A 72,089-nucleotide genomic window follows, 5' to 3' on the forward strand; every position below is an offset into this window, starting at 1 on the left:
GATCCTGTAGCGCGTTCCGCGGGAACGCTGTAAATGCAACTGTGGAGGCTTACGCGGCACTCAACAGTATGCTGATCCTGCAGTGTAACAATCGCCAAGGGGGCAGTTCAATGCTCCTAGAGCGACGCGCAGACGTTCTCTTCGGTACCCGTGCTGTGAAATGCCCTTTGAGGACTCCGTACGTATTTCGTCTACGGCTACTCGATGCATTCGCCAAGCTACTTCTGCCTCCTCGTTCGTCGCGGCGATCCTATATACCCTTCCTTTGCCCGTAATTGGTTTTCTTTGCTGAAGCTCTGCCTGATCTTGACTCCCTGCGTAGCCATATTTTTCTTTTCGCTCCGTCTGCAGGGTCGCTTATTTCCGAACGAAGCGTGCAGCGTTTCGGTGGCAAGCGACTTCTTGCTAAGCACTTTTCTTGGCCGAGGTCCACCTGCGGGCATGAGGTCCAATTTAACGTCCAGCAAGTTAAGCATAGTTGCGTGGACCGCCGGCGTGTTCTTCCTGCTGAACTTCATTCAGATGAAAATCACCGCATCCCGAAGTGTTCCGTCTTACTCGTCAGAAATTCGGCACATGCATGAGCTGGCAGCGAAGTTAGATTTTGGCGCCATCTTGCCGTGCGTGTCTGAAGTGACGGCCCGTGATCTGCGGCTATCCGTGGGCAATGTGACTTACCTGAAATCGGTGCGCAGAGCTCTTGAGGCATGCGGGCGTCGGTGTACGTCTTACGGGAGTGAAAACGGGTGCCACGAAAAACTTCGGTTTGGAGACTACGCTGGAATTACGTCGTTTAAGGCATCTACGCTGCAATTCGCACAGGCAAATAGACTTGTCTTGGGTGAGGACGTTTTCCTGACAGTGCTGAGAACATCCCCGACGCGTGGAAGATTTCCTCTGAGGTAAGATTGTTGCGACAATATAACGTCAAAAGCTTTCAATATGTAGAACATCGGTAAAGATTGTAAAGGTGCAGTCCTCGCCATGGTGTCCTTGGACCGGTTCTGACACTGCAGCGCTTTTGGCACTGAAGGAATGTGTTCTGGCCGCTCACCGGCTTGGAAACGTAACGTTTGACGTTGGACTTTTGTCCTATGGTCTTGGAAAAGCATCTGTGTGCACAGTCAGGATACAATGCAATGAAAAGCCGATATTTCATTATTGAAAAATAAGCAATCCTTCTAAAATTGTGACCGTTGTAAAGTATAATTCTGCCTGAACTTTGAAAATGAGAGAAGTAAAGGCAGCGACTTTATTGGGGTGGTAGAATAGAAAAAAAAAAACGCAAGAAAGAACACGGACAAGACTGAATAACACAAGCGTTCAGTCTTGTCCGCGTCCTTTCTTTCACTCCTTTGATTTTGATATATTCCATGAGCCAACTAATCCAGCAGCAAGCCTTGTTAAGACGTTTTTAAATATGGAATTTCGGGCACCTAGACTTCTTAAGTGCGGAAAACGCTAGATTTCGTTTTCCTTCTGCACAGAAGGTGGCCTACAATGTCTGCTTGCCTGTACTTCACTGCAAAGGGTGTCTAGTTAAGTAGGAAGATCCACAGAGACTCGTGACAATTGGAGACACTCAGAGAGAAGCTGGCAAGAGGACAACATACTTAGTCAACGGCAGTAGAGCAATTATTAGCACTCACCGCAGTGGCAGACTGGTTGTGCTGCTGAGTGGTAGGAGTCAGGCTCGATTCCTGGCAGGCGCGCGCTCTGTACATATGAGGCGGAATGAAAAAAAATGATCGTGCACTTATATGTAGGTGAATGTCAAAGGAACCCAGGTGGTCAAATTTAATCGGAAGTCACCCATTGTGGCCTCCTGCAATACACAGTCTGCAGGTGCGGAACATTAAACTCGGTAACTTAGCAATCGATAGAGCTAATTCATGGTGATCGTTAATTGGTGGCATCTGCGCATCCTTGCATTGTTTTAAGGTTGCTGTTCCTCTAGGCGTCTTTAACAGCGCATATGTCAATAGGTGGCCTGTTCTATGTCTTGTTATGCGCTTTTGCGTCGCATTTCCGCACCGGTGCCTTCATTTATACTCTGCTCTTTCCGAAAGTGTCACGAGTGTTACATTAATAACAGTACCAGATAAAAAAATGAAATAAGTGCTAGGATAGAAATAATGTCGCTCGGCGATTAGGATGACCACACCTGGGCACCCTCAGTGGTATACACTCGCATTCATGCTCACGCACGCCGACTCGCACTCACCTGGAATCACTCACGCCGAAACACGCCTCCACTCACGCTTCCTGGATTCAAACTCACGCCGAATTACACACGCTTAGAGTCACTCCAGACTTAGAGTCACTCCATTCTCTTCCATACTCACGTCCATTCGCACCTCACCAGTACTCACTTAATGTTCAAACAGACTCCCTCTCTTCGTCACTCCTTGATACTCCCAAATGTGAATTGCGATTCGGTATGAGTCGCAGTACTCACGAGTGAATATGCCGATGTGTGACCATGACACAGAGCTTTGTGTCTATGCTCAACATGCGCAGGCATCAACATCCGCGGCTCCTGCTGGCCCTGCAAGAGTCGGGCCTTCTTCAGGCAGTCGAGTCGCGCGCCTTTACACCTCGCCGGAACCGGAAGCTGATCTCGTTCAACGTCCCGTTCTACGATTACATGTTCGCCTACGTCGTCGGCGTCGGCGCATCCCTCGTGGCTCTCTTATCGGAAAGAATGCGTCGTAGATATTGCGAGAGGAAGTCGCGTAAGCAGCCCCGAAAGTGTGCATGGTTACTCGCAGCACGCTGAGGATGTAGAAAAGAACGCTTTATATCGTAGACGGCTTACGCCCAAAATAATAGAAAAAAATAATAACAAAAGAAACAGGCTGCGTGATCGCAGCCTTTTCGCATATTTTGACCTGTAGGAAGAACACAACGTTTATAGCATGGCAGAAAAATCAACCTTTTTTTTTTTTTAACGTGCTCGGCCATACCGGCTTACCGGGTAATGAAATTGCAGGCATTATGGAAAAGGCGTCAATTATAGCAGGTGTTTTTATCGTAATACGTCTATTCAAAACTATCATACCTGTGAAGTTTCGGAGGCGTGCCGTCCTTGAAGCACCGCTGGAACCCGCACTTAGTTGCTGTGATTTTCTTTTTTTTTAATGAAGGGGGAATCAGACATCCACCCGTTCGTAGCAATTGCTGCAAAGGAGACCCATATGGGCTTCTCGAAAAAAAAAAAAAAAGCCCCACAGTTGAAAAAAAATTCGTCCTGGTCCGGGACACGAACCCGGGACCACCGCCTTTCCATCTGAGCTAGCCAGGCCGGTGGCTATCAGATGGCAGGGTGAAGTCGAAATTGTCGACAACACGAAGCAAAGGCAAGAGTTTGACGTAATAGTTGTATGGAAACCCGCAAAGCGGAGGGAAGTAATTAATAAAGGGGAAATCAGACATCCACCCGTTCGTAGCAATTGCTACAAAGGAAACCCATAGAAAGGGAACCAATTTTTTTTTTTCAGAAGCCAATTCCGCGGATCAAGACGAACATTGAAGAGGTGGTTGCTGCCGGAAATCCCCGCTTTAACATTCGCCATTCGCCAGCTTGTCTCGTTCTTGTCTTACTTTGTTTTACACCTTTTTTATTCAAGTTTACAGCTTTCGCTTAGCCGAACTGGTCGGTTGATCGAGTCGGCTGTCGTTTCCCTCGGGGCGTTGTCAATAATTTCCTTCACCTGAAAAAATCTTAGAGTGAGGTTCGCGCTGCTATCGGCGAGTTTTGGTTCGATCCAGCGACCTTGCTAAAGCTTTTGCTTTGTTCCTGTTTACTTTCCACATTAGCTTACTGATACTGTTTGTTTTTTGGCAGGTCAGAATTGATAGTTTCCATTGGATGTTTCTCTTCGTGTTTCATGCTTTAAAGCGGAGCTTTCCCTGCCCCTCCAGGGTGCGGGATTGGTTCGTGAATCGGTTTGTTGCCTGGTAGAGTCGGCTTATGTCGAAGACAATGTAGCCCTAAAATGGGTACATTACGGAGACTCTGCAATAAAAACTGAACGGATTCGGGGGACTGCATAATCAGAGGTGACGATTTGACGGGCAAAGTCTTACGATGTGCGTTCTTGCAAGCGCTTTCAGTTGGTTTGCAACGGGGGCTGATTTCGCCGGCGATGCATAATTCATATAATACCAGACGCTATCATAGTACAGCCGCTTAGGGGCAGCATGCGTAACTATAGTGTCACTGCTTTTATTCACTTGGTTTGGCGCGGATGTCTCGCGCAATAGACGTAGCAGGTACTTTTCCTACATAGACTGCGTAGAGGGAAAGGAGGAACCTTTAGAGAACAAGAGGAAGCTACAGAGCACTTTTCGCCGGATAGGCTCAGCCGGGAATTCCGGGGGTTTGCGCGGTTAGTAATTATTTATAACGCGTTCGCCGCAGCTGTTGAAGCGTGAAACACGCATCGCTTTTGTATCAAACTTCTCTTTACATGCACCTGTGCACACGCCCATTATCTCAGCATTCGCAAAATGTGGCACTAGACTGCGAGTGATCGCTGCAAACCTGTCGCGTACCACGAAGCCTTGTGAATGTGTGCTCGCACTCAAGCGAAAGATGTAAGTATTCGCGGAAGGGTCAAATAAAACGGACTTTCGCGCATTGTCTATCTCTTTGCGGATGATTCAATTGACACAATTCAAACAATCTGTAGTTGTAGTTGTAGTTTCCCGCAAGTGCGTTACATCGCCCGCATCTTTTTTTTTTTTTTTTTTTTTTATGGTAGCGCTTCTCTTTGTGCGAACTTTCCCATACGCGACACGGTTCTCGGCCACAATCACTGAGGCGCATATATTACTTTACCTGGCGATATCTATCTCTGGTACCGCACTCAAAGATAAATACGAAAACGAAGCTCACGTGTGAGAGTTGCTACTGGATATCGTTCCGAACTCGAAGGTCGTGTTTTAGGTATTAAAGGAAAACAAATTACCTATTGTTAATTCTGTGTGACCATATAGGAAAATATTTACGGTAGTATTGTTGATTGTGTCTCACCCTAACCTAAATATATAGAGAGATATACAGTGTGGATGCGAAATCGATCGCTTAGTGAACACAGCGACAGCGATTACCTTCCCCGCACCGTAAAGTCAGTTTCATTCGTACGCGGTCAGTGATGCTTAGCGTAGATGAATAGTGGAGATAGAATTTCTGTCTCCTAACGGTACCGCGATTGCAAATGTTTTCCAATAAACGACCTTTTTCGTAACATTGTATATATATATATATATATATATATATATATATATATATATATATATAGATATAGTACGTCCTTGTGATGATTACGTGACACATTTAGTCGCTCCGCGGATTCCCATAGCAGTGGGACCGATACTTTTAGTTTTACGCGGTTCGTCCAAATCTACGTAGCGGGCGCGAATTACACCATTCAAGTGAGCTATCCGACTAGCTGCCCTCGTTGCGTCATCGCTAATTTTTTCAACTTTAAGGCGAACAAATGTAGTTCTTGATTGTTGGAATGATTTTCTTTCTCTATAGAAGAGAAAGAGAATACACAACAGCAATTCATCAGTAGACTCAAGCGCTTATAGCACGCTGCAAGCGTCGTCTGCATGTGTTACGACATGCTTTGTGTTGGCCCGAGGTGTCAATGTTTTTTTTCGCGAGGACCATGAATCGACCTCGTTGCGTCGCGGGATGAAAATCTAGCGATTGGCGGCGTGAAAAGTTGTGAAGTGATGTTTATCTTCATGGCAACAGGCGAGCGGAGTGGCTGCAGCGCATTGCGCTGTCGGTATTCGATCGGCGCAATGATCCACGCATTTTCGGCTGTGATTTCGCGCCGTAGGATTACTGCCCCAATTGAGAGTTATGGGCGTGCCCGGTATTCCGTTATATGAAGGTGGAGTCAACGTTTTGCAGGATGGCTGGAAGCGCAAACGTGAGTGGCCTGTAGGTTGCAGCCACATGATGGCGCAGAGCTCAACCGTAGAAACAAGGAGCAAATCTAACAATAACACATGGTATTATTATTTTGCTGCCAGCGTAAATTTTCGGCAGCAGCGTAGTCGAGAACTCGTTGTCTTTTTAATTGGTTAAAAGGCTTTACACTTGGTTACAGCAATATTAGCTCTTTGTTGTGCTGGTTGAGCTCGGCGCCGCCAGGTGGCTGCACCGTGCAGGACGCACACGTTAACGCCTGCGCCCATCCGCGAAAAAGCCAAGCTTCTCTGCGCTTACCAGAAACTGGGCACATTCGGTGGTGTGACAGAACGCTCGCAGCGTACGCAGCTTGGATAGCTCTCGCTTGGGATCCACGGCTAGGCGGCTAGCGGAAAGGCTACAGAGGCTTCGCGCGTTAGCTCCAAGACACCGGAACCAGCAGTGACGACGTCACACCATGAAATAGAACCAGCGAAGGCGGAGCTTTGTCCCGACCGCTCGGCGAACGAATTGAGGAGGAAAAACATGGCTAGGGAGGAGGGCATCTTGTAATCGTCCATAGCTCTCTCAATATGAGACGCTTCACTTATGGCGCGAATGTGAATGCTTTATTAAAGATTTCTGCTGTGGTCGTTGGTACATAGCTCAAGGTTAAACATGACACGACAGAAAATACACGAATATGAAGTAACGAAACGAGTGCATCCGTGTCACTCGTCCCGTCACTTCTTGTCCGCGTATTTTGTGTCGTGTCATTCTCAACAGTGAATGGTTTACTGTAGCTGTACCGTACACGCCTACAATTTTTTGTACTAAACGTTTCAGGGACTTTTCAAATACAGCAACATTTAGTTGTGTAGAATTTATGCATGATAGGAAGAGCCTGCTTAAAGGGAAAATAAAGCGAAACAATAAATCAGTTTAGACTAATGAAGCATTGGTTGAGAACCCTGCAGGCAGTCATTTCAAAAAGATAGTTTGATCATTAGATGAGAAAATGAAGTTCCAAGTATCAGTATTTGAATTTCGCGCCGATACCCCAGCGCCGGTACGTCAGCGTAACATCAGAGATTCCAAAGTATGTTTTCGCATTTGGGCCGCGTTGGCTGAGTAAAGGTTCCCTAAACTTGCCATGTTTAATCTTTGGTTCCTTTAGAACACAATGTAGTCAACCTGTGCCGCTATATATAATTAGTAGGCGCTAGAAGACGCCATCAAAATCCAAGACGTCACAGCCACAAGGTGCGGGAACTCAAGTAGGCGTCGCCACCCGTATTTCATTCTTGCGCTTTTTCTGGCTTACCAAACGTCTTATCGTTGTAAGAATGGTGTTTTCGGTGTTGTAGAAATGTAATTTACTGATGCAGAAGAAATTATTTTTCACCTTAGTGTCCCTTTAACATAATTCCCGAAGATGGAGGACAAAAACAAGCGATTGCACCTTTCGGGAGTCCACGGTGATTTGGAACGCGCGCCATATTTTTCACACATTGTGTAGCATCGAGAACGTGCAATAACATGTGACCAATAGGCACGTTGGCAGAATCGTGGCTGTCGATATACCGGCAACTTTGAAGCAAAAAAGACAGTGTTGCAAATCATATCAATGCGTATCCATGTCGCGTTAGTCATCAAAGTGACGTAATAAGCTGGGTACATGCATGACATAGAAAAATGTGTAAGATTACTTGACACTTTGCTTTACTCGACAAAGAGAATAATTACGGAAGAATGATTTTTGGAGACGGCGGATTTTAGTTAGAAGGCATAGCCTGCTTGTATCATAGTGCGCGATTTTGGCGTGAACCACCGAAAACGCGAGGAGTTAAAGTGGAGCTAACTTCTTGGGTAACGAGCGGGCACCTGTAGGCTAGCAGTTGCAAAATAGACGTACCATGCCGTCCAAAATCAGCGTCAAGTTTTTCTGTGAGAACCGCGCTTACGTAAACATGGCGAAGCGAGTTTTCATAAGCAGGTTCGATCACTATGGCGCGTTTATATTTTCATTACCATTTTGAACAGCTTAGGTAATGACTGAGGCTTTGGCTTATTTATTCGCTATGCTTCATGTGGGAGAAGCTTAGAAGAAGAACCACGCGGGATTTCTGCCTGCCATGCGGGCCATTCTTCTGACTCTGACATGTTTTGGAGATACCTGTATCGTGATTGCAAAAACTGAATATATTTTGCAATCATGCCAATTATTCGTTAGTTGAACCGACGGGGCTAACTCATGTATCTACTGTTAAAAAAGCAGACATTCTAGGAATTACACCCAACAACTCAATGCCAAGATAACATGCAACAAAACGCGTTATGATCTTGTGCGACATATTAGTACGTAACACTATCTCTAACGTTTTGAATACTTCGAAAATGTGTTTTCAGCAACTAGGCAAATACGGGTGCTCGAGTAGTACGTAATAGCAGAGGGAGCGTTATCATTTGCTTGAACTGGAAGAGTGGCATGAACCAGCTCAGCCACTTCAGTAGACGCAATGGCCCAAGTCTCGCCATCTCGAGGAGTTAGAAGGAGTGGAATTGCGGGAATCTCGACTCTCCGCAATGGAAGGGGAATAGAATGGAGGTGCCCACTCCCCAACTCTGGTAGGGACGCCTCAATACGTAAACAACATGCCAACAGAAGTCGGACGCACACTGCTTCAACCGCAGGCGTGCAGTGACTGCAGTTGAAAGGTTGTTTCTTCATCTGCCGGCGTGAGCGGAAGTGGCGTTGAGTGACAAGCGCACTGACATTGCCTAAAGTCTCTGTCAAATTGCGCAGTTTGGTAGAGACTCCAGTGGTTGAGAACGGCGGGAATTGGAGACAGCGTGTTTCTGTATTTGAAAGAGCCGTGACCGCAGATTCACTGGCGCAAAGGCAAACAAATGAGGCACACGTGATTCAAAAGAGTGAGGCATTAGGCATTTATTACCTAATCTGAATTTTATCTCTGCAGAATTCCTCGTCGTACTTTTGAAACTTGTTAGGCCCGCATAAGAGATCGTAGATGAAAAGGCAGGCGCTGCGGACGTTCTGCACCCCCTGCCGGGTGACCCAGAGCTCGCAGCCTGCATTGGTGACAAGTATAGCGTATAATAATGCCGCATTGCAGGACCCGCTGAACAAAATCAGCATTAACACATCACAACTGCATCGCCATATTGCGTGATCATTGGATACTGCATACCTGTGGGGAAAAGAAAATTCGCGATCAAGAAGTACGAAGAGCAACGAAGTTGCGAATACGCTTTAAAGGAGAATGCTTGGTGCTTTAAAGGAGAATAGAATCGAAGGCAACTGAACGCACACACATTTCTTTAGCTTACCTTAGGTACTGGCTGTGCGGTAGTTATGAATTTAGGTTAATCGTGTAGAAAAGAGAAATTGAAAATTAGGTGTACAGGTTGTGGTGCACTTCTTCTGCAAAAAAAAAAAAAAATTTCCCGCACTCAAGTTCTCAGATTGATAATACTTCTGGAATGCAGCGAATTCTTTAAAATTCCCGCTCTTTACCAAAGGCTGCAGAGCGAGGCGTGGAGCCTCTATTGGCGTGACATAACTTGTTCTGAATTGCTCTTAAATTTGCAGTACGTGGACTCGAGTGCAACTTCTGAGTGTCATCAAACGCCAACTGCAACAAAATTTTGCCCCGCCTAAATAGCTCCAGTTCTGACAGTGTACATATAAAGCAGCCTGCGTGCGAAAGTTTAGCTTTTAAATACGATTGAACGCATCGAGTTATAGTTGGAAAGGTAGACATTCTTGACGCCGAAACTGAAGGAAGAAAAGAAAACGTTGCCATTGCCGCTCGCCTGACGTGACGCATGACCCAGAAGAGCATGAGTCATGACTTTGCAGCGTCCGCGGCTATCCGCAGCGTGCTGAAAAGTATCGGGTGCCTCGTGCTGGTAGTTACGTCATGTCAGCTAACCACCAGATGCACGCATCGTTTGCTTCGGGTTTGTTGAAAGGCTGCTGCTAAGAACATTACGCAAATACCAGCCTTCCAGCTTTGCCATCAAAGTTTCAGTGGTGTGTATCACACGTTTATTACCTAGTTAACCAAAGTGAAATTTGGTTCCAGATGGCCTTGAAATGATTTTCAACGACTAGAGGTTATAAAACGAAACGCATCATTGCACTTTGACTCAGTCCCGAAGCAAGGACCCAACTTATCGGAAGCAAAGTGAGTAAATTGTTGTTTTAAACCTGCCGTACCTATTGAAGGGAAGTACTCGCACTCCATTTACAACCTGCCTCCAGAAAAATTTGCCGATTACTTTGTACATTCTAAATAGTGCAGTTTATTTATATTTTTTAGGATCCCTCTATTTACCCGGACGAGAAAGAGGCACTTCAATGTCTTGGCCTGCGAGCATGTTTAGCACGATGATAGAGTATATGTGCAGTCGAGTTTGCCAGTGAAGTTTGCCAGTGACAGCTCTGCCATCTGTCGCAGAGCTGTCAGTACATGGAAAACGTGGGCGTCTCTCAATGCATCAAGCATACAGAAGCCATTTGATGTTCCAGATGGCCGCAGCCCCGCAGACCTTCAATTATCTCTTATGAAAACAGTCATCGACTGGAAAAGACTGCCCTAAAATCTTCATCCTTCGTGAGTTGCCGTGTTAGGTTCAACGCCACCGTTCATGAACAATTTAAACATTGAGGCTACCTGAGGTAGTGTAATATGATAACCAAAGAATAAGTAAATAAGTACAAGCCGTGAAACATACATTTTACCACGGCTTCTTAAGAACAGTACACATCTTGAAACCTTCCCTGGAAACTACCGTGTCTTGTGCAGTCCGCAGACGAGAACTACGCTGAGTAGTTTTCAATTGCCATGTCAGGGGCGAAGACTTACGGAGTCGCCATCTGTCGCAAGCTCCTCGCTTGCGTAGTATGAGGCATAACGCGGCGCGTTCATCATAGGTTTCCCTGACGGCACTCGATAAGAACACCACGCGGGAGCCCCCCTGGGCATTTCTGGAGGTACTGTCGCAAGGAAAGAAGTTCTTTACTGTCAAAATAGTATTCTTGAACAAACAGAAAGCACAGAATATTTGCAGAGACTATCTTTTTACCGAATACTTACAGTGAACGCCCACTGCATGCGGTCGCAGCGATGGAGTCACCCCAACCGGCTTTTTGCGAGAAAGGTCGCCAGTCACTGAGAGCTATGTGAAATATGTTCTTCTAGTAGGCTGCCTGTATAACCAAATGGAGCATCAGAGAATGAAGCTTGAATGCAGCTATCACGCGGGCTCGCTGCCACTTTTCGCTGTGCGCGCGTTTTCGCACCGTGCCGTGAATTTCAGGACGCAGCGTATGAGCATATGAAAGTGCACAAGCAACCATTGTTGCGCGGGCACTAGGTGTTCAAAAATAATTTCGTTATAACTAGCGACTTCGACGCCTACGACGGCGACTTGAGACGTTCCGTTGTGACGATTAAATCTTGTTTTCTAAAGTCGTAGACGTTTCATTATCAATATTTCTCAAGTTGCAGCGCACTGTATGTTTATCATCATTCTCCAGTACATTTCATACCTGATCCAGTACATTTCATTGTTTGGTGCTACACAAGTAGGAGCACATGCCAGGCCTTCTTTAATGTGCTTTTTACCGTTCCCTTTCCATTCCAGTGAACTTACCAGTATCCAGCATCAACAAGCTCATAGACCAAATCTTCCTTACATTAGCCTGGTAGCGCGCGTGGGCGAGCGTCTCAGTACGCGCTTTCTGCTACTCAACGAACATCTGAGCCACCACGCCGTATCAGAAATCTTGCTCGCGGAAGTGCTTGCTGCACACCCGAGTTGTAGCCGATGGCTGCTTGCCGATTCCAAGTTTCGCGATCCAAGCTTCATGCAGCTTCTTGTCCTGTAGGTACTTGTGAAAGCTGACCCCGGGCTCCATTGTGTACGTCCAGCACTGCGGCACCTAGCAGTAGCCTATCATGCTGGACGCCTTCAGAGGCAGCCACTGCATATTATAGGGCTTTTAAGCGTTGTCAAGCCCAAAAGCGAAGCCGGAATCAGAACCGATTCAGAACTTAATCAGAACCGCAGTGCAAGTGGGGCCTTAAACTTTCGTTTTCAGCTAGCTTCAGCGATTCCGAAGCAACCTACGGGGCCGCTGTGTCCACGTGATCCCTCATACCACGTCACGCCGACGGTGGCGCCAGCTTTTCCAGTAGTGGAGCTCGCCCCAATAGCGCTTTAGTGAAAACGCAAGCCTGGGTAGCGGCAGGTTTATTTATCTGGCTGCGAGCATTATTTTCCACTTGCTTCTTTATTGCACTGGGTGATTACGCCACGACAGGCTAAACCAGGGCTGGATAAACACATCATGGTACTGCGTGATCTTTGTGTCTCAATCAAATAATGGAAGGCTTGTGTAGTAGCTCAAGTCAGAGACAACGTGTTGTACTTGTTGCAGTCGGGTGAAACCTAATAATTAAAAGGGTATGTGTACGCTTTCCAACTGAAAAATAGATCACAAGTAAATGCATTCACCCGTAGGCATGCCTACAACTGTTGTATGAACACAAATTACAGCATAACGTATCGCACATGCAATACATCTTACTTGATATAAACAAAACAGATGAGGAAACGAAAGAGTAAGTGGTGTCTTATTGACACTGGCTTTGCCAATTCCACTTAAAAAAATATTACATTGTACAGTCAAAGATGCGCCAGCGAATTAGGTTCGCCTACTTACCTGACGTCAAGTGGTCTCGGATGTTTCAAACAACTGCCTCCGGAAACAACGGTCGTTGTGTCACTGTTTCGGGATGAAACCTAAACCTCTAGCCAAAGTTTGCGAGAGATTCTCGTATGAGTGCTCAGCAAAAGATAACATTTTAGCTGGAAACAACTAGCTTTATTTACCAAAGAGCCTAATATTTACATTATTTTATTTATTTATTTTTTATTTATTTCAATATCCTAAAGGCCCAATGTGGGCATTACATAGGGGGGGATTCATATACAACAGAGAATATAAACGCCTGAAGACAGAAAAACAAGTTAAGAAGCCAGGTACAAGTTAATAGGGGAAAAAATGGCTAAGAACAGGTACTGAAGAAATACACATGTAGTAAATCCCACAAAACAAAACAAAAATCCCACCTGCAGAAGTTACAAAACATGGCATCTAACATTTCACGGCACGGCCGACACGCACACTTACGGCTGCAATCAGCAAAGTCATTAGGTTGTGAGTGGATTCCAGCTGGCTAGCCTGTCTCTCAGAGGTGAACCGCAGCTGCACAGTATTTTTGTGGGTTAAACGTGTGTCTAATATGGAAGTTGTCACCAACTATGGTGTGCAAATTGTGCGTTTAAATCTTTGGAGCATGATCTGCATGAGGCGAAAAATGAATGCAGTATAAATATAAAAAGCCTAATTTTTTACACTGTTGGCCTCAAGTTTTCTACCGACGTAACAAGTCCAGCTGCCGAAATCTCTCACCATTGTCGTGCCTTGGAGAACGGAGTATATCACAGTTGTCATATTCTGAGACCACGAATGGATAGTAGATGGACACAAGCTTGCCTGTGAGGGGAAAACAAACAAGATAAATATTGATGGTTGATGGTGTAAGCGTCACCCCTCTGTGAAAATAATATTCACATTTCCTTGATTCCTTCTTCAAATCGCTCATATAAGTAGCTGTACTCAAGTATATATTATATACCAGTATCACTACAAACACTAGGCTCTTGCTAGTTACAAGTTCACAATAAAGACATCTTTGTAGATTATCTTCAAAGCTTATGCTGCACAATGAGAAAATTTGAATAATGCGATGTGTTATTCTATTGTGATGTGCAAGAGTTGTCTTGTAGCTCTTGCGCTGACTGGACATGCATTGCGTATTGGACCAGGAAGTAGCTAATTAGGCTATTGGTCTAACTATGTTTGTATTACCTTTGCTATAGGTGCCAATAAAGCTCTCTTGGGAAGAATTGCATCGAAAATAGATGACACGTACGTAGCACTGACAAAAATATCAGTTTAAAGGAACGTTGTTTGTAAGTTAATTGCTTCTTACTCTGTATGGACGTGCCGTTAAGGAAAAAGCAAATTTCGAAATTTCCCGGGCAGGTTTCATTCAATTCACCTGTCGGGACAAATGAAATGCTTTTTTAGGAATGACACACACACACACACACACACACACACACACACACACACACACACACACACACACACACACACACACACACACACACACACACACACACACACACACACACACACACACACACACACACACACACACACACACACACACACACACACACACACACACACACACACACACACACACACACACACACACACACACACACACGCGCGCGCGCACACACACACACACACGCGCACGCGCACACACGCGCACACACACGCACATAGATTAATATAGTTGCAGAGCAATGTAATGAAGTTGTATATTCGTTATATCTTGACGTAACGATTTATGGATAACATTTTCAGCACTGCTGTGCGCATTCTTAGTTTTTTTTTTTTACACCGAAATTGGTAGTACGAGTCGATGAGGTGGACATTGTCCTTTTCTATTGACCGCGACAATTTGCTGAAGGTAAAGCTCAAGCCCACCTAATGTGATTACAATGTATGTTAAGCATCACAAAGGACAGGAATGGGCCATTTTAGAAGTTTTCGTAGTTAGCAGGCTCACGAAGTTACTGCGTTTCGTTTCAACAGTTCGTTACTTCAGAACCCCCAGGGAACTCTGGAAAGAATAAGATTGTAGATCAAACCTCATTTCAAGAGAAACATACTGGAGAACTTGCGTGGAGGCGGATAAATAATTACGTAGGTGAGAATTGGGCTTGTCGAAATCTTGCTGGGAGAAAAAGGATCTTGCGTTTTGTTTTTCCGAAGTGTTAAGAGAAGGAGAAATTTTATTTAGAAGTAAAGTCTACTTTGGTAGAAACATACTGGAGGGATTTAAAGATTTGTGCCCAATGGGGGTGCTGTATGAAAGACCAGTGTATTTCGTCGCATGCTTCGGGAGTTTGACATAGAATATGACACTTCTTACGATTCCTTAATCTGGAAATAGCTTCACCACTTTCGGTATTGAATTTTAAAATTGGAGCATGGACCATAAAAATGTACCGAAAGATATTTTTTCAGATGTTTAACAAAATGAACAGCGTTTCTGGAGATAACCGCGCAATTTCAAGCATCCACCATCGCTCTCAAGTTTGGCCAGAAGAAATTTTGTTAGCTCAAATTCCATGGTTCGAACAATGGGGGACAGTCGCCACTGAAGCGGCCTGTATATAACCTCTAGGGAGAGATGGTATACTCAATACCTTAGGAGAGAATTTCTTCGGTTTTCGTGCAGCATATCACGAAATATTCTTTATCATTGTGTCATTACCTTTGTAGGGAGACACCGCCATTGCATTCGGCACCTCATATCCTGGGGTTGCTTCAGGGTATAAGTATACAGGCTTCTTTATGCTGAAAAGATAAGTGCGTGTGACCGTGTGTTTCAAAGAAATAAATGTTTCGCAGGAAAACAATTCTTTATAGCACTCCCCACATCAGTAACCGATTATACGAGACGGTCGGCTACTACTGACACAGTGCAGTTTGGGATAAGGCGCGCTACTTTACGAAACTGGAGGGGGACTTCTGCTTAAAAGGAGGTACTTCTCCACGTGCTTGTGAATCACAAGTGCTCTTTAAAAGGTCCCCTCATTACCCCTGAAAAGCGAAGACCGATACCCAGTGACATAGAAAGAATTCGAAACACCTAGAACATGCTAAGCGGCGTGCCAGCAATCGGTAGAAACATGCAACTTTGTCGAATGATTGTAATGCAAACTTTCGTTGCATGTAAACTTCGATGTTCGCATGAAGTAGTAGATGTAGTAGGAGGGCCTGTAAGTTGGACCCACTTTGTGTTTGCGCATTTGATTTACAAACCGAAAGGCAAGTTCAAGCGGAACGCAACAAGTGGTGGAGCTGAAGAAGTGCGTGGAGCAGTCCACGGGTGCAAACGCCGTAGGCGAAGAGTGGGCTGAAACACTATCTATTCTCGGATTTTTTGGAGCTTGCTCTCAGCTGATGTTTTTTATGTTCGTGTCCTACACCTTTGTTTGTATCTGCTGAGCATTTTACCTTGTTAAGTTGCAGTTACGATGCTCAGAAGCATCCCAATTGCAAGACTTTCGGGGTCACGTTATACCATACGAGTGGCATATCTTTGTGGTTTTAATATCACCGATGGAAGGCGAAATTTCGGTGAATATGTTTTGCGTTTCTGAACAAGGCAGCCACCAATTTCCTATGTCGGGCCACAATAAATGCGTTCGCAGCTTCTTTACGAGCACGGCAGTCCTTGTGCGCAAGCGGGTAGCTGTGGTGACGACTACTGAAATTTCACTGTCTTCATTTTTAATGTCATAGCAGAACCACGGAAGAGCCAACGGGTAGCAAACAATGCACGCTGGTGCCATCAAATGTACCATAGTGACCAGTGTTGTCTGATAATTGGTGGCATGATCGCAATTATTTTTTAAATGCGGATTTAAAACTCGTAGATGGGATCGCCGGCTTCACTGTCTTGGAAAGAGCGGAGCCATACGGTAAAACATACCTGTGCTCACCTCGGCCATGGTATTTCTCAGCCGCCAAAATTCTCGTCAGGAAATCATACACCAATTAGTTTGTCCAGTGACATGCTCACCTGCGTTCCAGCGCAGAAGCTCTTCAAGCTTCTCACTGTCGTTGTAGACGCAATTTTCTGGTTGCTTCAGTTTTCCGCGCGTGCCTTCTCCGCGCAAGCTCCCGCCTGCATTCTAACTGCGTCTCCGTGAGGCCAAATTGAAACGCGCCAAGGGCCTGAACGCACTCGCTTGCCCGCGAGAAGTTCGTAAGGGCGTTACATGCCGGTTATTCCTGCACGCGTCCGTAGCGTAAGGGTTTTAATATCTGCATTCTGCACTAGACGTCGTGCGTTCGAATCCTGCCCGCGGACATTTTGAATGGTGCTTATTTAAGGCCTTATAAAAGAGCCCTTCGTTTAAAACTGAGAGTGTACAAAGTCACGAAGCCGGTTAAAGCCATGTGGAGGTTGCTTTGAAAAACTGCTCAAGACAGATAGCACCTCTCTTAGTAATAGTATTTCAACGAGTCACTAGAAATTCAAAAGCTGCCCAAAAGGGCCCAGCGTCCCTACGATACTTAAAGAGGGGGATGGCGCACAGGTAGGTAGTTACAGCGAGTATCTTTAACTTAGTGCTTGCTCTCTCTCTTTCTTTCCCTTTCTATTCCCCTTTCCCCCACCCCAGCGTGGAGTAGCAAACGGTATGCTGTTCTGGTTTACCTCCCTGCCTTTAGTAGCCTTGTTTTCTCTCTCTCGAAAATGTCCTGTATTCTAATTCGATGAAGCATTTTTAAGCAAACAGCTTTTTTCCTCAGCTCAGCCTGGTTTCCACTCTGGTTTTTCGTGCGCAACACAACTAACCGAATTTACGCTTGACAATGCAGTCAGCTTGGACCATTGTGAACAAATAGATACGCTCTTTCTAGATTTGCGGAAAGCATTTGATGTCCCGCATAAGCTGCTTTACTTAAGATTACTATTACTGGGCATTCCTGAGCATATTCTTGTCTGGATAAAGGATTATTTACATCTGCGGAAACAGTAGATTGTTCTCAATGGGGTGACATCGGCTCCAATGCAAGTGGCATCGGGAGTGCGTCAAGGCTCTGTACATGGGCCACTTTTATTTCTCGTTTATATAAATAATTTAGGAGTAGGCATTAACTCAAGCATTAGACTGTATGCCGGCGACTGTATCATGTATCGTCCAGTGAAATGCCATGCCGAAATGTCTGTCTTGCAGGACGACCTTGAAAAAGTGTCTGTCTTGCGCAATCGGTAGCAGATGACTCTGAATACCGCTAAATGTTACCATGTGCAGTTTACAAGGAAAAAGGGAAAAGAATTCCCCAGTACCTATAACGTAAATAATATTGCAGTCAGTACGAGTGAGCATGTTAAATACCTCGGAATTAAGTTTTATGAAAAGCTTGACTGAATGGGCTAATCATGCTAAACCGCAAAAGCTTGCCGTCTTCTTCACTTTTTCCAACGAAATTTCAAGCATTCTCCGTCATCACTGAAAGCAACCTTGTATTTGACTAGCGTTAGGCGTATTGTGGAATATGTATGCGTAACCTGGGATCGGGACACTAAAAACCTCATAGACCAAATGGAATAAGTACAGAAGCAAGCAGCACGCTTCGTAACAGGAAATTATAATTTTGCTGTCAAAGGATCTGGAATACGGAAAGGGTTGGGGTGAAAAACTCTCTCTTCAGGCAGAAAAATCCCAATATTGAAATTTCGTTACAATACGTAGAAAAGTAAAACGGGTATTGACAATACACTGTTCATTAAGGAGCCGCATTACGTTTCATCTAGGAGAGACCACGCTAACAATATTAGAGCTTATCAGTGCCATACCAGCGTGTTTAGATATTAACTTTTCCTAAAACAATTAACAATTTGAATGAGCACCTTAATGAAATGATGGCAGCGTCTAGTATTGAAAATTCTATTGAGAGCCATAATCTTTGAATATTATTTTATTAATTTCTGAACATACACGACTGTGTGCACTGTTTTTCCCTTTTTGTTACTCTAGAAATTATTGTACTCTTTGTTAGTTTGTCTTCCACTATTGCGAATTTCAATGCTTAACCATTGTTACATTTACTGATCTATTTTGTTGATATTGAGCATTTTTCTATTGTGACCTGCTGTATTTTAACCCCCATACAGTAATGCCGTACAGACGATGTAGGTATGACGAATAAATAAATAAATAAATAAATAAATAAATAAATAAATAAATAAATAAATAAATAAATAAACAAACAAATAAATAAATAAAGTTTAGGCGAATACATGTACTAACCAACGCTTCCAAATATCGTGTCGGTGGTTCCAGTGCCCACAAGTACGGCAGAAAGCTCCGTACTGCATTCACCAAAATTCACCTATTCAAGCCTAAATGGCGCTACGTGTTTGCTGAGACACGAAACGGAAGGACGAACTGAACGAAGTAGAAAGTGTCCCCGGAACCCTAGACGAAAAATTATATGCATGAAAAAAATATGTGAAGAGATATAATGGAGGCGCTGCCCCTGAAGTGAACATGGCACGCTCGCTAGGCTAAGGCATGACGGAAGATGGGGTGGGAATATCGCTTGCGAACGCTAGTCAAGGAGACGGGAGTGTCAAATTATTTTGGCGGCGTAGCTCACTTCCTGGTTGCATGCCGGTGGGACATTTGTATTCCTCTTATTCATCTGATAATTCACTCATTTGAAGAATTATGGGGGGTAAAAAGCTACATGCAGCGTTTTACAGCTTGGAGCGTATATACGAAATTGTAATATCGGGCCTCGTGATGGACCCTCAATGTTGCGGCAGTATGCTATGATGCGCATTGATGCTTGCTAATTGTATCGAAGCGTCAAGAATCATTCGAATGCAGACCGAGATGTAATCGTTGGTCGTTTGACGTTTGTCCAATTTCAGACGCGCAAGGATAAACTTGAGCGCGTTCTTTCATAGTTCTTAGGCGGACTAAGTGTAAAAATGCTACAAATGTTGCAGTGGTCAAGCTGGATGCAAAATCGAAGCCCACCTGCGTTTTTGTTGACTACAGAAGATAACTCTCCTAGCTACTCATTGAAAAGTCCGACTAGTGTTTACTTGGATATGAACTTAGCATTCTTTGGAAAGACGTAATGAAACTGACAAGCATTACATCCTTTTATCGAAGCGACGCATTGAAGTGATTGTAGGTTAATGTTTATCTTCGCTAAAAGGCTCTGCGTAAACACGATCTGAGGAAGCTTGTATCTTGGCCCCATGGAATGATGATGACAAAATGTAGTTATTAAGGATGGCGCGAAGGCCTATAATGGGGAATAGGAAGAGAAGGGGGGATGCGTATTCTGAGCAGTCCTAGAAACTGCGCGTCCTAGGCGAAAGCCAAGAGCGAGTCCAGAATGACCTTGTCGGAATCCATCGAGCCAGTTGCCGGTCTAATCCGCTCCTCGTAGACGACACTCGCACCGCCCTCAGAATAAAAAGGTGGTACCAGTTTTCTGACAAACACCGGGTAACTTCCCCGGGAACATCTTCCTACATTATACAAAGCACGCCTTCGCCATGTGCTTACTCGCCCACTCTTCCTTGTCGTCTCGCTTCTTTTAGTGCGCCACCAAATGATTTATCCTCGTATGTATAGCATGTTTTGCACTGGTCTTGCGGCGACAACAGCGTGTCGAGGTAAGGAAGCCAGCTCCTCCATAATCTTTAGCGTGCACGACTCAGAAGGAACAGCGTAAACGCGATGTAGGGAAGCGACGGGTTATCTTCGGTTGCCAGTAACTCCGCTCGGACGCAGCAGATTCATAAACTACTCGCTGAAAAATATTTATAAGATAGAATTTAGAACACATCTTGTAACTATGCTAGAGTGTTCCAGGACTCTGTCAGGTAAGAAACACGATAAGCTAAGGTCAAACAATAAACTTACATTTTCGCCGTCGCGTTGTCCCAGTAATACGTCTCGGCAAGGGAGTATTTTTCTTCGTGATTCCACTTGTAGATTCTCCCATGGAAGCACTGGCCGTCCCCTCCGAGAAGGAGGTCACGTTCGAACGATCTTTGGTACACCACAAAGACGGAGGTCTGAAAAAACGCCTGCAGTGAAAGTGGGAGAAGAATGGTGATTTTGATGCAGCATCATTCATGCATAACTGGGGCGCACAATATTTATGCTCACGATAGCATCAAGCCGAGGAGGTGGCCATTGCTTTGGCCATCGCCGACCCCGAGTGCACGACTGTGCTCTGTGATTCTAGGACGGCAGTGAAAAATTATGCCAGAGCAAGGGTGTGTGGTGAAGCCGCGCGTGTGTTGCGTGTGGTCGATCTCGCGAGTGAAAGTCGGTGTGTGGTGATAAAGTGGTTTCCGGCCCACATGGGCAGTGATGTGTCGGATCGCGGCAACGCTAACCACAACGAGACGGTGAACGCGGCGGCGCGAGGACTAACCAACCGTGCCGCTGCTACTACAGCCGACCCGTCGTGGTGGTGGGAAACCAAGGAAAAATGACTTCCTATAACGAAATTGTGAAATGGTACCGACTAGAGCGAAGGACTATGCCGCCACCTCATCCGGGCTTGACCCGTAAGGAGGCGGTTTTATATCGACAACTTCAAACGGGGTCATTATTCACCCCGGTGCTGATGAGGCACGTGTGTCCAAGTGTTTATGAAAGTGATCTGTGTTGTGTGTGCCGAAAGGAAAGAGCCACTGCAGCTCACATCCTTTGGGACTGTGCTAAGAATCCGCATGAAGCTGCAACAATAACAACGATCCCGCCGCGGCTCGAGGCCGCAACGAGATGCTATGACCAAGATGTCCAAACCCAGGCCGTCCAGCAGATCTCGGCGGCCCTCGAAAGGCAACGACCGAGCGAAACCGGAGGGAGGCTGCCACCCCAAAAGAGGGGCAGGCGCGGTCGACCAAAAGGAGTAGTGCGGCCGCGGCCGAAGTAGAGGCGCCACACGCCGCGAAGACGTCATGGCCGCGTCACAGTAACGCCTCCCTAACAGGGGAAGGCTAACCGTTCTGCAGGCGTTCACAGCAAAGTTTCCTCACTCACTCACTCACGATATGAGCGGTGAAGCTGTAGCATCCAAGCTAATAACCTAAATATGGGTACTTGAGAAGGCGGTGCTCATGGCGTTTATGCCGGGCATCCTCGCGAAATTTTAACAAATACTTAAAGCAATGCAGACGCGTTCAAGAAGCGTAAATTCTTGGCGTCACGCCAATAGTGCGTCCGGCGACGAACAGCCGTGCGATGAGCGCTAGTTGACATTTGTGCGCTAGACGCGGGCCCGAACTATGCTTGTCTGTCCCCGTCTAGTCCGCACTTTTGCCTCTTTCTTCCTCGCGCTGTGGCTCCGATTGTCCTCCAGCGTGCCTCATGGCAGCAATCCTCATACTGGCCGTCTTTCTGTGATGATGCTGGTGACCCACGACGAGTTCTTGAAGTAACGGTTGCTGGGTGGGCCTTTGATTGCTGGAGGACGTGGACGATGTGTTGGGGACGAGCTGCAAGTAAGCACAGGGTCTTTCGGATGCCTGGACGCCCCAAAGCCGCCCTGGAGTATCCCTGCTACCACTCTCGGCAATATGCCCATGAGAAGTGCCGGCGCTATCCTCCCGCAGCGTGACAAGGAGTCCACGCCGTTATTGTCGACAAAAATGAACTGTCCTGGCGTTTGCTAACTGTGCTGCCACCAGAGGGTTGATACCCGGCAGTTATGCGCCGGAGTCTGGCTGCGCCTACTTGGTGTCATCGAGCTGACGGCGAAAATTGGTGAATGGTCCTACGTGTGTCGCCTTTTTCTTTTTTTTTTGACCAGCCTAACGACGACTTGCCTTGTTGCGGTTGGGCACGAAGCCGTTCTTCGTGAAACGTTCCTCTACGCTGGTTCTGGCCGGCGGCCACTTCGCAGAGGTGCATGACGGCGTCGACCTGAACGTGTAGAGCAGCGACTCGCTGCCGGCGTGGCACGCTTAGCCTTGTACGTCAGCCAGGCGCGCAGCAGTCACCGATGACGGGCTCAACACGGCCGTAGGTCGCGTCTTCTCGCAGGTATAGGAACCATATCGCAATGAAGCTGGGCACCGCGTCTGGCGCCAGTGTGGGGCACTAGTAAACGTCGTTAAATAAAAGAACTTATTTTGAAATAAGCTTCTGAAGGCACACGCTGTAGTGGCCAAAGTAAAGCGACGTTTCTGGGTTTCATTGCTCAGGTCGGGTCGGCGGAGGAAGAAACCTGAGACTGCCACCGCTGTCGCAACTTTCGACACCTGAAACTTCTGCGAAACGCTCAAGTTTTTAACATTGTGCAGGTCGGCCCTGCATGGACGAAGTCTTCTGGGGTCCCTGTTTTGTTAGGGTAGTTTTTCTGGAATTCTTTATATTGCTTATAAAGTGTCCAGTAGACTAGCCGCTATCGGTAATAGCGGTGGCGAAGGCTTCGAGCGATTCTGTAACACAAGCAACCAGAATGGAAAATGAATAGTATCTGTAGAAAATACGGCATCAGAAAGCTTATCGGTGAGAGGTCAATGCATATCTCTAGAAGTTAGCATGCCTTATTCGAAAACTGGTGATGCTGTCGGGAAACCATCTATTTAGACATACTTTTATTAGTAGTGCATGGATTTGGAATCACGAAAACGTTCACAGAAGAAAGAGCTGCCTGGCAACTGCCATCACGGTCGAAACGCAGCTTCTTTAGAAATAAAAAAGGAGGATACGATATAGATGGCTGAAGAAAAAGAGAAAGACTACAAGAAGGAAATGAATGTAGTGAAATAAAAATGATAGGAAGGCAACAAGGATCCCAGTGGAGGTTACTGGCCGTGCAGAAGTGACATAGATTCAGAAATAGCGTTCAGAAACGGCCTTGTGTAGCCAAAATGTAAGTCCTTTGTACGCCTGGTCAACAGTGTCCTAACCTTGGGTCTCCGGTTTCAAAATATTCGCCTTATTAAACGCATCTGTACGTGCGGGTAAAAAGCGAAACAAAACGAACCAAACTAAAAAAAAAGAAAGTGCGTTGCTCTACGTCCAGATGAAGCTTCAAAACATTTACATAAAGTTACAACACGAAAGCAAGATATTAGTGCGGGTAGTTGGGCTGCAAATAGTCAGAGAAATGTTATAACGGCTGCATATTTCGAAAAAAATGGTTGTTCTTGTAGCCTTGCACCTAAATGACAGTTTGGATAACTGAAGCGTAGGCTGATTCCCCTGGAGCGCTTGTGGAGGCAAAGAATGGGCGACGAGGCATCTTGCGTTTGCAACGAGCTGTATATACAGAGTCATCATATTTAAGTTTTATGGAAGCTTTAGAAATCGCCTACGGCAGATAGCTTAATTCTTACCCATTGGCAGTGTCATTAGAAGAGGCCGACCTTATTAGATCGAGAAGTCAGAATACATAAACAATCTAACGAAAAAAAAAACGAAATAATGTATAAATAATCACTTTGCGGCACGTATTCCAAATTGCGAATTGTAGCTGGTGAGATTGCAAACGTATCCATTTAAAAAGAATTTGCGGTATGACACCAGTTTCGAGATATTATTTACGATAGTATGGAACTATATACATGGGTGTTCTAGTTACTCTTGTGCTTAGATGCGTAAAACAGCATTATACTAAATATGTAAGTGGAACGACAGCGTATCTTTACGGAAACTTTGACGACTTATCCCACCAAACTGGCGTCATTCTGGAAAGTCACTCCAAGTGGATACGCCGTGTGAACTGACTGGCTACGAAGGTGTCGGAACGAAATGTTTTTCATTCTAGTTTTAGTTTCCTTCTACTGAAAAAGGTTCCATTCCGGTTATGCTCCGGAACTCAAAAAAGTAAGATTCGTAACGGTTCGTAACGGGTTTTGTTTGCATGCCAAAATTTGTGATGCAGGGTAATGATGAAAGCATAGTATTTTTTGTTCTCAATAATTATTAATTTTCTGATCACGCTCAGTGCCTTGAGTCAAGGCACTGAGCATGACTTCAGAAGCAGCACGTCCTCGCGTGTACTCGCCGAAATGCGAGAACGCTGTACCGATAAAACGAACTTAAACGAACGATAAAACTTCGATAACAAGGCGTTCTAGCCGTATAAAACGAAACAATAAACTCTTCAGCGCGCAAGCCCTGAGTGTTGCTACGATGCTCATTTACTAGTGCACCGAGCAGCAAGCTTAGACTAGTGGAGCGTTCGACTGTCTATCGCTCGCAAAATCGCTGCCTAAGGTACGCGCTAGGGCGGAGCCCTGAGATCCGTGCTTGTGCTGACGTTGCCTGACGTTGATTATTTCCGATTGCCGACTTTCCCCTTAAATGGAAAAAAAGAATTATGGGGTTTTACGTGCCAAAACCACTCCCTGATTATGAGGCACGCCGTAGTGGAGGACTCCGGAAATTTCGACCACCTGGAGTTCTTTAACGTGCACCTAAATCTAAGTACACGGGTGTTTTCACATTTCGCCCCCACCGAAATCCTTAAATAGAAAACCAATGAAAATATTTCAGTTTCACTCGGAAACAAAATAATAAATAATGTTTCGGTTACATTTTGATACCGGTCAAAAATTTTGGTTTTTTTTTCGTTTTTCTTTTGGTTCCGTTCCGACACTCTGTGGGCTAGAATTCGTAAATTGCGAGATGTGCCGTGCGCCTCGGGCGGCCGCGCGCGCCTGGCTGGGCCGCTGTATACTGAAAGCCGTCTGCAACGGGTACCGAACCGGCGCTGGGCTGTGTTTTCGCGGCGTAGTTCGCGTTGATGCGAGCGGTATCACGAAGGTAAATTCGCCGCGTTAGCTCACTGCAGCGTTTTGACAGCGAGCTTCCGCGATCATCGAGTGAGATGTGTTCTTGTTGGCTTGTGCATGCGTGACACCATGCTTCTTAATTTAGTTAGTATGCTTATGTTTACAAAACTCTGCGGCCGATAAATCTACAATGTGTAGTTCGTATAGCTGTCAACTAATTTGCTGTCGCAATCGATGCTTCGCCTTTCGGGCGAAACTGCGACTTTCTTTTCTCTCAACACTGGCTGACTTGGCACTCGGGGCGGCGTTCCGTGCTTATACGTTCCTCATAGACATATGAAGAAAGAGTAAAAGAAGGCTTGGTTCTGAAAAACCACCAGACATAATCCCTGGCAGCCTTTGCACCCATCCTGTATGTATATGCCCTCCTGTCATGTGTTGCACAATACCGCCCCGTTTGCTAAGTACAAGCAAGCCAGAAACTTTTCGACACCGAAAGACCTTTCCAGATTTTTCATTACAGGTGACAAAATACATAACCATAGCACCACAAAAGCCAATTTCTTTTGTTAGTTTTTCCACCTGTTAGGTTGGCAATGATCGAATTGAGCGTAGCTAATTGACAGTGCATACAGAACATTACAAAGTGAGCACCCTCATCTAGGCTAGTAGGGTCACTGTTGACAGCTTGAAATGAAACCTTTTTCTTTTCTGCGTAGCACATATGAACCGGCAAAAGTGAGCCCCCAAGGGCATTTTGAGCGCTCTGAACAGAACTCGTGTTTGTTCACCGTTCTCCATCCTTACCGTGCCGCATTCCAGTATGGTTCCACTTCTACTTAGAACACAAGCGCCATCTGTGTTCACGTTTGTTTTCCTTTTCCCTGAGTGCTGGAAAAAAAATAACCTATGCCCAAGAAATGACTCGCACTTGGTAGCCCGTGGGTATTTGTTTTAGAACCCGTTGATATGATTATTCACCTGTATTGTGCGCGCAAAAAATTTAACTCTTCTGATGTGCACCTCTAACCTGCAGGAAATCAGCAGCGTTATTGCCGTTTATACGTTCGTCCCAAACGACACGAGTGCTACGTTGCCGTTGTGAAATTGTCTCTTAAAATCGCGGACTAACTACTTTTGGTACTGATATTTACGTTTTATCTTCAACAACGGCACGGCTGAACTTAGTGCACTTTCTAAGTAACTTTACTGTACGTTCTGAAAGATTCCCAGACACTTTTTTCACTTTTCTCATTTTTTCTTCTGTGTATGAAGAATGGCGCTTGGCTAGCAATGTAAACTACTAAATGCACCTAAATTTATTATTGTGGATGTTTACAACCTGATCAGATTTTTTTATATGTGCTTGCATTCCCCAATTTTCTAGAGAAGCAGTGCTTGTCTTGTTCTTGTATTTTATTGTAGATGCTCGTTTGTGCTGCTGATGATGGGGTGACTGCGCCGTAAATTTTCGTGGTTTGACAGCTTTTGTGGCAGTGTCCATTCTTTTGCAGTAAAAAAAAGATGCACGTCTGAAAAGTATTAGCATCTAGTAATCATTACCTTCCAAGCATCTTGAAACGGAGAGAGGTAACTCTTTCTTTCAGGCAATGTGGATGCCACGGATGAAAGAACTACGGTGACGATGACGGCGCCACAACAGGCAACAACTTGCCCATCACGCATTGCTACTTGCTGTCGAATTGTGGATTAACCAGGCCTGTAACAGAAAAAGTGACCAAAAGCTATAAACATTTCGAAGTGATAAAATACGCTTCAACTATATCGCGTTCTGCTTTTGTGGTTTCTTTCATCGAAATACACCCATGTTTGGCAACACAACAGAACACGGTATAATTCAAGCGTATCTTACAAGGAAAGCAAGTGACAAGTGCGACAGCTGTCCGTCTTTGGTTTTGCAGGAAAAACAAGTGACGTTACGTTCAAGGTATCTAGGCACACGAACTGATTGACCATGGGCACTACAACGTAAAACTATTCCAAACTTTTCTATTCCAATTGTGCTATCAGCCCTCGACGATTGGTCAAAAACTTTTTTCGACCCCCCCCCCCCCCTTCACCTGTCTGTCACGCAACGTCACGAAAACCGCGATAGCTCCCCATCTGATATGATGTGTACACACTAATCACGCATGATTTGATAGAAAAAAGAAAAAGAGTTATTTCTGATTCGACCCCTTTTCGCCATTAGCCCTTGGCTATTGGTAAAAAGTTTTCGGGCTGCACCCACTTCACCTGCCTATCACGCGACGTCACAAAACCGCACAAACTCACCGCGTCAAAGTGACGTACGTGTACGCGATAAAGATGCATTAATATGCTCAACAAAACTGAATGTTCTTCGGAATAGCCGCAGGCTGCCGCGTTCCGAAAGGAATAAAAGATGGCTGCCGCCGATCGCTGAGACGCTGGCTACTCGCACCTGCCGGAGAGCATGGGTGTATTTGCGTATAATAAAACTTTTTGCGTGGCCGTGTAACGTTTTCGAGCACTTTCGGCACGTTTACCATCTCATACTGCCAACTCTTCTTTGCTGAGGGTCAGTTTTAGCGTCATTCTTAAGCTTCCGTTGCATGCCACCGCGATTTTCGACCAGCCACCACAAGCTAAGTAAGGGAAAGCCGACCAATCGCAGAAGCCGACACCACCCTCTTCATCCGGTTATCGATTTTCAGTGCACTAGCTCTGCCCCAGCGGATCCCTCTCCACTTGAGCGTTCTCCTCGCTTCTTGTCAGCCAATTAGATACGACAAGCCGCTCAGTGTAGGCAATCTTATTCGTTTTTCAAGCAAGCAAAAGTGACCACCCATGAACGAGGAGAGTGTTTGATTGGTTTGTAGAGACAACCCTGTGGGTGACCGCCCGGTGCTTGCGTCGGTGGCTACGCAAATTTGACGCCAGGAAATTGGAATAGAAACATATTTGAATAGTTTTACGTTATAGGGCCCCATAAAAACGTGTAGGTGATGTGATTCACTTATGCCCTTTTTTGCGCGTATAATGATGAGTTCATGATGTACCTGATGCTCAGAGCATAAATAGATGATCGTTTGAAATAAACGCCAGATGGAAGTACCGCCAGTCCTGTTGCATGTGGTCCTTTCGTCTTCGTTTTTAGAGCGCTCTTATGACACCTGTCATACACTACGACGATGTAGCTTCACATACACTGCTCATTAGTACAATAAACGAAACATTAGCGCATTTTCCATGTGATCATGTTGTGTTAAGACATGCCAGGCTAAGTGAAGTTCGTGCAGGGCAAGTTACCGTACAGGCGTAACATTCTCCTTCCACCTTTGAAATACACTTCGCAGGCTGGGCACGACCAAGAAATAAAAGAAAAGAAATATCAGTGGCAATGTTGCGGTAAATGCGAGAGATGTGCTGTATCATTACTTCGCAGCCCTTTTTGTTCCCGGAGTCATGTTTTAAACCACACTGCAAAATGTTGGTTCAGGCGCTCATTCGTCACAAGTCGTTCCTCCTTGAGGGGCGATTTGCAACTGACAGCGACCCGGAGCATACCACCGCCAGTTGCTATATATATATATATATATATATATATATATATATATATATATATATATATATATTGTTACGTGTGGAAAGACACAGACGAGAGATGCTATTTACAGGCTATTTACACTGGAGCCAGGTAGCCAGGCTGACACTCGCTCGTGCCGAGGGCACCGACCAACTTCTTCGTCGTTTTCGCGGCGGCTCGTCTCTCGCGGAATCATATCGTAATATTACTCCCCGGCGGCAAAAGCACCGTCACGGTGCTGTTAAATATCCAAGGGGCATGGAGAGTTGTAGGGCTTGAGTCGGGCAACGTGGACAATGTCACTGGTTGTCACAGCGGAGGACGTCGTTGGCGTGGCTAGAACGATTTCATAGGTGACATCGGTCACTTTGCGTATCACGCGATATGGGCCTGTGTAACAGAAAAGCAGTTTTTCACAAAGGCCGACTTTACGCGATGGTTACCAAAGTAACACGAGGGCTCCGGGCACAAAATGGACATCACGGTGACGGAGGTCGTAGCGTTGTTTCTGCTTGTCTTGAGACACTTGTAGACGAGCGCGTGCAAGTTGGCGAGCATGGTCAGCATGGGCGATTGCATCACGGGCATAATCGCTAGTTGAAGCTGTGGCGGACGGAAGCACAGTGTCCAGTGGTAGCGTCGGTTCGCGGCCATACAAGAGGTAAAACGGGGAAAAGCCAGCAGTTTCGAGACGGGAAGAGTTATATGCAAAGGTAATGTAAGGTAGAGCCAGGTCCCAGTCACTGTGGTCGTCGGAAACGTATTTGGATAGCATGTCCGTAAGGGTGCGGTTCAAACGCTCAGTGAGGCCGTTCGTTTGGGGGTGGTAGGAAGTGGTAAATTTATGCTGTATTGAGCAGGCACGCATGATGTCGTCAATGACTTTGGCCAAAAAGGTGCGGCCGCGGTCTGTAAGCAATTGACGCGGAGCACGATGCATCAATATGATATCATGTAGCAGGAAGTCCGCAACATCAGTTGCACAACTGGTCGGAAGAGCACGGGTTATGGCGTAGCGGGTCGCGTAGTCCACCGCGACTGCAACCCACTTGTTTCCTGATGTAGATTCCGGAAATGGGCCTAGAAGGTCCAAGCCGACACGATGGACGGGCTCGGCAGGGATGTCGAGCGGCTGCAGGTAACCAGCGGGGAGCTGGGACGGCTTCTTGCGTCGTTGGCAAACTTCACAAGCGGCGACGTAACGTCGTACGGAACGGGCAAGGCCCGGCCAGAAAAAACGGCGACGTACACGGTCATAGGCTCGAGATACGCCGAGATGTCCTGCCGTTGGTGCGTCATTAAGCTCTTCTAGAACGGTGGAGCGGAAGTGTTTAGGTACTACAAGCAGGAACTCAGAGCCGTCTGGATGAAGGTTACGACGGTACAGAGTACCGTCGCGGAGGACGAAGAGGCGTAGAGTAGCATCGGCCGGAGAGTGTTCAAAACGGTCGATGAGTGCGCTGATATAGGCGTCACGGCGTTGCTCGTCGGCGAAATGAAGCAGCTGGGATACCGAGGATACGCAAGAAGCGCTGGCAATATGGAGGAGTCAGAGTCGTCGATAGGGTAACGCGACAAACTGTCAGCGTCTTGGTGCAGGCGGCCAGACTTGTACACCATGGAATATGAAAATTCCTGTAGCCTCAAAGCCCATCGACCAAGCCGGCCTGTAGGATCTTTTAGCGATGAGAGCCAGCAAAGAGCATGATGGTCAGTGACTACGGAAAAAGGGCGACCGTAAAGGTAAGGACGGAACTTTGCAACCGCCCAGACAACAGCAAGGCATGCGCGTTCCGTAATGGAATAGTTGCGCTTAATAATATATATATATATACATATATATATATATATATATATATATATATATATATATATATATATAAATATATATAATAATATCTATCTATCTATATATCTATCTATCTATCCATATATATATATATATATATATATATATATGTATATAGTGCAACTGGCGGTACCTATCCAGTGCCACATCTAAGGTGACCCATGACGGCGTGAAAGAGGTTCATTGAAGAGCGGCACGTCCGTACACCTTGCCACAGGCTCAGTGAACCGAGTTGGTCCGATGGAACACTGTTACGTTCAGCACAGCAGACTACGAAAGTAGCTTTCATGCCCGTCGACGCGTCGAGAGATAGCCTGAATGCTATCTCTCACCAGAAACTTAATGATTTCTTCTTTACTCTTGCCCCTGGACTAACCAAAATCTTCGCGTGAACACCCTGGGAAATATCATTGCTGTTGACACAACTGATGATAAGATGGTGCGAACTCTACTTGGCTTGTCTGAAATTTCTGGGGTCCACACACGTCTTTAAGATACCACAGGGTACAAATGTCTGATGTAGACTTGGATCTCAAAGACGACGTTTTTAAGAACATGATCGTTTGCACGCCACCACGCAAAATAATTAGCGTTCGAAGGATGGGCTCGTCAAAGTGTATGAAGATACTTTTTGCCTCTGGAAAGCTGCCTAGTCATGTAAAGGCCAGACTTGTGCGCTAGCCTGATCGACCATTCGTACCACGGCCTTTGCAATGTCATAAGTGTTTTAAGATTGGTCATATTCAGGGCTTTTGCACCAGAGATCTGGTCTGTGCCAAATGCGGTGGGAATCGCCATGTAGATTCCTGTGAAAGTCTGGTATATCGGTGCCCTAACTGTAATGGTGAACATTTGGCAACTGATAAAAGATGTCTCTCATTGAGCTAAAGGCACTAAAAGAAAAAGCCAAAAAATCGCTGTGGCTTAGCTAAGGTTAAGCCCAGGATGCGAAGCATACTAGCCTTTATTTTAGTTGTTGAACCACTGTTTAGCCTGGTGAACTCCTGTTGCTTGGCTATATTTGGTTCGGCTAGACGAAGAAACAACTCATGCGTTACTCTGCTTCGCCTTCAAGAGTGGAACGCGACAGCGTTCCCGTCGACCCGCCAAGGGGTGTAAGACAATGGGCTACGGCGCAGCGACTACGCGCCCCGCATTGGACGCGGTGAGCGTCGAGCAACGCAGCGTTCGGCGCGGCAACGAAATGTGCGCCTGAGCAAGCGACACACGCCTGAGCCTTAGAAACAGCTCGTTTCTAAGGCAACATCGCATTCACTAGAGGCGCTTTTGTACCGCTTTGAAGCATCGTACTCGTGGCTCAGTGGTAGCGTCTCCGTCTCACACTCCGGAGACCCTAATTCGATTCCCACCCAGCCCATCTTGCAAGAGTTGAGCCAAAGCCACCTAGAAACAAGCGCAGCTGCTTATATACCACCGCGACGCCGCGAGCGACGGCGCGAGTTGGAGCCCCGTTTCTTCTCTGTCGTGACGTCACGGTGTCACGTGGTATTGAAGGCGACACCGCCGCGCCTGAGGAGCTGGGTTGAGATCTCGTAATATGCTTCGCATAAAAGAAGGCGGCAGGAGATGAAAGCTCCCGTCGCCGTAGTGCTACCCCAGCGACTGGAAAAGCAGCGCGTTCAGAGTGACAAAGACACAACGCATCGGAAAGTAGGGGGTGGACCTTCTGCCTCTCAGACACATCGTGGCCAGCGCTGCCATCTGAATCGCCGGAACAAGTACCTACAAAGACTTCGACCGCACTTTAAAACACTGCAAACACAGTACCTAAACAGGTATCAGCCAACGACGATATGCAACTTGTTAATCTTCGCAAGATGCTTGTCAACGTCATGAATCTCTAATCGCGGGTAGCCAGACACAAGCAGTGTCAGCAGCAGAGCAACATTTGGAGGGCCTCGTTCCAGTTCTCGACGGCCTTCACTAGACGTTTTACCGGAAACAATTTTAGCAGTTGTCAGCAGCCTCGCCCCTTTCTGTTGCAATGGAATGGCAGGTCGACGCGACCGCGGCACGCTGATCTAGTTTTTCGACTCATCGCTATGAAGGCTCCACCAGACGTTATAGCGCTTCAGGAAACTAACGGAAGGAAAGACGAATATCGATTGGCAGCATTTGTGGGTGTCAACAGTAACACTCGATGCACGGAACCGGCTTGAGGTTCTTTCCAGTGTGTGGGCGCGGCGCATACGTGCAATGCTTGAAAAGCATGCGTGTACGTGCATGGTGACTTGGAGTTCGCGGTTCTTGACACAGACGACATCTGTGACGATGAGTTTCAGTGTGCAGCCATTACTGTGAGCCTCAGATGTGTGTCTACGATGGCGGCGAGCATAAACAAACGGCCTACCCGCTCTTCCTATAACTCACTACTTGAGTACTTAGTGTCTCGGTGTGGTACATCGTTTGTGTTGTGCGGAGATTTTAATGCCCCCCATCCACGATGGTGCAGCCTTCCCCAAGACATACGTCGGGCTGAGATTAACGAGACCATTGTCAAGAACGATCTGCAAATACTGAATGACGGTTCACCTACATTTATAGGTAGAGGAAAGGAGCATTCCACTATAGACATTGCGATATCAACGAGAGATGTGGGCTTAGCCTGGCCATGTGAACCTGACCCGTGGGGCTCAAGTCACCTACTCATGTGGTTAACACCAACACATACTGCGGGTCGCCAGGATGTCGTTTATACAGTGACTAACTGGAACAAGTTCCGTCAGCTGATCTCAGAGGCACCATCTGAAGACAGCCTGTTTAAACTTATGAGTGAGTGCTTACGAGAAGCTAGAGTACAACGACGACGGAGTATGGGCAAACCAAACGCCGATCTAAAGCTTTTGCGGTTCCGCGCATGTCGACGGCGCGCGTATAAACGGGCACAGCGCTCTAAACGACGCACCGACTGGGCTATATATAATCGCATTGATGCAGCTATACGGCGGCATACAAAACAGCTTCATCGCAAGAGCTGGAAAGCTTTGTGTAGTTCGTTGCATACTGGAAGTGGTTTTGGAACTGTATGGCGCGTACTAAAGGCTCTCCGCACTCCTGAATTATGCAAGAATCCTACGGCTGCATTGAGCATAGCGACTGACCAGTCACCAAAAGTAATAGCGGAGGCACTTGCAGACATTTTCGTCTCTCCTGAATCTAGTGACACCACAATTGGCGACCTTCCTTCTTTGACAAGTCAGAGCACCATAGCCACTTCCTACGGTCCAGTCTGCCAGATGGACGAGGCACATTCCACTCTTGAGGAGCTGCGACATGCGCTTTGCCTCTCCAAACGCCGCACTGCTCCAGGCGAAGATGGTGTGACGTATCGAGCGTTGCGGAACGTTGATAAGAGTTTGCACGACCTTATATTGGACGAGTATATAATGAGGTATGGAGAACCGATGTAATCCCTGCTGAATGGAAATTGTCCATGAACATAGAAATCTTAAAGGCTGGGTGTCCTGCAAGGCACCTGAAGTCCTATCGGCCAATATGCCAAACTTGAAATGTCAAGTTAATGGAGCGAATGGTCTTGTTTCGCTTAGATATGAGGCCAGAGGAGCTGAATGTTTTCCCCTATGTCATGAGTGGCTTTCGTCGCCGCCGTTCAGCCCTGGACAGCATATCAGATCTTGTCTCAGCGCTCAAAATTACTAAAGGAAACAAGCATTCAGCCTACGCGCTCTTCCTAGACATACAGCAAGCTTTCGATTCAGACCCGTATACGGCAATTATTTTCGCTCTTGCAACCGCGGGAATTTCGGGTTGTCTGCACCAATTTGTGCATAATTTTCTATCGGAGCGCCGGATGAAAGTGCGTGTCGGAGGTGTAACTAGTGTATACCGAAATGTGAAGTGTGGATTCCCACAGGGCAGCGTATTATCACCGCTTTTGTTTAAAACCGTACTAGCCGCGCTTCCAAGTCGTTTGCCTCGGGAGAGTGATTTCCCTGTGACATAGCTGTCTACGCAGATGACATTGCTCTGTGGATAAGCGGCCCTTCTCACCTTGCTACGTGGCTTCGTGCAAGTCTGCAAAGAGCTCTAAACGCTACTTCGGAGTACTTGGGTGAAGTTGGCCTGCTCATATCACCTACTAAGTCGGCTGCAATAGCATATCACCCTAATCAACGCGCTCGTCGAACAATGAGCCGACTGTATATAGACAAATCGCCTATAAACTGGGTGGGACAACACCGTTATATAGAGTTAATTGTGTGGGATTGCACGTCTTGGCGCCCTACCCGTAAATCTGTACGACGCTAATTGCACTCCCTCCTTAAGTATCTGGCCGTCTTGACTGCTAGACGTGTGGCCTACAACGGCTCCTTCCAGGTGTACCGGTCATCTGTACTCTGAGGCATCATGTACGCATTACCAGCCCTGAACATACCGCCTAGTTTGATGGCCCAACTGGAGTGAGATCATCGCGTTACCCTTCGACTAATGCTTGGATTAGCTTGTGAGGGAATTTCTATTGCATTGCTAACTGAAGCGCTTCAGTTACCCCGGAGGCTGCAAGCAGACCAGAGAGTTCTATATCATATTGAGCGTCTACACCGCGCATGGAATGGTCAATCGCTCCTTGATCGTCTCATTCACCGCCCATTCTCTCGCATGGGAAAATGGCGGTAATATTTATGAATATCACTGACATTTCTGAACATGTTGCTGCAGTTACGCCTCCACCTCAAGGAAATAACAAGGCTGCTGCCCCCCAACCACCCGAAAATTTGATTCCTATAAAGCCCACATTTTATTGATCTTGAGTGTTCAGTACAAAACCAGCAACTTCCAAGCCAAAATGAATCATTCCTAAGCGATCACTTAGACCAGGCTTTAACGAGCCTAATTTTTTTTTTATCGGATGAAAACTGTTGACCGCACACTATCACTGGCTGTAAAGGGATACTACGAACAACTTTATGCAAATTGTTGTTCTCAGGAAAAATATATTTGTGGAACTTTCCAAATTTGTTGACATTTGTGTGGCAGCAAAAAATGCATTAATTGCTGGAAAAGCAAACATTCATTGCTGAAAAGCAAAAAGCAAGAGCATCATCCAAATTTCATTCCATAACTGATTAGTTGTTTGAGCCCAGCAAACATTTTCAAGATTCTTTTTGTACATATCAGCAATATCATAACAGGGTCCTATGATAAACGAATATGTCTATAACGTTGATCGTCACTCTACATGTGGGAAGAGCAAAAACCAAAAGAAGAAAGGCTATCGCAGCGGAATTAACAAGCGAACTCTGTACACTTACCGCTTTGTGAACTCCCCGCAGAGGCTTGTGTTTTTGGAGTGCGAAGCATTGAAAACTAAGTGCACGAAAAACATAAGCTTGAAAGCACCTGGCATCCGTTGATATAATGAAAGATACATATACGACCAATCGTTCTTGCCCATGTTTTTTTTTTCACGTTACGTAAGAGAAGAAAGGAAAACAAGAGTGCTATCAACCTGGACTGTAGCCGAAGCTAAGGGAGAACAATAATGGTTTCCCAGGAAGAAAGCTTCGAAGCTGAATGAAAATGGATCCTCATCGCAGTATCTAGCCCGGCACCAACACCTTTCCGGAATGGGCGCTCTACCATATGAAGCTAGCAGAATGCAGGACGAGGCCGAAGTAATTGACACCTCGAAGCGGAGCGGCACTCAATCTACCAAGCGAGTTCTGCGGAAGACCGCAAAGTAGAGAAACCTTTCATGAAAAAGAAGAATTGGCTTCCGAGTCTCCATTTCAAGCAAGTTCTTCTTTCTTGCGGCCTTTCCGAGAACCCATTTACCATTTTAACCAAGTGAACCTACCGAAACGAAGAAGGTTGCGCGGAGACCGGTGCAGTGTATGCAGAAAGGCGCGTCCAAGGCTGGCGAAGGTGCAGAAGCGACGACGTAGGTACTCGTCGCGTCTTTGTTGGTCACAACTGACGCTGGCTTCGAGCCACGAAGACAGCTAAACCTATCGGGAAAAAGGCATTGCCCGCGACGTCGCGCTACTGAAGTTTTCCTGCATCCTAAGTACATTAGTCTGCGTGCTATGCGCGCAGCTCTCACCCTTTATGTTATTCTCGCACGTTTTCCCTGACTTCATCGCCCGTAGCAATGCATGTACAGTGGCACAGGGATCCGATATTGAGAGCGATCGTATCTCGCGCCTGTGAAGACCCCGAGTCGGCAACGTCAATTTTCCTGTTTTCCTTTGGTGGATTTCATTGCCAATGTCCTTCATGTCGACCTATAGCGACGAGATTGCTATCGAGTTTTCTTCTTGTATAGTGGATGAACAGACACATGTTCTGGCTATCTACCCTGTGGACGTTCGCATGTTGCCGATGAATCGCACGTTCTATGCCTGAGTGTATGTGATGCTTCTTCGATAATTTTCCTTTCAGCCTTCATTTTACCTTTTAGTTTTTCTTTGTACTTCGGAGTCGCCGAGATTTAGTTTTGATGATTTAAACAGTCGCCCTATCCGTTGCTTATCTTCCGATGAGCTCATAATTTATTAATTCGTAACTAATTCTAATAATTGACCCATCTGCGGGCAACGTGAGTGATAACAGTCTTCTTTATTCGATCTCTTTCGCCAAGTTCTTTTGCATTTGCCGCCACTAGCACTACAAGTAAAATGGCAGAAAGCGCTCCCAATTCGGAGAGTCATTGCTTCTTTCCCTTCTCTTCCGTGCTGATAATGTACCTTCTTTGTTCCTGCACTCGCGCATATCGTGTTACACTTCATAAAGGCCAAACGCAGGACCTATCTAAAGGCAAGTGTGGCCCCACGTGTAGCTATTTACGTCAGCCTATATACATGAGTGGGAATTCATAGCGTCCGTTAAGAACTCCAGGTAAAGTCCATTGTGCGGCGAAGAACACAAGTAGCTCTCTGGTCGTCGTGGCTGAGTGTCTGAACGCAGGGTGCATTGTCATCTGTGTTGAAAACATCGTCTTGCATTGTCGGCACCTGCGCCCCCACTGCAGGTGCAAATCAGCAAGAAGATTTGACGCGTATTGGCCGGTTACTGGCGCGTGCCGAGGGTTCAGACCGTTAAGAAGAAGAATGCACCTTTGCGCGTGCCGAGAGTTCAGGTCGTTGAGAGGAACAATGCAGAAGACGGTGCCATCAATGGCGTGTAACTGTGGCAGTGGCGGAGAACTGCGGGTGTCGCTGTGCCTCGTTACCCTCGCGGATTCATGCTGAGCCACCATTTCAGGTGCGGATAGGGTCGTGCAAGGCAGCGTATTGTGGCGACCAGTAACACCTTGGGCTCGAGATGGCGTGTTTAGGCCGGCCGTTGGTCGTTTGGTGCGTTATTTGCCAGGGCTTTTGCCAGAGAGGCAGGGAAAGCAGATGCTGTCGGCATTGACAGTGTCGGGTTCACGCCAAACGAGAGAGATGTGCCAAGCAGCGCCGACAGCGTAGGTCGTGAGCGAGGCGCAGGAGCGATGGGAGACCTTGTTATCCAGCCCCGCCCTACCGATTCAGCTCGCACTGATGGACAGGGGCCAGGAGCTGCTGGGAACATATGGGCCCCGTAACTAGGGAACCACCCCGTCTGGTGCTTGCGTGCACCACCGATTTATTTCGGGCCCAGTAAATGTTGCTTCATCATCATTATCAGTGATGTCGTAATGCGAAATCCTGATCTGCCGCAGGTTCTCGTAGATGCTAGGGCCTGGTAGAAGTCAGAGCTCCGAAAGAAGACCGTCTGGGAGCTCGCGACTTGCGTAGAGATAGCGCAAGTGTTGGTAAATCACGGTGTCGCTACGCTCTCGCTGTAGAAATTGTTCTCGACCTGAAGAAATCAGATGGCAGAGCTACTCCTGGGAAACTTCGGTAGGCTGTGCATCTGCGGAATCGGAAGGCTCGGCTGCCGCTGTTTCGGTTGAAACCTCGAATGCCGATAGCATCAGGGTTGCCATGGTTGCTGAAGGCATCGCCAAGGTTGTGCATATGGCGTCGCCTTGCCTGTGAGAGCTAAATTTGCGCATAGTGGAGCCGGTGGGAGAGCCTGTGAATCGGTGATGAGTGAGGTGCCCCAGAACGGAAAGCGGATAGCTTGCGGGAACGTCCAGGGAAGGAGAGCTCTGGGCCGTAGTGTAGCGGAAAGCGCGTTCGTTTGGCCCAGTGAATTACTTGGAAAGAGTCGTTGCGCAGCTGCCTTTGAGCTGGGGAGGAGGATCACGAACGGAGTAGAGGTTTGATGTTGGGGCCGCGCATGGTAACGGTCGGCACGGGTCGATGCAGGACGATCGCACGCCGAATGGCGCGACGGTTCAAATGGTATGAGCTGTTGTGACTGAGCACTCGATGTGCTGTAGTGAGTAAAGACGGCTGCCCGCAATTCCTCGTAGATGTCGGGGCCACGGGGTGGCCGCCCGAGCCTGGAGCTTTGTACATACAGAAGTGGCTGTCCAGCTGGATGAAGGTGATGTCCGGCATGTCGATGCAGAGTTCCCGGACACCGTACAACCGCGGGATGTCTGCCGGACCAGGTGAGGTCACGTCACTCTCGCCTTTACTGAGTCGGTGAGTTGACGCTGGCATGGCTGGGCGTGGTCGTCCGGGTAACGAATTTGTGGTAGGCGGCGCGAAGAGGCACTTGCCGCTAGCCGCCGTAGCCAGGGTTCATTTAGGCTTGCCAGTCTGGGAGCCGCAGCGTGCGATCTCTGGAGCGGCCGATGCCGTGGCCGCTCAGGTCGAGCGCTAGCGTGTTCTATTCTCGCGCTACACGCGCGTCAGCCGTCTTCTTAACGGTTCTGAAGCAAAACCCCTCAATGTTCCGAAGGTAGCGCCATTCATAGAGCTTTCCACCACCCCGCTCTCTCTGGCGTATCCTCCTCCACCCCTCCTGTCGCCCCAGCCCCCTCCGCTCTCCCATTGGCCATTGGGTGTCACGTGCAAGCACGCGTCGCGGTTTTGTATATTTTTTTTCTTTCCAGCGCGCTCCAACCTCCATTGCCGGCCCAGTTGCTACGAGAGTACGCGCAGACGGATTGATAGCGGAAGTGGGGAGGGGGGGGGGCATGAGAAATCGCGGCCGCGGCGGCCGCATTTTGACGGAGGCTATATGCAGAAACGCCCGAGTACCGTGCAATCGGCGCACGTTCAAGAAAGCTCATCAAAACTAATCATGAGTCCCCTATTACGACGTGCCTTATAATCAGATCGTGGTTGTGGCGCGTAAGACCCAAGAATCACTTTTTTTCTCTGTCTTGTCTCTCTGTCTGTCTCTCTGTCTTCTGTGTCTTTTTTCTTTCTTTTGTTAAAGCAACACTGCTTCCCTGCGAAAACCTACATTGCAAATGAATACAGACGAACGTAGTATACAGATAGAAAAATTAGCATAAATGTAACTGGTGCTAATGAGGGGTGGCATAATTATTTTCGCAACCTCTGTCCAGTTGTACTAAGTTCGTTCTTGCTATCGAATTCCAACCACTTTCACTGTAATAAATAAATAAAAAATTGGCTGAAGGCTTAGCTTGGTTAAGCCTAGAAGATTGCGAAAGCAATACCCTCGGCTGCTCCTTGGTTCGGCTGATGGTGTAGACATGGTTGCCCTTTGCTAAACTTGTGGCTATACATCATCCGACATAGCGCAAGGCAGCGCGCCGACCACTGCGAGGAGCCGAGATGTAGCCCCATTTATCCTCCTAGCGTGACGCCACACCAGCGAGCGCCCTCTCTCGGTAGCGCCCAGCAGCGGCACGCAAGGCTTAACCTCCACCATCGATGCCGCGAGCTGGGGCCCCGTCTCTCGGTCGGGCGTAACGTCACATGGTCACGGGACGCGCAGCTGTGTGAGGGGGCGCCACGACCACCGATGGGCCGAAAGTGCGAGCAAGATTGCTTTCGCAATAAAACGATTTCATGTTGTGGTACGTAGTTGGCACGTTGTACGATGCGCAGGAGGAGGGAAGTGGTTGGTGCTACTTTAGCAGATTGAGGGGTTTTAGTCTGGAGGTGGTAGTCGCGCCGCTACAAATGCTCCCCGTCGCCCGACAGCATACCGAATTCAGCAAACGGCGCTTGACAGACGCCGCCGGCTGCGCTTTCGCACCGGAGCAATGATATTTTCGTTTTCGCGTCCAAGGGCGCGGATATTCCAAGCGCGCGGACGCGCCGGTATCGCCATCTGATTTCAGTTGCTCAAGCCAGCTGTTTTAAGCACAGATTCCCTATTAGTCTCGAGTGCGACCGATGGCCGCGCTGCGAACGACGCTCCACTGACGTCACGAGGGATTCGACGTTGTCGTTTGCTAGGCTGCCGCTAAAATAGCTTCATCTCACCCGCGTTTGCTCGCGCTCTCACTGCGTGCTCGCCTAGCACGGCGCTCTCGCATTACTATCTGTATTTCTTGCTAGTGGTAGATTTAGAACGGCCAGCATTAGGAGTACAACAAACCTCATATGTTTAATGTATTTTCATTTAACTTTACCCGATGTGTTAGCTCAGTGGCAACGGCGGAGCGCTGCCAAGTCCGAGGTTGCTGATTCGACATCGGCCGCATATCAACGGGGGCGAAAAGCAAGAACGCTGGTGTATACTTAGATTTAGATGCGCGTTGAAAAACCGATGCCGTCAACATCCGCAGTTCTCCACTACGGCGTGCCCAATAATTATATGGTTGTTTCGCCACGTAAAGTCCAATAGTGTAAATTTTGGGGAGATAACTTTTTTTACGTAATCACAGCCCCCGCGGACAGGGACAGCCATAAAACTCGTGACTAAGTATTAAAACATCGCGCCGAGCGAGTAAATGAGAGTCGACGCACATTTGGAAATGAAGCCGGATCGCAGGGCTCATTCGCAATATTTCGCGTCGGTTAGGCAATATTGTAGCTGACTACAAATTCGAGGTTTCGTGCATAATTCTAATCACTTGCTGCGGGAAACATCAAACTTTTTTCGACGTTAAAAAATACCATGATTTTATTGACGAGCGGTTCATTTCCAACATTAGATACACCACGGTCTTTCATGTTTCGCACTCGTCAAGCATGCTTACACTACCTTCTTGCAAATAACTCGCATTACGACTTATAAAGCAAACATATTGTTTGTGTAAGTTAGCATAAGACTATTTCTGTTCAACGCACTTTAGACTGCCCGCAACGACTCCAAAAGTATCACTTTGACGGCGTTATAAAAACATTGTTATAACGAGAATTAAAACGCCAGAGAGCTTGTGAACATTTTATTGTGCCTTTGTCTATGTGTTTAGTATGTATTAATGCGGTGCGTGCATAGCGCTCCGGCTACTTGTTCAGTCAAGTACCAACAAACCTAAGCTTGTCAATTTTGTTGTTTTAGTTATAAATAAGTACGACGCGTTTACAGAACGAAGTATTTTGAAATGGTGGTCTAAGCAAAGGTTTTCGCCGTTTTTTGTTACACAACCAAGCTAATTATCATCGATGGAGGAACCTCACCAGCGCAATGTGGCCGCTACCGATGACAGGAGCTAAGAAAGAAAATGGTTACACTCAGCGGACCAACATGCAGAGTTGAACTGTGTCACAGTGAAAGTAAGCAAGTTTAAAAAAAATATAATCTTGCGAAGGTGAGCACTGCACTACAAGACTACAGAACTATTTTCTACACTAAATTTGTCCGCCCTTGTGTCAGACAATCCGGCGCACATTGAGCTGCAATGCCGATAAAGAAGTGCATTAATTAAGGCGACGCAGCGACCGCGTACCTTCATGAGCATTGCATGGAACGTCTTTTGTAATATGCGTAACACGTTGGGCAGCAAGAAACTGGGAATGTCTGCTGCCAACGGAGCAGGCAACGGAACACGCAGCACGCGATGGAGCGTCAAAGACAATACTAGATTGACGTAGTAGTTCTGCGGAAACTCGCAAGGTGGAGAGAAGGAATTACTTCTCTCCACCTTGCGGGTTTCCGCAGCACTACTACGTCAAACACTTGCCTTTGCTTCGTGTTGTCGACAAATTCGACTTCGCCCTGCCATATGCTAGCCGCCTGTTTAGCTCAGATGGTAGAGCGGCTGCCCCGGAAAGGCGGAGGTCCCGGGTTCGAGTCCCGGACCAGGACGAAATTTTCTTCAACTATAAGGCTTTTCTTTCGAGAAAACCGTATGGGTTTCCTTTGACAGCAATTGCTACGAACGAATGGATGTATGATTTTTCCTTTCTTCACAGTACTACAGTGCACACACAATAGCTAAAGGCCAAGTGCTGCAGTTAATCGTACAAAAAAAAGGACGACAAATCATTATGAGTGCGCCTCGAGAACGAAAGTGCAAATGCGAAAAACCACCGCCGTACACGCCCACGTGTACACACTGATGAGCACTGAACGACTGCTGGAGGAATCCACCCTATGGCGTGGTGACGACTGCGACGGACCGCAGGGTGTAGTGTTTTGCCAGTGTGGCTGTACAGCTCTCACAACGATCTAAGGCTGAGATTGCATGGCGACACAAGTTTTAGTACTTTCACATACAGAGTACAAAATGTTCCATTTCCACGAATCTCCAAGAGAAGAGAGAAAATAATGCAGAGAAAGGCAGGGAGGTTAACCAGAGGTAGTTCCAGTTGGCTACCCTGCGCAGGGGGAAGGGTTAAGAGGGATAAAAAGAGAAACAGAGTGGAAGGGGGACATAGAAAGAAAGGGAGACAAGCACGAACAAAGCGCGTACACTACAGAACGGTAGGGGGCGGCATTCTTAGAGTCTGTCGTGAAGCCCCGTAGATCGCAAGAACGTTAATAGCGCGAGTAAGGCCTTCAACGCGGATGTTCTTTCGGAGCATTTGCCTAAAGCTTTTAGTTCTGAAAGTGGACGATTGTCCAGCTGGTCCAGTACCCTGCACATCACTTGTCTCTCAGCACTGTATCGCGGGCAGACACAGATAATGTGTGCGAGCGTCTCGTCGATGTTACATGTGTCGCACGTGGGGCTATTGGCCATTCCTATGAGGAAAGCATAGGCGTTTGTAAAGGCAACGCCTAGCCACAGACGGTAAAGCATCGTCTGTTCACGTCGTGGTAATCCAGGCGGGAGGTGCATCCGTATGTCCGGAGACAACGAACGCAACCGACACATGGTGAAAACATTTGAGTCCCACAGGGGCAAAGTACACGTACGGGACGTCAATCGCAGCCCAGCCGCAGCGTCTGTTCGCGAAAGCGGAATGAAGACTCGTTGACCACTTTCATGTGCAGATCGGGCTGCTTCGTCGGCTTGGTCATTCCCGCTGATGTTACAATGTCCTGGAAGCCACTGAAAGATTATGTTGTGTTCCTTGTCATAGCTTTGATGATATATGTGCCGAATGTCTGAGGCCAGTTGTTCATTGGGTCCGTGGCGCATTGGGCTTCGTATGCATTGAAGGGCTGCCTTGGAGTCACTGAAGACTGTCCATTGTTGCGGTGGTTTCTGCTTAATGAAATCGAGTGCAGCACGGAGCGCCGCGAGTTCTGCACCCGTCGATGTGGTCACACATGAAGTTCTTAATTTGATTTCCTCAGATTGTGCCGGGATGATGACTGCAGCAGCAGCGCTGTTGAGTTTTACTGAGCCATCTGTGCATACATGTTTCCGGAATCTGTGCACGTTGTGAATGTGCTCCAAAGTTGCTTGCTTCAAAGCTTGCAATGGCGCTCCAGCTTTCTTTCTGACTCCTAGAATTGTCAGTTGCACTTGCGGCCGGTGCAGACACCACAATGGATCTGACAATCGTGAAGCGGGCGTAAAGTCTGATGGCAAGTACGACTGGTGTCTTACAATAGTTTTAGCAAAAGTTGAAAGTGGCCTTTTTGCTGGCAAGCAAGCAAGATGGTGTGAGGGAATCCGAGTCAGGTGTCGGATGTGCGCTCTCAGGACATCTGTATCAATGTAGACTGTCAAAGGCGCGTCTCTGGCTATGGCCACTGTCGCAATCGATGACGTTGTTTTGGGAAGACCGAGACAAGTCCTGAGTGCTTGGGCTTGCACGCTCTGGAGTTTGCGAATGTTCGTAGTACAAGTATTACCTATTACAGGTAAGCTGTACCGCAGGAAGCCCAAAAACAGTGCTTGATATAGTTGCAACATTGACGGTACTGTTGCGCCCCAGGACTTCCCGCCGACAAACGCAAGAATGTCCACAATGGCGGCCAAACGCTTTGTCATGTACGAGATGTGAGGGCTCCAAGACAAGTCTCTATCAATGATGACGCCAAGAAATCGGTGCGTTCGTCTATATCGTATGATTTGGTCATTAATCCGCAAAGCATACGGGGACATCGATTTGCGAGTAAAAGCAACGACTGCACATTTCTCAGCAGAAAGCTCCAGGCTTTGTCTTCTTAGGTATCTTTAAAAAAAAAAAATTAAATTATGGGGTTTTACGTGCCAAAACCACTTTCTGATTATGAGGCACGCCGTAGTGGAGGACTCCGGAAATTTCGACCACCTGGGGTTCTTTAACGTGCACCTAAAGCTAAGTACACGGGTGTTTTCGCATTTCGCCCCCATCGAAATGCGGCCGCCGTGGCCGGGATTCGATCCCGCGACCTCGTGCTCAGCAGCCCAACACCATAGCCACTGAGCAACCATGGCGGGTTCCTTAGGTATCTTGACACAGCCGTTGAGGCTTTCTGAAGTCGTGCGCGGACTTGTACACGTGTCACGCCTGAAGCCCATATGCAAATGTCGTCTGCATATACGGAGAGCTGTACAGTTTGCGGTAATGAATCAGCGAGACCAACGAGCACCAGGTTGAAAAGGGTAGGGCTGAGTACTCCGCCTTGCGGTAATCCACGACTGGTATAGATAGATGGCGTTGGTCCGTCTTCAGTCAAAATAAAGAAAGATCTTCCATGCAAATAGTTGCATCTCCAGCGAAAGGTGCGTCCACCAATCCCTACAGCTTCTAAGGCGCCCAGAATTGCCTGATGATCTACATTGTCGTACGCACCTTTAACATCAAGGAATAGGGCCGCAGTGATTCGTTTCAGATGTTTCTGGTGTTGTACGTATGTTACCAGGTCGATAACGCTATCTATTGACGAGCGGCCACGTCGAAAACCAGCCATTACCTCTGGATAGAGGTTGTAGAATTCCAAGTACCATTCTAGCCGTGCAAGTATCATTCTTTCCATTACCTTGCCGACACAGCTGGCCAGTGCTATTGGACGGTAAGATGACAATTCCAACGGGGATTTGCCAGCCTTGAGGAGTGGAACAAGCCGGCTGGATTTCCACCTTGTAGGGACCAAGCCGTCACGCCATGATGCGTTGTATAGGCCAAGAAGGGCATCTCTGGCCTCTTGACCAAGGTTTACAAGCGCAGAGTATGTGATGCCATCGTGTCCTGGTGACGAAGATCGCCTGCAACCAGCAAGTGCGGCCTCCAGTTCTTCGATGGAGAAAGCAGCGTCCATACGAGGATCCCGGGAGCAAGGGGCCACAATGGGAATAGGTGCGCAAGGTGAATACGTGAGCGCCGGACCCGCGATCCTTGCGCAGTAATCTTCGGCTACCTCGACTTCTCGGCGTCCTTGATGTAAGGCTAGAGACTTAAATGGACGACGCTGTTGAGGAGCTGTTCGAAGACCACGGATTGTTCTCCAGACAACCGACAGAGGTTTACGTGGGTCGAGAGACTCACAAAACGACTTCCACCGTTGATTGTGCAGTACAGCAAGGCGACGCTGAATTTTCTTTTGAATGCGTCTGGCCTCTCTAAGGTCGCAGAGTGATTTAGTCCGTCGGTACCGTCGCTCCGCTCGCCGGCGGATTGCACGGAGGCTCTGTATTTCCGAATCAAAATCTGTGTATTTCTCTAATGGCCGAAATGAGCGCATAGCATCCTGCATAGCCTTGGCGATCTCAAATTCTAGTGTGGACGAAATGCCTTCGTGGCATGCGTCTTCCATAAGGGATCTAAACACGGGCCAATCTATTGTTTGTTTAAAATTTGATGGAACGGATTTGGTGAGGCCTTTTATCTTCAGGTAGGTAGGAATGTGGTCGCTTCCGTGGGTTTCTATATCTGCGAACCAATGGACGCAGCGAGTGAGGCATCGCGAAACAAATGCTAAGTCTAAACAACTACTGTATGTCCGGCCGCGCAGAAACGTGGGACTGCCATCATTTAGACAATAAAGTTCATGGTCGCAAGCAAAGGACACGAGGTTTCTTCCTTTCGAATTTATCTTGTTGCTTCCCCAAATTGAATGATGCGCGTTGAAGTCCCCAACAACAATCCATGGACCAGGTGTCGCATCTATAATGTCACTCAGTCTCTGCCTATCAAAACGACTTGATGGAGAAAGGTAAGCGCCCACTAAAGTAAACGCAAGGTTTTGTTGTTTCACCGTCAAACACACATACTGATTAGTGTCATGTGGCCGCACTGGATGAACAACACAAGTCAATTCACACCGTATGTAGATGGTCACTTTGCTAATGTCAGTACAAGTCGATGACACATGAGGTTCATAGCCTGAGATCCGGACGGGTGTCTGTAGCTTCGGTTCACAGACGACAACAATGGGGAATCGATTGGTGAAAACGTAATGGCGAAAATCACTGCGGGATTTAAGGCCACGGGCATTCCATTGCATAATAGATGCTTCCTTGACTTGTCTGAAGAACGGCTGACGCGGTAGAGCCATTGTGCTTGCTACTCGAGGCTCGCAAGAACCGGATCCAGGCCGTCCAGCACTTGTAGTGCACCTCGAGCAGATGGCGTCTGCATGTCGTTTAACAACACGCGAGTGACATTCATTAGAGATCTTGTTATGGCGATTATTTGCTTGTCTTGACCTCGCACGGGATCTGTGCCCTCATTGGTTCGTCGGTAGTCCACCGTCGACCTTTGTTGGGCTGGAGGACTTAATCTCGGAAGTGCAGGCCAGTCGTTTGCAGTAGAGGTATTCACTGCGTCATCAGACACCGTGTTGTTAGTGTGGGTGAGCGCCTTGGGAGCACCAGCCTCAGGAAGTATCGGCTGTCTTGCGACGGTATCAGTATTTCTAGTAGACGAGGATCGTCTACGGTGACGGCGGACACTACGCCGTCGTACTTTGGCGGCGGCCGCTCTGTGAGTTGAGTTGTCTCTCACCATTTGTTTGAGGACTTTCCGCTCTGTCTTGTGTCTCGGGCAGTCTTTGGACGATGCTTCATGGGGACCGGAGCAATTGGCACATTTGAAGTGAGTCGCACGGCAAGCATCTGCACTGTGCTGCTCAGAACATCTCGCGCACACGGTCGAATTTTTGCATATGCCGCTGACATGCCCGATCTTCAAACAATTACGACACTGAAGTGGTCTTGGAACGAACGGTCGCACTGGATGACGAAAAAATCCAACTTTCACGTGGGACGGGAAGCTACCTCCCTTGAATTTGCAGGAAAGCCTTAGGCGAATCTCCAAGTGTGTTGTATGCTCAGTTACATTAAGAACTAATGCATCGGCACGGCAGTTGAATACACAAACTGTTAACGTTATTGCGATTCCCCTGAAGTGTGTGGTATGCTCAACGAAACTAATGAACAATGCGTCGGCACGATGTAATGCTTTGCCATTCTAGTCATCCGAGAAGACGCCTCACGTCCAAAGGCATCGCCCTGCGACTATCTGAATTTAATATGCTACCACACACACACACACACAAAAGAAGCAACAACCTCGCATCGGCACGGCAGTCGAATTCATAAACTGTTTCCGTTCCCGCGAATCTCCTCAAGTGTGCGGTATGCTGACCTTGCTCAACGACACTAATGAACAATGCATCGGTACGATGTAATGCTTTGCCACTAAAGCCATCCGAGAAGACAACTCACTTCCAAACGTATCCCCCTGCGACTATAAAAACGTAATATGCTACTGTCGCAACAAAATAGCAACAAACTCACCTCGGACACGGCTTCTTCACCTTGCCAGCCAGGCATTGTCTGCCAGCTCGATAGGGACAAACGGAGCTAACAACTTTCTTCCCCGTAGTACCTAGGCGAAGAGAAATCTCAAGGACCGAAAGTCCCCACATTTCTCCCTCGCAATCACTGCTCCTCGCGAATGCTCAGAAAGAGCGGAGAAATACAATTATGATGTGCTCGTCAAAACTCGCACCTTGTGTGCAGCAGTGAACGTTTGCCTTTAGAAGAGCCCGATGAGTTACTCCACTCTTCATGTCCAAGTGTGATCGTTTGGTCGAAGAGTGGCTCAGCGTGACCTCAAAGGACAAAAATGCTGCGATGGCGGGCGCGCTCCACACAAGGTGAAAAGAGAGCAAAATAAAGTGCCCTGATGTACAGCAGGGGTCTGCAGGGGCCCGTGGGCCGGATCCAGCCCGCAGAGGCCTTATGACCGGCCGTTGGTCGGTGACGGTCCATTCCTTGAGGGCCACCGTGTAGAAGGGGCCGCGTTTCCCCGCAAAGACTCCACCGCGCTTTCGCCTAAGGCTTTCCTACAAATCTTAGGCCGTTACGCTTCTTACATTTGCAACATGGAGCCTCAACGCCACCTCGTCCGATGCAGCGCCGACGAAACAGGAGCACAGGAGGCTGAAATGACGTGATGCTCCAATTGGCCTGTTCGGGCCAACGCCAGAAGACGGGCCGCAGCTTTCACGACTGTGCACATTCGCGCTGCACCCTGCATGGGCCTAGAGAGCTTTACCCGTGAAAATCCAGCATGTAAATCCCTGCCTATGGAATAAAGCTACGTTCTTCATTCGACAGTACGGTACAAGTTCCAGTCAGCAGCATGCTGTGTACGGCAACAAGAAGGGTTACCCCTAAATAATTGAAAAAAAAAAAACAACAACCAAGAATTGTGTCCACATATAGCTTAAATCTGTAAGAACTGATGGGCGAAAACATTTCCCGAGTTAATACAGGACGTAGGCGAAATAATAAAAGCAGCTGAAATTGGCGATTCTCAAAGCCAATGCTTTTGTTCTTGAAAAGTCACCAGCCGATCCTTTGTAGAAAATTCGTAGACATGTTCTTTGTTCTAAAACCTGTTTTTTCACTTCTTATTGTTGCCCGCCGTGGTGGCGTAGTGGCTATAACGTTACGCTATACGGCCGAGGGCGCGGGATCAAATTTCGGGTGCGGCGGCTTCGTATCGATAGGGCTTAAATGCAATCACGCACGTGTACCGTGCATTGAGTGCACGTTAAAAGCCCAAGGTGGTCAAAATTAATCCGGAGTCCCTCGTTACGGCGCGCCTTATTTTAATATCGTGGTTTGGCACTTAAAAATCCCAGAATTTATGAAGGCTTAAAGATTTCAGGTTGCATAAGCTTAATTTCTGCTAGTTCCGTGAAATTTTTATGCAGACAGAATAAAAGTTTGAGGACCTGATCTATTACGAGGCAGTTCTATGGCTGAAGTGTTTAAAGATTTTGTCGCCGTTTTATAACTTTAGGAATGAAATCAAGAATTCAGTGCACAGAAAGATCGGCTCGAGCAAGTACTGTCCAGCTATTAGTGATTCCGGAAAATGAATTTTGTGAAGATGTAACAGACTACATGAATAAGCTCAACGTTAAACTGCAAGGAAATGCACTCCTCATTGACGACCTGTACGTGCGAAGTTGCAGCTTTTTGAGAAGCAAGGTAAAAATTGCAAGTGTCGGCATTTACACTACAGTTTCGGGACTTGGGCGTACACTAATACGGCATTTGCTTCCATATTTCTGACAAGATTTATCGGTGATGTGCGCACACAATTTTGCGAGCGTTGCTCAGAATTTGATGCGTGGAAAGAGGAAGTACAAACACTCCTAAATTAATTTAGCGGCGATGAAGTGGTCCGCTGGCTTCTTGCCAATTACAGGAAAGCAAAAACAGTGAAAGCCACGACGCAGGACCAGGAGGCAAACACACAAACAGTCGCCGGCTAGAGTCCGAAGACTGTGTGTGTGTGTGCCTCCTTCTGCTCCTGCGTCTTGGTTTTCACTGTTTTTTTTTCCTCCAAACATGAACCAACTGGTCCAGTAATTAGCGCTGCTCGTCAATTACATCTAAGTGATCTGCAGTCAAACATAGAATAAATTTGATTTGTTTAATACAAGAATCTGAACAGTTTCCAAGCGTGAAGTAATTAGCCCGAGAGTACATGTAAATCGTTGGCACTACTCATCTTTCCAAGGGAACTGAAAAATGGGAAGTTAAAATACGGAGATAATTTACTTGACTAATGCTGAGTTCACTGCTTTTTTTTTCTTCTTTCTATATTCAAGAATGGTGCCGCCTTGCCCTTTAGCGTTAAAGCAGGAGGGGGGGGGGCGGTAACACCATAGATATAAACAGCTCTTCGTTTTGGCAACGTACATACTCTTCGGACAGCTTGTTCTATTGCGCTATGAACTTTAAAAAAACAACGAACTAGCGACCAGGCACGTCCTGGGTCTGTATTCACGTATTTTTAGGGTATAAACGTATCATTTGGAAATATAAAACGGTTTCCTTAGGCAAGCTTATTTAATAATTCCACACTTGCTGTAGAACATTTGAAAAAGGAATAGATTTACCCTAGTTTTCCAACTCAATTCTTGGTTCATCATAATAACACGCTACACTCTTCTATACCTGCCCAGGGCATGCCTGGCCGCTCTGCTTTAAACGAATACAATTCATTTGTGAAATCCAAGTGGTTTTCGATGGATCCTATGCAAGGCAGGCATACTTTAATATCCGGCATATACACGTTGTAAACGCATTCCATTTTAGCTCGGACTCGCGACATTCTAAATTTCGGTGAGCAAATTTCAACGCCCTGCAAGCTTAGGATACTATTTCAAAGTGTGCATTCCATCAACAACCAGAAGGAAACATGACACTTCACTATTTGCAAGCATCGAATGTGGGAACCGCATCCTTTTTCATATTACATGCATATATTTTGATGGTTTTTTATGGACTCATGATGCATCCTGCCCCATTTCACTAATGCAATAAAGTAAGAGTATCTGGTCCATCACTCCCGCTAGCCGTCGCCTCACGTCTTGGTAAGTAACAAAGCGCAATTGCCATGCATTCAATTATAATACATGCTGCTTAGCGCCCTGTGCGGCATTTTACTGGCATCACATGGTTTCCCATTTGTATGTATGCTAATATTGCAAGCATGCGAATGTGGCAATGTAAATATTGTATAATTTCTTCTCTCATGTATTTCTGGGGATATTTCTGCTCCACATTTATTTAGTGGCGTTATTGTTCTCATTAATCTTAATGTTGTTTTTATCCAGCTGCTTGTACTTTATTACCTTGCAGTTTTATTCGTTCGGATTGGTCAAATTTCATAGTAGAATGCCCTACATACATGTGTCCTCTAATATTCGAATGTTCGACGATGACTGTATCATTTACCGCACTATACGTGGCACCTACAATCGAACAGCCCTGCACAAAGACCTCACCAGCATACTAGCATAGAGTGACGATCGGTTAATGACACTTAATGGAAAAAAAAATCTAAAGACATGTACATGTATGTAAAAGCAATCCCCTGCTATTTCTTTACCAAATCGGAAGCCTGCCTCTCGAAGTCGAGTCATATATAAGTACCTAGGTGTCAGTGTGTGCCATGATCTGTGCAGGCATAAACATATTTTTGACTTGATATCATCTGCTAATGAGGTACTGGATTTTTTAAAGCGTAATTTCCGTCAGGCTCCACTAAACGCAAAACTACTTGCATACAAATCCCTTCTTCACGCCAAACTGGAATATGCATTTACCATCTGGAGCCCACATCAAGCACGTCTCATCAGCTGACTTGGATCTCTTCGGAACTGCACTGCTAGGTTCATTCGCTCACAAGATTCATACGATGTCAATGTTTCGTCACTTAAAGCAGAATCTGCATTAACATTACTGTCTAATCGCCGACGCATTGCTAGTTTTGGGCTCTGTCGCAACTTGTTTTTCAGCACCCTTCTTCGTGCGCCCTACATCGTTCCCTCAGCACACATCTCTCACCGCACTAGTCACCCGCAGCAAGCCGCACGCCCGCGTGCGCGAACAGCTCATTGTTGCGCCTCGTTCATTCCTCGAACAACTAAAGACTGGAACGGCCTTCCTGCTGACATTGTTGGCTTAAGCGTCTTTTTTCCAACAGCGTGTGATTGATCAGTTTGCTGATAGCTAATAATGCGTACATAATGCGGAACCTACGTAAAACCCACCGCTTACGTAGTACCCCCTCCGGGGGTCGTTAAGAGCAATAAACTGAACGGGACTGAATAACCACGTTGTATGGTTTTGACAAAGAACGCATCAATCATAAAAGCCCTCTAGAAATCTCATGAATCGCACAATAGTTACAGAGAGCGGGAGATGAATGCAAATGGCATAGAATGCCAATGACAACGAGCGACAGTACTGAAACAATGAGGATAGAAAAAAAAAATGGAACATAATTACAAAGAAGTGAAAAAGAACCACGGTAGCCACCGACTAGAACGTTAAGTAAATAATATATATAGAAAATAACAGAGGGCCAAGAACCGATCCTATAGGGACGGCTGATGATACGAACACAGGGCTAGATAGTTGATTATTTATTATGACAGATTGGGGGAGGTTGATAAAGAATTCTATAATCCAATTCGAAGCATCAGGATGTAAACGAAGCCTTGTGTGTTTCAATATTAGACGCTGATGAGGGACTTTATTGACATTATTATTATTATTAGGATAATTAATTATTAGGTTAGATAGACCATTGTGGCGAAAGGAGTGTTTACAGTCACGCAGTACGTCAGTGTAGCTATGTTAAGCTATGTAATGTTTATCGCAGGCGCGTGAGCGTCCGCTTTGCTTGGCAGCGCGAAAAAGACGCTTTTTTATTTTGTAGGTGTTTTAGGGATTTCGTGAACCATGGTTTTTTGCTGAGAGGAACGAGACGTGACGCTAGGAACAAATTTGTTTGTAAGTTCACTCAGTTTGTTTTCGAAGCGCCTCAAGTTGATGTTAATGGAATGGCCTTGGAAAGTTGTTTCAAATACAGGAAATTATGTATTCATAGCTTCAGTTATTGCTTTGCAATTTCCTTTGTTTTATAGAGATATTATTTTCTTAAAGGGATCCCGTGCTAACAAATCAATCTATGAAGTGGCATCGATGACGTTAGGATCACTGATCTCGGGTAAATATCAAATAAATTAAAGGCTGTCAAAGTGGTAGATTATATAGTACGAGATTGCGGACGTTAGCAGTTTGCTGTGAAACTCTGGTTGGTTCAGTTACTAGCTGGGAAAGGTTAACGTTAAGGCAGAAATCGACAAAAGTCTTGGTCTCTCTGTGTCCGAATACTGCTAATAATTTTGCGTTACACCGATCCATTTGCGGGAAGTTAAAATCACCGAAGAGCAGAATTTGCGCGTCTGGGCGGGCTGTTACCAGTTAGCTTATGACGTAGTTAAGTTTATCGGTGAAATGAGAAGTGGAACTGGTGGGTCTGTAACAGGCACGAAGTAACACTTTTTTTGGAAAGGTACGGATTATCAACCATAACAAATCAATATTGGACGTAACGGTAATTAGTGAGCATGGAAACTGCTTGCGAACTGCGACTAGTAGACCACTACTACGGGTTTTTGCACGGTTGTTCCTATAAGGCAGAAACAGGGAAGGTCTGTTGAAACTTCGCTATCAGTAACGTCACTGCTCAGCGGCGTTTGAGTTAGTAATATTATGTCACTACCGGTTGATAAGATCGTGTTCGACACCAATTCGCGCTTTGGGAGGAAACTCCGCACGCGTTTGTATATTGTAGAAAAAATAAGAACGTCTACATCGAAGCGCTTTTCCTGTTTGTGGCGATTTAACTGCTGTGTTACCTCTTTCACACTATTCCAGGTGGCATCAAAAAAGTAGCTCTTTGAACCACTGAACAAGGTCAAAAAGCGGAGAGAAGACTGAACGCCTTTACCTTCTGCGAACCTAACGAGATGTTCTCGGCAATTTCGAGCTGGCCATGAAAATTCTTCACTAAAGCTGTAATCAGTGACCTTAAGCTTTCGACTATTCAAAAGGATGTTTAGTTCGAATTCATGGAATGTATTGTTTGCTATGAGGGGGCAAGAGTGATTGGGGGAGTGACCACCGATGCGATGTGCATGTTTGTGCGATTTAACTGCTGTGCTACCTCTTTCACACTATTCCAGGTGGCATCAAAAAAGTAGCTCTTTGAACCACTGAACAAGGTCAAAAAGCGGAGAGAAAACTGAACGCCTTTACCTTCTGCGAACCACCGATGCGATGTGCATGTTATATTTCTTTTTGATCAAAAAACTGTAGCAACCTATCACGGCACAGATCCACGATCAATATTTCTGAGTTGGCAGTGGTTTCCGAGCTGGAAGGATCAGGAATGCCGTAATAAATTTAATTATCCCTCCGCGAGCGATTTTCGATATTTTCGATACGTAGTTGAATAAGGAGTTCCCACATAAATAGCTCGTTACGACCTGCCTGCGATTGCTTATTTAAACCAAGCTTGAAAAGCTGCGATGCAAGGTGTTGTACTTTCGTGCACAGCACATGCCGATGTCCCACTCTTGTCGTTCTACATGTTCCTGTTATTGCTGTCTTTCCCACATCCTTCTTCTTGCCCTTCCCTTTCCTGAACAAGTGCTTCATGTTACGGCTATCTGCAATAGACGTTCTGCTTTTGGTTCCCGTTTTCCGGAAGTACATGGTCGTTTCAGTGGCGACAAAGCTGGGATAAGCCAGCCCCACCGACCACCCCATAGAAGCCATGGCCAGAAACACAAGCCCGTCGCAGTTGGAGAAAGCTGCGGACCAGTGTCCGCATATCCGATTAGAAGCGTCCGCATATCCAACTAGTTCTAATAAAGAAAGAAAGAGAAAGAAAGAAAGGAAGAAAGAAACACAGAAAGAAAGAAAGCAAGGAAAAAAGAAAGAAAGAAAGACAGACAGAAAGAAAGAAAGCTATCTTGAAAGAGAGTGGCATCAAGGACAAAAAAAGAAGCGAGCATTGCTCGTAGCAGGGCTAGGCACCCACTCCGTTGCCGTTGTTGGTGGACGCTGTACGCTAACGAAAGTGAACGAACTTAGTTATAACGAAGCGCTCGACATACTGCATAGGCACTTTTCGTCCAGCCAGAACGAAATAGCCCAATCCTACAAATTTTTCTACGCAATTAGATGCCGGAAGAACCAGTCAAAAATTTACTTGTAACCATTCGGCAGATACCGCATACCAGCAACTTCAGCTCTCCGTTACATAAAAGGCTCCGTGGCCGGAGAGTCTGTGGCATGCAGGATCACGCGGTACGTCGTCAATTGCTAACAAAAGCATCCTCAACAGAAAACGAAGCGGAGGAACTTGCTCGAGTGGCGGAAATGGTGGAAAAAGATGTGAAGACGATGAGGGCGGTGCCTGAGGATCAAGGCGTACGCATGTTAAGAAACATGTGTGCTCCACGTGAAAGTCGGGAGGCCAGGTCAGCATGCTTCAGATGTCGAAACATGGGACACGACCACGGGACGTGTCGATTCAGCTCGGTGAAGGGCTACCAGTGCCAGCAGCACGGCCATATTCGCAAGATGTCTCCTATACGCTAAATGAAGAACACTCCCACCGCGGCTCGAGGCAGCCGCAAAGAGCTACGACCGAGACGATCAGCTCTGGGCCGTCCAGCAGGTCCTCGAGGCGCTCGAAAGGCACGGACCCAGCGAGCCGGCAACGGCGAGCGGAGACCCGCGCCGAGTAACGGCAACTTCGAGGATGACGTAGGCCCTCGTCGGGGCGCGCGAGCGCCCAACTGCAGGCATAAATAAAGTTTCTCCAATCCAATCCAATCCGATACAGGCAAACAACAGAACGAAGGAACCTGCAGTTCCCTGAAATAAATGCGGTGCATCAGTCATCAGGAAATGTCAACGATCCGGGATCGGAAAGTCTATTCTTCATTGGAACTGTAGGTAATTTTGTCGGAAACATTCACACTCTAAAGCCAATAATATGCTTTCTACACTGGGCTAGAGTAGTATTCCAGATGCAGCTAGACACAGCCTCCCCAGTTTCTATTATCACTTGAGCCACCTACGTACAGCACCAAGATGCGTGGACCAAACTGCAAGAATCGTCGCTCAAGTTGACATGCTTCCTTGGGCCACTGCCAGTGCAAGGCCAGTCGCCACTCAGCGTTTCCTTTGGCCCGAGGACTAAGAAAGGCTGTTATGGGTTGTAGCGGGCCTAACCTGTGTGGCCAAGACTTAATGAGAGCGCTTGACTTTCTGGGAGAGCCGGTACTCCGCTCAGCACAAGAAGGTGCGATTGAAACCAGTAGTGAAGCTGGCACTGGCGTTGAAGACAAGTTACAAGAGATTTCCGACGTGTTTCCACTATAGCTAGGGCTCTTAAAGGGGCCGCCTGCCCATCTGCCTTTGCGTGACGATGCTGTTACCCGGTTCGTCAAGGCACGGCAGATGGCGTGCGCGCTGCGGTCCAAAGTCGAGGCCAAAATTCATCGCCTAGTTGAGGGTGGAATGCTTGCCCCGGTCCCACACTGGGAGTTGGTGGATCCCATGGTGGCAGTTGTAAAGCGTAATGGAAGCATTCGCTTATGCGGTGATTTAAAAACTACAGCCAGCCAAGCATGCCACAAGAGCTAATATCATCGCCCTCGCATAGAGGATATCATGGCGACTCTTAACAGTGGCGAACATTGAGAGAGCAACTCTTGGACGCCCGTTCCTGCGTTGATTGTCGGAGTAACTCGCCATCCCTCGGCGTAACCGAGGGAATGAGCACAGCGAAGGATGAAAGAACCAACGCGGAGTGCAGCGGGGCATGGAAGACGGCGACAGCGAAAAGAGAAAGAAAACGGAGGAGGAAGGTGCAGCAGAACCAGGAGGCGCAAATCGGAGGAGGAGGATATGGCGAAGCCGCTGCGCCGAGCAGCACGTCTTCTGCGGCGACGGTCGTTGCGAGATGGCGCCATAGTAGCGCGTGTCGTCTGCTCAGCGATGACGCCATCGATAAGGCGCTGGTAACAAAGCGCTCCATGAGCGGAGGTTTGTCTGCGGTGGCTGCTGTGAATCGCGCCCTCGCGCTACCCACGCGCTGTCTCTCGCGCCACACTTCGCTCCGTTTGCAACGTCCCAAACGAGACAGATTGTCCGCACCGGCAAATATATTGCGAAGTGAAAACGCATATAGAGCTGCGCTGAAATTTCACATTAGGGAGTATTGTACTCACCGGCCAATTTTTTACAGCCATCGGTCTCCATAAAGCACACAGCCAAATTGCTTTAGACGAAGAATCGCAGCTGCTCACGAAGATGAATACCAAGGAGGGCCTCCTTTGCTTCACCCGGCTCCCGTTTGGAGCAGCTTCTGCGCTGGCCAATTTTTTATTAAAATTTGGCAAAAATTGAACATTTCCAGAAAACGAAACTATCAAGTTTACAACCCTGTGACTTAGCAATGAAAGATGATATCACTATTCTGTTAATCGCATCTAATAGTTCACATAAAGCGGACGAAATTGATTTGTTACACAATTAATCTAAAGAAATTGAGTAGTATGTAAATACAGCTTTTGCAGGATCCTTGTTTACTGCATAACAAATTCACGTAAGACATAAAATGACAAGTCAAATTTGTCCACTTTCGATGATCTAATGGATGCCGTTTACAAAACCGTGATATCTGTTCTTGGAGCAAAGCGATTAACTTGCAAACTTCTTGCATCCATTTTTTTCAAGCTTTCGCATTTATGAAAATTCCTGTAACATAATTCAGGCCATAAATCGAAATTCTGCTTCCAACAGTCACTGGAATCTAACTTTCTCTCTCAAATGCAAAGAATATCATTGAAATTGGTCCAGGGGTTATCTTAAAAAAACGTTTTTGCGTTTTACATGCATTTGAATAGGCAGCGTCGGAGTTGGGCCCTAGCTAAAGCTTCCTAAATTTTCGTTTTCTGAAAATTTTCAATTTTTCCTAATATTAAAAAAAAATTGACGACGTAACTCGAACATTCGAAACAAACAGTCACTAGATTTGAAGTTATTCTTTTAATTGCAACATAGCTTGTCAAATTTGGTGCCGTGGCTGCCGAGAAAAAGGAATTCTTCTTTTACATGTATTTAGATAGGAGCCGCCGAGCTAAAGCTTCCTCTTAACTGGATATAGCCTCGAAGGCCTCGAAAACGCAGCGTGCGGTTGAGAAAGTCAGGTGAGCTCTCCTCGCGCACACACGCACTCGTGCCACTGCTCGCGCGTTCGTCGTCTTCTTCCACAGCTGGCTCCGATGCCGCTCATCATGCAAAAAAAGGCGAAGTTAATTAAGATAGAGTTAGCTCAGGCACCCAAACGCACTTCCCTCGGTGGGAATCGAACCCTCGAGCTTATGTCGAAGTCGAACCCATGACCTTTGGTGTTAAGGCTAAGTTAATCAGGGCACAGTTAATTATTATAAAGTTAATTAGGGCACTCGAACCCACGGCCTTTAGCGGGAGTCGCACCCTCGCTCGACCTTTGGTATGGTATGGTATGAAGAACTTTATTTAGGTCCTGAGGGATCAGTCTGGGACTGATGCGGGTGTTAGGACGAAGTTAATTAAGGTACAGTTAATCAGGTGAGCGTCAATTAAGACACTGGAACCCACGACCTTTGGCGGGAGAAAACAAGTAATAAGTAGTAACGAACAAATTCGAATAAGAATGTGAACTAATTTAATGAATACCTCTTGATCACACAGGCTTTCACCTTCACCCTTTTTGGCGCATCCTAAAATAACTCTCAATATTATCTATTTTACCCGCCGTGGTTGCTTAGTGGCTATGGTGTTAGGCTGCTGAGCACGAGGTCGCGGGATTAAATCCCGGCTACGGCGGTCGCATTTCGATGGGGGTGAAATGCGAAAACACCCGTGTACTTAGATTTAGGTGCACGTTAAAAAACCCCAGGTGGTCAAAATTTCCGGAGTCCTCCACTTCGGTGTGCCTCATAATCAGAAAGTGGTTTTGGCGCGTAAAACCCCATAATTTATTTGATATTATCTTTTTTAAGTTTGCCATGCTTGGTGCATGGCAACACACAACTATTACCTTGAGCAGCGCCCTGGCCTGCCTGAAGGCGTATACCATGCTGCACTTGTCTCAAGCGGATGTTCGAAAGATATGTGCCTTTGTTCATAGGCGATGTGACAAGCATATAAGGAAGCAGGGCACCGGCGGGAAAAATTTCGGGGGTAGCTGAAACCTGTCAGACCCTCCCCTACTCCCCTGGCTACGCCGCTAATTTTGGGTCTTATCACGTATAGCCAAAATTTCCGCCTAAGGTGACCACGATCCTTGCACCTTTGTATGAACTTTCGCGCTCAAGGACGGGGTGCAAGTGTAGTGTGGCCCAAGAGGAGGCCTTCCAAGATGTCAAAGCATTGCTGAGAGAAGCAGAGTCTCTTGTTCATCATGACCCAGACAAGCCTTTGGTACTAGAATGTTATGCTTCAGCAGTCAGCATTGGCGCCATTCTGTCTCACAACATGACTGAGGGGACGAGAGAGCCCACAGGATTCTGCTCCCGCATACTCACATTCGCCGACCGGAACTACTCTCAGCTGGAAAAGGGATCCCTGGCGTTTGTGTTCAAGTGGCGAAATTCCGGTCATATTTGTTGAGTCGGAAATTCACGATTCTGAGTCATCACAAGCCATTAGTCAGCGTTTTCAATCCAGACATGCCATGACCGCTGCCTGGATAGAATGGGGGGCCCTCCAGCTGAGCACCCACTCCTACACCAAGTTCAATGGAGCCGGAACAACGTCAGCCGGAACATTCGGCTGACGCACTGAGACGAGCTAAGGCACCTGCCACGGGGAGCACAGCCCACGTCGTCGATTACTATGGGTATGTGTTCCCTAACGCTGGTCTGGACCATAGAGTGGAACAACTGGTTCTCCATACTGCCGAGGACGATGAATTACTTCGGGTGCAGAAGTGAGTGTACGAAGGCTAGCCACGTCAGTTAGACACAAAAGAAGTAACTCCGGAGCCGTATCCGGTCCGGAAGGACGAGTTCACGGTGAGGGAAGGTCTGGTGTTCCGGAGCCACCGAGTCGTCGTGCCTAAAGCCGCCAGGAACGCAGCGTTGCGGCTTATTCATTAGACGTATCAAGGAATCACTGCTTTGAAGCGACTATCGCGCTCGTTGCTTTGGTACCCCCGCTTTGACAAAAATACTGAGCAACTCGGGAATACATGGTACTTATGTGTTCAAGCCGCACCGATGGAACCCCGCCAGACAGCCATGGTCGCGTCTTCACATTTATTGTAAATACACACATTTAAATTGCTATAAGCGGTTAGTTGAGGTCGATTCCCAAAGCAAGTCGCTGGAAGCTGTGCCCTTGAGAACTTTCATGGCTGGGACAACCATCGATGCCTTGCGCACCATCTTTAGCACTTTTGTGCTGCCGCGCACAATCCTCACAGATAATGAACCACAGTTTTCAAGCGTTGAATTACAAGACTTTCATAACGTTGAATGAATAAATCACGTACGCGTCGCTCCATATCCCCCGTAATCGAACGGTTTGGCGAAACGAGCGGTGCTGCCCATAAAACGAAGCTTGCAGAAAATCAGGCAAGTATCAATGCAAACGCTGCTGGCCAGGATTTTGCACATCTGCCTACGAACGCCACTATCGGGTGGAAAAACACCAGCCATGCTGTTCACTGAGCGCGAGGCGCGCTCCAGATTATACAAAGTGTTGTCTTCAGGAACAATAGCAGAGCGCGACAATTACCGAATTGTCAAGAACTTCTTTCAGAAAGATTAACCAATTTGGGTACGAAACTATGGCGGTCTCGACTCCAGCACAGAAGGGCCCAGGCACTGGAATGAGTGCCCATGCGACGGCACTGGGACCAAGTAAGCTGTAGTGCAGGGCATGGAGCAAGTACAGTCGGGTCTCTCAGCCGTGAAAAAAATTAGTGGCGTAGCCAGGGGGAGGGGAGGAGGGTCTGACAGGCTTCAGACACCGCAAATATTTCCGGCCGGCGCCCTGCTCCCTTTTATGCTTGTCATTTCGCCTATGAACGAAGGGGCATATCCTTCGAACGACTGCTTCAGACAAGTGCAGGATGGTACACGCCTTCAGGCAGGCATGGTGCATTATTATGCACCATGCATGGAGGGGGGGGGGGAACTGTAAATAGATAATATTGAGAGTTACTTTACAATACGCCAAAGAGGGTGACGGCGAAAGCCTGTCGATGATTCTGTATTAACAGAGCCATCGACAAGCCCTCCTATACCGACACGGTGGACGCTGCCACAACCACGGGGCTACGAAGGTCGTACCATTGAGCATGCTACTGGTGCTCTTGCCCCCGCTAAGAATACCAATGACAACCTAACACATATTTTGTTGCTGAAGGTCCATTACAGAGACACTAAAGAGAAACAGTAAATAATTTTAGACTGATAAAACAATCTTTCAGAACTTTGTATTCATGAGCATTGTGGCAATAAGCGGATTAATAGAAGAGAAAATGAAGATTTAACTTTCATTTTTCAAATTGTTTGTAGCGCCCACACGCACATCAGTGTGGAGTCATACTTCAACTAAGTTTATTCTTTGACTCCTTTAGAACAGAATTCATCATTATTGGCCAGTAGAACATTAACTAGACCCGAACAGACACCGTCAAATTCCATACCGCAGCAAGCTGGTGCAGGAATAATAAGGTGGTGGTGGCGACACCATATTTAGTTTTTGCAAGTTATCTGGCTTATCAAGCCAATTCTCACGGTAAGAGTTGTTTTTTCGATGTTGTAGAAGAATGATATAATAAAGCACAAATAAACTTTCTCTTTTGTGTCCCTTTATAGCAAGCACTGTGGTACATGGCTTGGGCAACCTGCCGGCCACAGCACCCACGAGTGCTTTTGTTAGGCAAATTAATTTTTACAGAAACTTTTTTGAGGATGTACATCTGAAAATTTATTTGCCTCGCAAAAGTTCTTGTAAAAATTGACTAACTCCAATGCTTTCACCCGTGGCTTTGCGTAGCTCAAATCGAGAAAGCAGTGCTCAATAAATGTCAAAATCCTGTGGGCCTTTTTTGGGTAGATAACGTGGAAGACCAAGAACGAAGCGAAAAGGCAGGCCAAGCCTGCCAGCAGCGACGATGTCACACAATATCGCTGGGCATCGATGTGTAGCGCCTCCCTTCAACCCCTTCTTTGGTAAAAGGAGTCTTAAGGAGGCCCCCCGCGCATTAGCATGCAGGCGCAGCCTCTTCAGCAGGCCCTTTTCAACATATACACCGTCACTGATGTCTAAATGTGAAAGAATAGAACAAGCACAGATTCATTTTATACACTTTTGATCAAGGAACGGTTAGGAAATAGGGTAAGGCTTCTCAAAACGGAAGTAGCAGCTTCTTGTTGATTTGGTTTAAAGAACAAAGCACCCTTACGTATACCATACATGCATTGTGCTGAGCTTTGTATTTTCACCTAAGACTAGAAAGTATTGGGAACTTCAATACGAAAGAAAGACATTCATCTGCCTAGATCTAAGCAAGTGCGTTCCACCCCTTGACACAGAATGAGATCTGGTGAGATCTGAATGAGCACACATTGAAAGCTTCAAGCCTGATCGAGTATTGGGCCAAGGGTCGCACTGTGCTGGATTAGTGACGCACAAGTGCTCGAGAACTATTAAACAAGATGCAATTGTCCTCGATTTACTGACTGCACTTGGGTGTAAAGATTTTGTCTGACAAAGTGAATAAACCACATACACAAGCAGCATTTTCATAGTTAGCACAGTCTTTATTAGGTACTGATACCTTCAATTTAGAAAGGCCTGTATATTGGGCCTCATCAAACTAATTTCATAAAATATTTGGCAAGGTAGAAGCCTAGACTTTTAGAGTCATTAGAAGACAGGTGAAATAAGGTAATTATTGGAATTATTACTCAAATTTAAAATTTATACCGCTTATCCCAATGAGAAATTGACGCAAGTAGTTTGTACATGCCACATAAGCATTTAGATATAAAAAATAGGGATTAGAGAAAACCTTCGCTTGGAGGTTCATTATTGCAAGCAGCCATGCCCTCGAGGAGAAATAACTTCTTTTTCTGTAGGCAGAAATGAGGCTAGAGTTCTTTATTGACACATATATGTGCCCCATGCATATATGTTATCTCTGTTGTAAACCTTTTTTTCATGTATATGCAAGGTGTGTTTGTAACATCTCACTGTGCGCAAGAACAAATCCATAATAACCCGACAAGAAGCTAAACAAACAAGACAGCAATCCCAGTGACAAGCCATGCTAAACCAACGAGATAGGCACCTCAGTAACAAACCGTATGAAAAATTTTACTGACATAAATTCTGACCATTGAAAGATAACATGTGTATATGAATGCTATCTACATTAGGGCAATGGGCAACTTTAATCAATGGCTACGCCAACATCAGAACGATGTGGATGAGAAAAGAGTGGCATCAAATGCTTTGGCAGAGCATGCAGCAATGACTAAACAATAGTGACTGGATAGTGTCTAGCATAATTGGCCAGGAAAGAAATTGGAAGCCATGCCTGCACCCGGATTCCCTAGAGATGCAATCAACAGGACACATGTTCATCTGAAACCAAGGAGCCCACCCCCGTCTTATGCTAAAACTTACTTAAATATGCACTCCTACTTTTCTTGCCCCATTGTGAAAAAGCCTTCCAAGCTGGAATGTATCGCTTTTAATGTTGTATTTGGATGGTCTATGTCTTTTTTTGTCAGGTTTCATACCGACTACATAGGCTTCCGTGACACTCTGGATGATTTAAGGCACTTTTGCCTAAACCATGCCTTTAGGTGGTAGAACACATTTTCTAGACACTCTAGAGCACATTATTCACAGCACAAAACCTCAATTCGTGGTTCTTAAAAAGGCATTTTGGCTAGATTAATATCGCGCCTACATGGAGTATATCAGGCATAATTACTCAAGCCCCCAATTATTTTCAACTCAGAGGAGGCTACTTTGGGTAAATTCACTAAACTGAGGGCACTCCACCGAATTATAAAATTCGTGATCAGCCACTAGAAATACTGAAGATGACAATACAGTAAAAAGATTGCATATTACACAAATGTATCCTACAACTCGAAAGGCAGCGCCAGTTTTGTACGCACCTTTCTGAAAGCACACAGATCAGGTGCTTTATCGTCGTGCTGTCCAGCTTCCAGCAGTGCAGCAGGTTCCTGCGGGATGTAGGGATGCCTCCAGAATCAGCATAGCCTTCAAAAGTAAGAAATGTTTAATTTATTGTGCTGTGAACCTGAAAATTTGTGATTTACCAGTGTCATGTGGAAGAGCAAAGACAGCCTCACACAGCCAGCTGCATGAATTTGCGTCTGGTTGTACAAATGTCTCTTTGTTATATCTCAGGAGGTTACACTGCTATTTTGTAACAAGTGAAATTTCAGGAACGAACGAAATCAGCAGCAGCAACAGACTACCACGACAATCAACACCAAAACTCAAATATGTAGTAAAACATAGAGCATTGGATTAAACAAAAATATTCAGCACATGAAAAGCATTCTGAAAGCTAGACCGCGATTTTGTAGCGATGCTATTCCTTTTCGCTATTCGTTAGTGATCTGACCGATACCCCGGCCCGTGCTACGTACTGGAACAGCCGGCCGTTAGCGGTGGGCGAGAAGAGTGGTATAGAATCGAGGGGTAAGTATCACTACAAAATCGCACTCCTTACTTTATTACGCACTGCCGTAACCTACGATTGCAAGAACTGACATACCGTTCTTCAGAATTGGCTGGTCTATGTCTTTCTTAAAGGCCGGCGTCTGATTGAAATGTCTCGATTAAAAATAAACCTCGTTATTGTAATATCGGCCTATATCCGCTCTGCAAAAGAGAAGACAAATACGCGAAGACACTCAAGAACATAAACAATACACAGGTTCTCGCGACGCGGGCCTCCAAACCGAACTGTATACATACAAAAATCTTCATACAAGCTTCTATCTGGTTAAGCGTCAAACATAACAATCGTGTCTCAACGCGGGAAGCCCATGATACATCGACGTATACATTACACATGTACTGTACCTGCGGGAACGTCTATATAACGAATAACTTCTTGCCAGAAAAATACCGAACGAACAGCAACGTTCAGTGTTTTCATAATTGTGTGCCCATTCAGGCATAGAAATCAAGGCGAGTAGCATATATTTCACAGCAGAAGGCAAGTACGCTTTAACATCAGAGGAAGCCTTCGTGACATTGCTTGCTAAATGTGCACAGCAACATGGCCCACCAACGATCAGAAAGCGCTTTGCTCTAGCTAGTTATAGAACGCTCATAACGTAAATGATAAGCTTCAAGAATGCGCGCAAGCGCCAAACTTGCTTACCTTTCAAGACTTGGCAAACGCACCTTCGTCTCACAGGTACCGAGGCACCAACGTTTTTCTGGCGCAAGCACTGTAGAACTTCCGATGAACTCCAGCTCCACAAGAGCACAACCTTCATCAGCCTTCCATACACTACGATTCGAAGCCCCAGTACCAGACTTTTCACGAGAGCGCGGGCAGGCAGCTCAGCAGAACAAAGGCAGCTCGGACGGGCGCTGTAGTAGGACACTCACTGTCGACACTGGTGGATCGCACGAAACACACGGCGAACTAATGGCGTTACACAAGTCCGGAGGGTTTGCGATGGTTAATGCACACGAAAAGGAGCACATTTTGTCGAGGTACTTCAAAGATATAATTCAACTACCGGCTTACTGCAAGGAGCATTCAGTACAACCAACGTGGTGTATCGACCGAACAAATACTGCAGTAGCTCCACTCTGCGGTTTTTAGAAAAATGTATCGTAAATGAGAAAATTACGTGTTTTTTCCCAATACCAATCGGTAGGGACCCTTTAACAAATTTATTGGGTCCAAAAGCGTGTACTTTGTAAAAATACGTACTTTGTACTTTGTGATACGAAGTTTAAGGAAATGTATATATAAAAAAAACGAAGCAGATGTTGCCTTCAAGATTCTCAGCCGCTTCAGGCGCATGAAGTTTGTAAAAGGACGGCCTTCCAGATCGGACTGTGTCACTCAAAGAAAGCTGTAGCTGGAAGGAGAGCCGGCATTGAGGCCCCAAATGTTGCGTTTACAGTGCCTAGGTAGGGTTCCTTATTTATAAAGCATATACAGGGACTTACGCCGAACCATGAGCGAGCTTTGGAGAAAACGAGCCGATCAGCGCTCCGTCCGTGCAGCACCATCTGCTTGCAATGGTGGATGGCCTACGGGCTTCTTTGACACCTACTGAACACGAATTCATGATCACCGCTCGTATACATGCTTCTTATGGTACTAGCTGTCGTGTTTACGAGAACATGTGCCCTCATCTTGAATTGGTGAGACCATATTTCCTCTTAGCATCCGGTATTAGAAGCAATTTCTTTCTGTGAACATTCTACTATCATCTGTTATTAGGAAGTTGATTAAAAAATAAGTAAACAGTCACTGTGCAAAACAAAAATGTTTAAAAGCAGCCAGTCTTTGCATATTCATTCATAATTAAGATTATGTCATCCATTCATTTTTCAATAAATAATTTTTACAAACTTTATAATAACCAGTGTTACTAGAAAGTTGATTAAAATGAAGCAAAATTACACCTGTGCATGAAACAAGACTGTCTTGCACCAGCCATGTTCACTGAATAATTATAAGCCTTTTTGATAATATTCATGCATGTTCTCTAACTTGGGTTAAGTGCCTTAAAAAGCATAAATATTTAAATTGACTTCCTACTGAATTGTGCTTCTAAAAAGTTAAAATAGCGTGTATTGACACTCTAGTGACTTTTTTAACATACGGCATGATGTTAGAAAAACAGTAACCAACTTTCTTTTGACAAACGTTACTAAAAAGTAAAAGTCTATAGGATGTTGCTAAAGCTGATAGAAAGTTGAGAAAAGTTCTAAAGAAAGTAAGAAAGCATTTTTGTATGGGTCAGAATGAGCGTTCCAAGGTGCTTTTTTTTTTCTTTATTATACCAGCGTCACACGGCCACATTCGATCGCAGTCCAGCGCGATCCCGTTCAAAATTCTGGACTGTGATTGGCTTCCTCTCACGGCTTGCTCAAGGAGGGGCACACGCGACCGAGAAATTCGATCCTGATCGGGTTTGATCGCCATGGAGAGTGCGCGGTCTGACACCCGTATTACACTACTCGAAATGCGAACTAGCGCTCGACATGATCGCATCTATTTCTAGTGCGTGTGGCTTTCCATTGACTGTCGCTACAACTAACCAACGTTTTGTTTCTTTTGTGCTACAGTGGACCGTGGTGATGCCGTTTATAGCTTCAAAGTGGATAAGAGACGGCCGTTTTCTCGCTCGTAGAAGCATGAAACAGTGGGCTTGTGCTTGGCAATGAACTCTTGCCGACACTTTTGCTTCCGGCCGGAGCAGCAGACGCGACCACTCGCCATTTGTAGGCTGCCGGCCGATGGCGGTATCCCTCGCGAACGGCAAGATATTTCCCTGCCGTAGAGAGGATCGGTCCAGGAACGATTCTTGAGGCGATTTTTGCCGCTGAATGCGGGCATGGCCACGCCGGTTTGCCGTGCAGAGCGAAATCGCAACATTATTTTTCGAGGAGTTCGCACTGACGCAATGCAGTCGATTGACTGCATTGCGGCCGATTGCAACGGGCGGCGCGCCGGCAGTAAGTCGCGTCTATTTGAGACACCTCTTACGCGACGTACATACGTTCTAAGTTTCCAACGCTCTGCGGTTCCGTTGGTGGATGCACCGCCACGACATCGATCTTCGCCATTTCTGCGTGTCCGTGCCTGTCGCCGAGCATAGGCTTAACTGGATTGGGCAGAGCTTGCAATGATCGAGACCTTGCGGAGTACAACGGTAGTATTTAATCAGGTGATCTTCAGGTTGGTTCCAGATCACGTGGTTTTAAACTCTCAAGAGATGATTTTTGGTCACGTGTACGTTGTGAAGCCGGCTCATGACATCCTTTTACTACGTTTCTCAGAGATGGTAATAAAACGATGTAATGTCACGCATTTTGCTGCCTCATGCCAGAGTAATTATCCGGTGCAAGGTAGTCTTCAAAGCTCATGAGCCGCAAGAACCCCAATGTCGGCTAACTTTTGCTAACAGTGTAGGGAGGTTAACCAGGACTGAGCCCGGTTGACTACCCGACAATGAAAAAAGGGAAAAGGGTAGGGAAAGATTAAAAGAAGAAGAGAAAGTCCACTGGGGATATCGTTCGGTCACTCAGACCGGGTCACAGACGCTGACTCAATCCGGTAGCTTTCAAATATCGCAGCAGCGCTATAGAGACGCGGGACGCAGGCAAATGGTTCTTTATTATTTGATCCACTCGAGCTGGAGGCTTTTGACTAATGCTTTGGCAAACGGAGATGTCAACACGGGGGAACGTGCAAAGAGCTCCATTAAAAGCCTCAAGTACACTGATGGCACAAAGCCTCTCAGTGGAAGAAAGTATTTCGCAATAACACGGACTGGAGAAAGCAACATTGAGAGGGAGACATGCGGAATTGAGGAAGGGATATTGATTGCTTTAAACGAAGATGTATTCTCGGAGTTCACAGATGGCGTAGTGTGAATTTTCGGTATTGATTTTTTCTCTTAATTCGAAGGTTGATCTCCCAGTTTGCTAACCCACTTACTTTCGGAGCGAATATGATTTTACGGCCGTTGCTGGCTCAGCGACACGTGGTATTTCCGAGAGTGCTCATACGCAGAAGCGAAAATCTAAACAACGAAGATTGGTGTTCTTTCTAGGGAAAACTCTGGCCGAGGTTTTCATTTGTCCTAAGAGGTTCGTTAAGATGGCCGCTTTTCTAGCAGTACCTTTCTCACTTCTTTCGTTCACTGCAGCGATCTACACGCCTATGAGTCCATTAATGCTTGACACAATGAAGACGATGGCCGTCCCGGTTTCTCGTGTAGCCATGCTCTGTATGGCTCCCGAAGCTGCAGCGCTGGGGAAGTTGGTTAGAGACTTTCCTGTTCCAGTGACCCTTTGGACGTGTCCAAGCCATTCACATCACTACCGCAGCTTCGTCCGATACGTGACACAGGAGGTAGATTTCCCGCGACCAGGTTTAATAGCTATACCGCATCATACTTCCCTACCAACCACTGTATTCAGGTACGTTGCCGAATTCCAGAAATATCACTCGAACGTGAAGTGGATTTTCTCGGTCAAGCAGCACTCGGATGTCCTCGACAAACTGCTAGAGGAGCCGTGTCATGTGGTAACCGTGAACGAACGCGATATCAATGCGCCTTACGACGACTACAAGTTGTGCCGACAGCGAAAAGTTCTCATTACTCCATACGAGCTTTCGAAAGAGCACGTACCACCCTTAGGGACATACCCTAAGCACGAGGTGATCAACTACGCCTTGAGCGATGGGCCTACAAGATCCTGTAGCGCGTTCCGCGGGAACGCTGTAAATGCAACTGTGGAGGCTTACGCGGCACTCGACAATACGCTGATCCTGCAGTGTAACAATCGCCAAGGGGGCAGTTCAATGCTCCTAGAGCGACGCGCAGACGTTCTCTTCGGTACCCGTGCTGTGAAATGCCCTTTGAAGACTCCGTGTTTCGTCTACGGCTACTCGATGCATTCGCCAAGCTACTTCTGCTTCCTCGTTCGTCGCGGCAATCCTATATACCCGTCCTTTGCCCGTAATTGGTTTTCTTTCTTGAAGCTCTCTCTGATCTTGACTCCCTGCGTAGCCATGTTTTTCTTTTCGCTCCGTCTGCAGGGCCGCTTATTTCCGAACGAAGCGTGCAGCGTTTCGGTGGCAAGCGACTTCTTGCTAAGCACTTTTCTTGGCCGAGGTCCACCTCCGGGCATGAGGTCCAATTTAACGTCCAGCAAGTTAAGCATGGTTGCGTGGACCGCCGGCGTGTTCTTCCTGCTGAACTTCATTCAGATGGAAATCACGGCATCCCGAAGTGTTCCGTCTTACTCGTCAGAAATTCGGCACATGCATGAGCTGGCAGCGAAGTTAGATTTTGGCGCCATCTTGCCGTGCGTGTCTCAAGTGACGGCCCGTGATCTGCGGCTATCCGTGGGCAATGTGACTTACCTGAAATCGGTGCGCAGAGCTCTTGAGGCATGCGGGCGTCGGTGTACGTCTTACGGGAATGAAAACGGCTGCCACGAGAAACTTGGGTTTGGAGACTACGCTGGAATAACATCGTTTAAGGCATCTGCGCTGCAATTCGCACAGGCAAATAGACTTGTCTTGGGCGAGGACGTTTTCCTGACAGTGCTGAGAACATCCCCGACGCATGGAAGACTTCCTCTGAGGTAAGATTGTTGCGACAATACAACGTCAAAAGCTTTCAATATGTAGAACATCGGTAAAGATCGTAAAGGTGCAGTCCTCACCACGGTGTCCTTGGAGCGGTTCTGACACTGCAGCGCTGTTGGCACTGAAGGAATGTGTTCTGACCGCTCACCGGCTTGGAAACGTAATGTTTGACGTTGTACTTTTGTCCTATGGTCTTGGAAGAGCATCTGTGTGCACAGTCAGGATACAATGCAATGAAAAGCCGATATTTCATTATTGAAAAATAAGCAATCCTTCTAAAATTGTGACCGCTGTAAAGTATAATTCTGCCTGAACTTTGAAAATGAGAGAAGTAAAGGCAACGACTTTATTGGCGTGGTAGAATAGAAAAAAAAAACGCAAGAAAGAACATGGACAAGACTGAATAACACAAGCGTTTAGTCTTGTCCGCGTCCTTTCTTTCACTCCTTTGATTTTGATATATTCCATGAGCCAACTAATCCAGCAGCAAGCCTTGGTAAGACGTCTTTAAATATGGAATTTCGGGCACCTAGACTTCTTAAGTGCGGAAAACGCTAGATTTCGTTTTCCTTCTGCACAGAACGTGGCCTACAATGTCTGCTTGCCTGTACTTCACTGCAAAGGGTGTCTAGTTAAGTAAGAAGATCCACAGAGACTCGTGACAATTGGAGACACTCAGAGAGAAGCTGGCAAGAGGACAACATACTTAGTCAACGGCAGTAGAGCAATTATTAGCACTCACCGCAGTGGCAGACTGGTTGTGCTGCTGAGTGGTAGGAGTCAGGCTCGATTCCCGGCAGGAGCGCGCTCTGTAGATATGAGGCGGAATGAAAAAAAAAAATGATCCTGC

At 46.6% G+C, this 72,089-nt stretch overlaps 1 protein-coding gene across 1 annotated transcript; it reads right to left on the bottom strand.

Moving 5' to 3' along the window:
* Positions 1–8,821: 8,821 nt before the first annotated feature.
* LOC126540617 (uncharacterized) lies at positions 8,822–39,594 on the bottom strand. The gene is made up of 6 exons (XM_055076374.2): positions 39,259–39,594; positions 26,971–27,127; positions 20,570–20,736; positions 15,382–15,464; positions 13,437–13,520; positions 8,822–9,022 (listed from the first exon to the last, which is right to left on the bottom strand). The coding sequence occupies exons 2-6, from the start codon at positions 27,091–27,093 to the stop codon at positions 8,883–8,885; spliced, it is 597 nt and encodes a 198-aa protein (XP_054932349.1). The 5' UTR covers positions 27,094–27,127; positions 39,259–39,594; the 3' UTR covers positions 8,822–8,882.
* Between the last annotated feature and the right edge of the window lie 32,495 nt (positions 39,595–72,089).

Source organism: Dermacentor andersoni, chromosome 2 (assembly GCF_023375885.2).
Source record: "Dermacentor andersoni chromosome 2, qqDerAnde1_hic_scaffold, whole genome shotgun sequence".
NCBI classification, from domain to species: Eukaryota; Metazoa; Arthropoda; class Arachnida; order Ixodida; family Ixodidae; genus Dermacentor; species Dermacentor andersoni.

Bases quoted from the DNA above. Each gene is read 5' to 3' on its own strand.
- LOC126540617 (XM_055076374.2), bottom strand. From the start codon at position 27,093: ATGCGTGATGGGCAAGTTGTTGCCTGTTGTGGCGCCGTCATCGTCACC. The intron at 20,737-26,970 runs GTAATGATTACT...CTTTCACTGCAG, and splicing joins CGTTTCAAGATGCTTGGAAG to GCGTTTTTTCAGACCTCCGT. The intron at 13,521-15,381 runs GTAATGACACAA...TTCCCCTCACAG, and splicing joins GGCGGTGTCTCCCTACAAAG to GCAAGCTTGTGTCCATCTAC.